The 72089-nt window shown below is 39.7% G+C and overlaps 1 long non-coding RNA gene across 2 annotated transcripts; it reads right to left on the reverse strand.

Moving 5' to 3' along the window:
• Positions 1 to 11630: 11630 nt before the first annotated feature.
• Positions 11631 to 45753, reverse strand: LOC129652808 (uncharacterized). Of its 2 annotated transcripts, XR_008714744.1 has the most exons (5): positions 45642 to 45734; positions 17815 to 17907; positions 13977 to 14099; positions 12150 to 12220; positions 11631 to 11669 (listed from the first exon to the last, which is right to left on the reverse strand). It is a non-coding gene; the product is annotated as an uncharacterized LOC129652808 (long non-coding RNA). The 2 variants fall into 2 exon arrangements; XR_008714745.1 differs by lacking the exon at positions 17815 to 17907 and having other exon boundaries at positions 45642 to 45753.
• Between the last annotated feature and the right edge of the window lie 26336 nt (positions 45754 to 72089).

Genomic DNA, 72089 nt, shown 5'->3' on the forward strand with positions numbered 1-72089 from the left:
GCCCACCAGACTCCCCCGTCCCTGGAATTCTCCAGGCAAGAACACTGGAGTGGGTTGCCATTTCCTTCTCCAATGCATGAAAGTGAAAAGTGAATGTATAGTCACACAGTCGTGTCCAAGTCTTTGTGACCCCATGGACTGCAGCACACCAGGCTCCTCCATCTATGGGATTTTCCAGGCAAGAGTACTAGAGTGGGGTGTCATTGCCTTCTCTGAGAAGGAGCATACCTCAGCATAATAAAAGCCATGTATGATAAACCCACAGCAAACATTATCCTCAATGGTGAAATATTGAAATCATTTCCCCTAAAGTCAGGAACAAGACAAGGGTGCCTACTCTCACCACTACTACAATTAAACATAGTTTTGGAAGTTTTAGCCACAACAATCAGAGAAGAAAAAGAAATAAAAAGAACCAGATTGGAAAAGAAGTAAAACTCTCAACTGTTTACAGATAACGTGATCCGCTACATAGAAAACCCTAAAGACTCCACCAGAAAATTACAAGAGCTAATCAATGAATATAGTAAAGTTGCAGGATGTAAAATCAACACACAGAAATCCCTTGCATTCCAATACACTAACAATGAGAGAACAGAAAGAGAAATTAAGGGAACAATTCCATTCACCATTGCAATGAAAAGAATAAAATACATCAGAATAAATCTACCTAAAGAAACAAAAGACTTTAAATAGAAAACTATAAAACACTAATGAAATAAATCAAAGATGACACAAATAGATGGAAAAATGTACCATGTCCATGGATTGGAAGAATCGATATAGTGAAAATGAGTATAATACCCAAAGCAATTTATAGATTCAATGCAATCCCTATCAAGCTAACAATGGTATTTTTCAGCGAACTAGAACAAATAATTTCACAATTTGTATGGAAATACAGAAAACCTGGAATCGCCAAAGAAATCTTGAGAAAGAAGAATGGAACTGGAGGAATCAACCTGCCTGACTGCAGACTATACCACAAAGCTACAGTCATCAAGACAATATGGTACTGGCACAAAGACAGAAATATAGATCAATGGAACAAAATAGAAATCACAGAGATAAATCCAAACACCTATGGACACCTTATCTTTGAAAAGGCAGCAGGAATATACAATAGAGAAAAGACAATCTCTTTAGCAAGTGAATCTGGGAAAACTGGTCAACCACTTGTGAAAGAATGAAACTAGAACACTTTCTAACACCATGCACAAAAATAAACTCAAAATGTATTAAAGACCTAAACGTAGGACCAGAAACTATAAAACTCCTAGAGCAAACATAGGCAGAACACTCTCTGACATAAATCACAGCAGGATCCTCTATGATCCACCTTCCTGAGTAATGGAAATAAAAACAAAAATAAACAAATGGAACCTAATTAAACTTAAAAGCTTCTGCACAATGAAGGAATCTCTAAGCAAGGTGAAAAGACTGGCTTCAGAATGGGAGAAAATAATAGCAAATGAAGCAACTTACAAAGAGTTAATCTCAAAAATATACAAGCGACACCTGCAGCTCAATTCCAGAAAAATAAATGACCCAATCAAAAAATGGGCCAAAGAACTAAACAGATATTTCTCCAAAGACATACAGATGGCTAACAAACACATGAAAAGATGCTCAACATCACTCATTATCAGAGAAATGCAAATCAAAACCACAATGAGGTACCATTTCATGTTAGTCAGAATGGTTGCTATCAAAAAGTCTACAAGCAATAAATGCTGGAGAGGGTGCGGAGAAAGGGGAACCCTCTTACACTGTTGGTGGGAATGCAAACTAGTATAGCCATTATGGAGAACAATGTGGATATTCCTTTAAAAACTGGAACTAGAACTGCCATATGACCCAGCAATCCCACTGCTGGGCATACACACCAAGGAAACCAGAATTGAAAGACACGTGTACCCCAGTGTTCATCTCAGAACTGTTTACAATAGTTGGGACATGGAAGCAACCTAGATGTCCAATGGCAGATGAATGGCTCAGAAAGTTGTGATACATATACACAATCAAGTATTACTCATTTATTAAATAGAATGCATTTGAATCAGTTCTAATGAGGTGGATGAAACTGGAGCCTATTATACAGAGTGAAGCAAATCAGAAGGAAAAACACCAATACATTAACACATATATGTGGAATTTAGAAAGGTGGTAATAATGACCTTATATACAAGATAGCCAAAGAGACACAGATGTAAAGAATAGACTTTTGGACTCTGTGGGAGAAGGTGAGGGTGGGATGATTTGAGAGAATAGCATTGAAACATGTATATTATCATATGTGAAATAGATCACCAGTCTAGGTTTGATGTATGAGACAGAGTGCTCAGGGCAGGTGCACTGGGATGATCCTGAGGAATGGGATGGGGAGGGATGTTGAAGGGGGGTTCAAGACGTGGTACACAAGTACACCCATGGCTGATTCATGTCAATGTATGGCAAAAACCACCACAGTACTGTAAAGTAATTAGCCTCCAATTAAAACAAATAAAAAAAAGAATAGTCTCCTCAACATCTATAGAAAGACAACCTATAGAATGAGAGGAAGTATCTGCAAGCGTTGTATCTGAATGAAGGATCAATATCCAGAACATATAAGTAACTACTATAATATAACTTGAAAAATAGAAAGCAAATAACTGACTAAAAAATGTGCAAAAAATGTCAATAGACATTTCCTCATAGAAGACATAGAAGTGACCAATATATATAGGAAATATTCTCAGCATCACTAAGTATCAGTGAAATGGAAACCAAGTTAAAAAAAAAAACAAAAAAACCACCTTTCAGGATGTGTATTATAAAAAGAAAATAACAAATGCTAGCAAGGGTGTGGAGAAGTGCAACTTTTGTACCCTCTTGGTAGGAATGGAAAATGGCATGCCCATTATGGAACAGTTTGGAAATCCCTCCAAAAATTATTAAGGTCCAAAAATTATCATAAGATCCAGCAATCACTTATTTGAGTTTATGTCCAAAGGAGATAAAACTAGAATGTTGAGGGGATATCTAGAATCTCATATCCATTGCCACATTGCACACAACAACCAAGATAGAAAAACTGCCCAGTGTTCACGGGCAGATAAATCAAGAAAGAAAATGTGGTGTATACATACACTGGAATGTGATTCAGCATTTTAAAATGAATGTTATCTTGTCATTTGCAGCAATGAATGAAGCTGGAGGATATTGGTAAGAGTAAAATAAGCTAGTCACAGGAGGACAAATACTGAACAATTTCATTTACCTGTGGCATCTAAAGGAAAAATCAGAGAAGTATAGAGTAGAAGGGTGGTTACAAGAGCTGGGAAGAGGTTGACACAGGGAATGTCTGTTTAGTGGTTATAAAATTTTAGTTGCAGAATGGAAAATTTCTAGGGTTGTGCTGAACAACAAGTTGCATTGAGTTAACAAGACTGACTGGACACTTCAAAGCTTAAGAGGCAAAGCTGAACTGAACTTCCTCCATCTATGCCTGGAGGCTCCTCCTTTCTCAGACTCCTCTAGAACTGGAAGTGGCATGTGTGTACCACCAGGGGCTCCCTGAAGAATGAAGGAGGCTGCCTGGTACTGGGGGCCTTTGGTGAGGGGGGAGGACTCATTCTGAGGCACTAATAGGAAAGAGTTTGAATGAGGGAAGTGGCAGAGTGATGAATCATGACCAAAAGAAATCTATAAGACCTATTAATACATGAGATTTACTATTAAACAAAGGTGTGATTGAGCCAGTAAGTGGGATTCTGAAACACAGTTTTGCACATTAAGAAGCGTGTAGGGCTTCCCTGGTGGCTTAGTGGTTATGAATTTACCTACCAATGCAGGAGATATGAGCTCAATCCTTGGCCTGGAAAGATTGCACATGCTGTGCAGGACCTAATCCTGTTTGCCACAACTACCAAGCCCATGCTCTAGAGCCCAGGAGCCATAACTACGGAGCCCACATGCCAAATCTATGGAAGCCTGAGAGCCCTAGAACCCATGCTCTGCAACAAAAGAAGCCACCAAAGTGAGAAGTCTGCGAACCAGAATTAGAGAGTTTCCCTGGCTTTTTACAAGTGGAGAAAAGCCTGCACAGCAATGAAGACCCAGCAGAGCCAATAAAAGTTTTAATAAAAATTAAAAAGAATCCTGCAAATATTTTCCTGGGTAGTGATGGGGTTTCTCTTCCTGGGAAAAGGATGTTCACTTGTTGTAAAACCAATGCATACAGTAAATATGTATACTTTCTTTAATTTTTAATATACACATTCATGGTGCACTGTGTTGGGAAATTTTAGGGGGAAGTTAACACCAGGAAGAGTGATGGTTAGGGTGACAAATATTGAGGAAAACACAACACAAAAAATTCACACACAAAAAAAAATACCGCACATGGACACACACCCAGTTCCATGCACACAAACCTACACTATTAACCATAATACAGCTTCTTCCTGGAACTACAGTAATCATCCACATTGATCTCTTGTAAATTACTTTCTATCAACAGGACCCCTATACTCATTCCCAGCAGGAATTTGGAATCAGTTTGGCCTCTACACTAAAACCAGTGAGAAAGCCCCAACTTTCTCATCTACAAAGTTTTTTCTCCCAAAGGTAATGATTCTAGAATACATACCACTGTCACATCCTGGAAGGGCCACCTGCAAGTACAGAAGAGAAGACTCTATGAGGGTAAGATCACATAGATGTACAGTCTTTGGTTCATTTGGGGACAGTAGGAAACCTGATGAGGAGCAGTGGTGGAGTCCAGGGAACCCAGCAAGATCAGCACACACATACTCAGGATGAAAGGCAAGACCTGTGCCTGGAGGATGGAACTCCAAGCCAATTTAGGCTGGAAATTGCAGAATTCTTTTCCTAGAAGAAATGTTGCTGCAGGAGAGAGAAATCTGTACTCTTACAGAGCGTAATGGATGCTAACAATTTTAATATCCTGGGGACGGAGGCATCGTGAGTTGGTAATAAGACTCACTCAACATTATCTCAATCAAGGGAATCGTCTCTATCTGAAACTAACACCCTCAAAGACTCATAGCTTAATTCTAATAGCTTGCCTTGGAGACACAGGGAGTCTCTTCGGTCCTGTCACAAGCTGGGTTGATTGGCAGGTCCTCAATGAAACCTAGAGGGACACAGAATAGCTGTTAGAACAGTGGTGAAGCTGCTCATGAATCATGCAGGGGGTTTTCACTTTGTGTGGACATGGAGTGGTGTGTGTGGATGCAGGAAGTTAATAAGCATGAGCTGAACTTGATCCTCTTTGGAGGAGGAAGGAAAGTAAAGAGGAGGAGGAAGGAAATGAAAGCAGAGCTTTGGTTTTCTAGCTAGGAAGAACCTAATCAAGAAGAAATATTCATTCTATAAAAAGGAAAACTCTAAAATGTGTTCAATGAAAGAGACCCATGACTCCTTCTGCTTACTTTGAGCTCCTGCTAAATTACCATGGTCTCTTGATTTTTACAGATCACTCTTCCTCCAGGATCCACAGTTGCTGCTACTCCACCCATCATGTTTCCTATGAGACTTTGTACTTGATTAAAAGTGAACTCTGTAGAGGACTGAATTCAAATCTGGGCAAAGTGTGCTATTCTATTAATTCACTAATCAAGTGTTTTAAATACAATCAAATGTACACGATTTGATAATACTGAATTCTTATCATTTAAAAACAGCCACTATGAATAATATCATATTTTTATATCAGTATTTGTTTTATACACAGTGTGTACATGTACACTGAATCAGTCACTGTCCATACTCACAGGGGCAATATGTATAGTGGGACAGTTGATTATAGAAAGCACAGTTCCTCCACCAGGTCTTCCTGGGGAGCTAGCTACATGGAGTAGCTGAGATGTCAAGACACTTGGTGAGGATGCTTACCAAATCACTCAATGATTCTCTCTCTCTTTTTTTTTAATGGGATGTGGGATGGTGGAGTGTATGCATGAGGGAGGTTAGCAACTATGGAACGAGCTGCTGTTGAATCATCCTCTTTGCTGGTTGAAGGCGAGTAAAGGAGAGGAGCAGGAGAGAAATGAAACAGAGCTTCTGCATTAAGCTAGTGATAACCTAAATGATGGGGAAAAAATAAACACTAAAATGCATGTCAGCTTTCAATGACAGAGACCCATGACCCTCGCTGCCTTTTTAGAGCATCTTTTAAATCGCCCCTGTCTTCTGGATTTTTTTCCCATATCACTGCCTCTCCAAGATCCACATTTGTAGCTCTTGAATTTACCAAATTTTCGATGAGATTTTTTTCTTGATTAAAAGAAAACAATGTTTGCATGTCCACTGAGTCAGTGGCTGTTCACACTCACAGAAGTCATACATTTAGTGGGACAGTTCATTATGGAGAGGACACATAGGGTGAACACTGACTGTCTCTGATCCAGCTGTTCAGGAGATTGTAACAAGAGTAATAGTCATTAGACTAACTAACAAATTCCACTGTGAGATCTATCTGATATCTTCCTTTGAGTGTATGCTACATGGTTTAATCAATGCAAGGCTTGTGGTAATGTCACCCAGTACAATGAAATATTTCCCCAATTATAATCTGCTTTTCTCCTTGTTTAAGCAATGACACAGGCACCAACAGATATGACCTACATTGTCTACACAAAGCCACACAACTCTCAGAATCTGAGAGTTGACCAGGAGGATGCAAGTCCTGAGGCTCCTTTCATACTACTGACTGAGCCAAATGTGGTTGTTAATTCACCTTTGGTTTTCCTCGATTTCATGACCACTGAGCCCACCTTATAATGAATGTAACGGTCTGGATCCCTCAACCTGCTAGTACCTCCAGGAATGGACACAGATGCATGGACACCCTTGCTCTGTGACTAGGATTTCAAGGCTGAGTGATCAGTGCAGGTCAGGGGTCCAGAGAAGTCACATTGGGATCACCCCTAGGTCCTCAGTTTGGCTTTTCCACTTAGAAGGTCAAAAACTTGCACCATTTTTCTCAGCACCATCTCCATCTGAAGAAAATTAATATTAACCAAACTTGAGAAATAGTTGAGCTGAGAAAAGAATCAGGTAATGTATAGCCAGTGTGCTGTGGTGATGAGAAGTGTTTAGAAACTTCACAGTTGACTTATTCTGTGTAAGAGGGAAATATCTTCTGAGGAAAGACACACACACACAGCTTCAAAATCCCACCACATGGCCCCCCAAGCCTGATTCACACAAACCCACAGCATCTAAATGATGGAGTTGTTTTAGAGACCACAGAACACAGACATTGTTCTTTCCTGGGACATCAGTCTCTTCTCTGCACTCCCAGCCCTCACCCCATGTAGGAATCCAGCATCAGGGGGCCTCTCCAACCAGAGCTGGCAAGATAGCCCCACCTTCATCAGCTAGATTGTTTCTCAGCAGAGGGATGGTCACTGAGTACTTACCATATTCAAAGACTGCTCCGGATTCCTGTGATTAGAGAGAAGCAAACAGAATGAGGCTGTCAGCATCATGTGTTCTCTGCAGTCAGTCTTCTGTTATCTGATTTTGGTCCTCAGATAACTAAAACTTTTCGAGTCAATGCCCACCCCCACAATTAAACAGAGAGGACCCCTGTTGAAAACTCTGGAGTATTTTATATAAAATCTGCAGTTTCAATTTTAGCAACAATTAGAAAATTATTTTTGAAGCAGGAAAAATTTCTACTGAGCAAAGTACCTACAGTAGTAACTGATGCTGTCTTTCTTAAGAGTACTTTTGAATCAAGTCTATGTTGATAATATATTTATCCTCAATATTTCACCAGCCAAGAAACTGCATACATCAGTGATAATGTATACCTCAGATTACTGTGACTGTATTTGACTGAATGGGAATGAAGAAGTGAAGCAACACCCTTATCCCAGATGCAGCTGGGTGAGCTTACCTTCGGGGCCCTCAGAGGCTGCTTCTCAACCCAGATCTCACGCTGCTGTTTCACCACCAGGCCCTCCTGGGGAGCTAGAGGGACAAAGAACAGCCGTCAGGACACAGGTGAGACTGCTCCCCAATCTCTCAGTATTTTTGTTTGTTTGATGGAGACATGGGGTATAGTGTGTGCATGAGGGAGTTTAGTAACAATGGACTGAAATACTGTTGAATCATCCTCTTTCTGGATGAAAAGCAAAGGAGAGGAGCAGGAAAGAAATGTAACAGAGCTTCTGCATTTTAACTAGTGATACCCTAAATGATGTGGAAGAAATAAACACCAAAATGCATGCCAGCTTTCAATGAAAGCAATCCATGACCCTCCTGCCTGTTTAGAGTTACTGGTAAATCACCCCTCTCTTGCAGATTTCTTCCTAGACCACTCCTTCCACAGAATTCAGTTACAGCTATTATATTTACCTAGTCTTCTATGAGACTTTGTTCTTGATTAAAAGAAAACTCTGTTAAGAGGACTGAATTCAATCATATCTTTCCAAATAGCTTCTATCAGTCATGTAATATTTTTTCCCAGTCTTCATTTTCCAAACAATGTTTGCATGTCCACTGAGTCAGTGGCTATCCACAATCACAGAAGTCATGCATTTAGTGGGAAAGTTCATTATGGAGAGGAAGCATGGGGTGAACGCTGACCCTGTCGGACCCAGCTGTGCAGGAGATTTACAACAAGAGGCATGGTCAGTGGGCTAACTATCAAGTTCTGCTGTGAGATCTATTTGAAACTTTCCTTTGAGTGTGTTCTACCATGTTTAATCATTGTAGGGCTTATGGTAATGTCACCCAGTGCAATGAAATCTCTCCTGGATGATAATCTTTTTTCCTTGTTTCAGCAATGAAACTAGCACCAACAGAATGACCTACATTGTCTACACAAAGCCATACAACTCTCAGAATATGTGTGTTCACCAGGAAGATGAAAGTCCCAAGGTGCTTTCAAACTAATGACTGTGCCAAAGTTTGCTATTAATTCACCTATGTTTGCCCTGGGTTCCATGACCACTGATCCCACCTTATAATGATGGGCATGGTCTGGATTTCTAGTTGCTAGTACCTCCAGGCATGGATATAGATGCAACAGGGACCCCCTTGTTCCATGACTAGGATTTCAAGGCTGAGTGGTCAGTGCAGGTCAGGGGTCCAGAGTAGTCACACTGGGACCACCCCTAGGTTCTCTGTTTGGCTTGTCCACTTAGGAGGTCAAGAGCTTGGGCCATTTTTCTCAGCACCATCTCCAACTGAGGAAAATGAATATTAACCAAACTTGAGAAATGGCTGAGCTGGGGAAAGAATCAGGTAATGTATAGCGAGGGTGCTGTGGTGATGAGAAGTGTTTAGAAAGTTCACAGTTGACTTGTGCTGTTTGAGGGCAGTATCTACTGAGGAAACACACACACTCAGAGCTTCAAAATCTCACCACATGTGCCAATTTATGGTCCCCCAAACCTGATTCACACAAACCCACAGCATCTAAATGATGGAGTTTTTTTTCCAGAAACTGTAGTTACAGTCATGTTTTTTCCATGAGATCAGTCTCTTCTCTGAACCCCCCAGCCTCACCCCTTGCAGTAATCCAGCATTAGAGCAACTCTTCAAATATAGTCTGCAAGACAGCCCCACCTTCAACAACTAGATTGTTCCTCAGCAAAGGGATAATCTCTGAATATTTACCGTGTTCATAGGCTGTTCCGTAAGTCTGTGATTAGAAAGAAGGAAACAATATAAAGGTGTCAGCATCATGTATTCTCTTAGGTAAGCCTTCTGTTATCTAATTTTTGTCCTTAGATGACTAAAACTCTTTAAGTCAATGGCTCCAAAAGAAAACAGACAGGACCTTTGTTGAAAAGGCTGGACTCTTTCACGTAAGAGCTCTCACTTTCAATATGACTAACAATTACAAAATTATTTTTGAGGCAGGAAAATTTTCTACTGAGCAAAGTACCTACAGAGTAATGGATACTGTTATTTTATTAATGTCCTTTAGAATCAAGTCTGTGTTGATAATAGACTCATCCTCAATTTTTCCCCAGACAAGGAATTGCATACATCAGTGATAATATACATTGTCAGATTACTATAACTGGTTTCCACTCAAAAAAAATTAAAGTGAAGCAACAGTATTATCCCAATAAAGACAGATAAGCTTACCTTCAGGTTCTTCAGAGGCTCTTCCTCATCATAAGCCTGGTGCACTTCCACCACCAGGATGTTCTGGGGACCTAGAGGGACACAGAATAGCCATAGGAACACTGGTAAGGCTGCTCATCAATCACTCGGCAGTTTTTTTTTTTTTTTTTTTTTGATGGAGACATGTGATGGAGTGTATGTGTAAGGGAGGTTAGTAACTATGGACTGAGCTGCTGTTGAATCATCTTTTTTGCCAGAGGAGGAGGAGAGCAAAAGACAGGAACAGGAAAGAAATGAAACAGAGTTTATGCCTTTTATCTAGTGAAACCCTAACAGCTGGGGAAAAAAGAAAGACTAAAGTGCATGCCAGCTTTCAATGACAGAGACTCATGACCCTCCTGCCTGTTTAGAGTTTCTTCTAAATCTTCTCCTGTCTTCTGGATTTCTTCCTAGATCATGGCCTCCCCAGGATCCACCATTATAGCTTACTGTACTTACCGAGTCTTCTGTGAGACTTTGTTCTGGATTAAAAGCAAATTCTTGTTAGATGACTGAATTCAGTCCTACCTTTCCAAATAGCTATTATCATTCCTGTGTTGTTGTTGTTGTTGTTTTCAGTCCTCATTTTCCAAGTAATGTGTGCATGTCCACTGAGTCAGAGGCTGTCCACATTCACAGAAGTCTTACATTTTTGGAACAGTTCATTATGGAGAGAAACCATTAAGTGAGTGCTGAGTGTCTCTGACCCAACTGTGCAGTAGATTTACAACAAAAGTCATGGTCAGTAGGCTGACTATCAAGTTCCAATGTCAGGTCTGTTTGACACCTTCCCTTGAGTTTGTGCTACACGGTTTAATCAATGTAAGGCTTATGTCACCCAATACAATGAAATCTCTCCCTAATGATAATCTGCTTTTTTCCTTCTTTAATCAAGAACACTAACACCAACAGATATGACCTAAATTGTCTACACAAACCCACACAACTCTCAGAAACTGTGAGTTGACCAGGAAGATGTGAGTCCAGAGGTGACTTTCATGCTAATGACCTTGCCAAAGTTAGCTGTTAATACACCTGTGTTTGCCCTGGTTTCATGATCACTGAGCCCACCTTAAAATGATGGGCACAGTCTGGACCTCTGGAGCTGCCAGTACCTCCAGGCATAAATAGAGATTCAGGGACCCCCTTGCTCCATGACTAGGCTGAGTGACAAAGGCAGGTAAGGTCTTGTTGTGTCTGAGAAGGAAACATCTCCTGAGGAATCATACACACACAGAGAGAGTTTCACAGTCACACCACATGGGCCCACACATGGGCCCCCAACCCTGATTCACACAAACCCTAATCTTCTAAATGATGGAGTTGTTTTCAGGGATCACTGAACACAGACATTGTTCTTTCTTTGAGATCAGTTTCTTCTCTGCACCCCAGCCCTCACCCCCTGTAGGAATCCAGCATCAGGGTGACTCTCCAACCAGAGCCAGTCAGAGAACCCCACCTTCATCAGTTAGATTGTTCCTCAGCAGAGGAATGGTCCATGAATATTTACCATGTTCGTAGGCTGCTCCGCATGCCTGTGAATAGAGAGAAGAAAACAGTGTCAGGGTCCCAGCATCTTGAATACTATGCATTCCGGTCTTTCATTCTCGTTTTGCTCTCATAAAACCAAATGGTTTGAGTTTGTTTCTTTGTTCAACTCAAAGTGTTGTTTAGTCCATAGCCCAAAAGAAAACATAGAGGACGCCTGTGGGAAAGGCTGGAGTCTTTCCTGGAAGATCTCTCCAGCCCACTTTAACCAGCGATTAAAAATTTTTATTTCAAGAAGGAACATTTTCTACGGAGGAAATTTCTCCCAACTACAGTTTTTAATTTACACTGTCATTTGTTCAAAATGTCCTTTTGAATAAGTTATCTGCCAGGAAAGACTCAACATTCATCCATCAAATTAAAAACTATATCAGCTGTCTTGAATATTTTGAAACCTTATCTGAATTCAGCAAAAAAGTCAAGTCATAAAGCAACACTATTATCTCAGATAAATAAGGGGCACTTACCACAGAGGTGGGCAGAGATTCTTCCTGCAAATTTGAATTGGATAGCTCCTCCAGCTCATCCTCAGGGAGCTCTAGGAGGACATAGAGGGATTGTCAGGATATCTGTGATGCTGATCGGGAAGACCTTGTTAAGGTGGACACATGGAAGAACTGTATGGATGTGGGTGGTTAATCAGTGTGGGCTGAAATCTGTTGGACAGCCTTCCTAGTGGGTGGGGGAAGGCTAAGGAGATGGATATTTCAGAAATGAGTCAGAGAGCTTTTAATTTTCTAACTAAGGGGAACCTGATTGACTTGAAATTGTCAGTCTGACAAAGGTAAACAGAAAATCACACTATGTTTCAGTAGTCATGTACAGTTGTAAGACCTGGACCATAAAGAAGGCTGAGTGCCAAAGAATTGATGCTTTAGAATGCTGTTGCTGAAGAGACTCTTGAGAGTTCTTGGACAGCAAGATCACACCAGTTAATCCTAAAGGAAATCAACCCTAAATATTCATTGGAAGGACTGACACTGAAACTTCAATACTTTGGCCTCCTGATGTGAAGAGAGGACTCTCTGGAAAAGCCCCTGATACTGGGAAAGGCTGAGGGAAAGAGGAAAAGGAGGGGCCACAGAGGATGAGATGTCTGGATAGCATAATCACTTAATGGACAAGAATTTGAGCAAACTCGGGGAGATGGTGAAGGGCAGGGAAGCCAGGTGTGCTGCTGCCCATGGGCTCACAAACAGTCAGACACAACTTAGCAATTGAGCATTGTGGTCAAAGATACATTATATTTATTATTTTCATAACTTTTAAGAATTAAAAAGTTATGTAGCATTTTCTATACTCACAATGCTGTGTACCTATCAACACCATCTACATCTAAATCTTTTTCTTTAGTTCTGATACAACCTCTGTACCCATTAAGTCATAATCCACCTTCCTTCTTGCCTCCTGGCTTTGGTATAATTTCTATTTCCAGTTTCTGTGAGTTAGCCTATCCTATGTACTTTAAACCAGTGGAATCATGCAATATTTTTATTTCTGTGCCTGCTTTATTTCACTAACCATAATACATTTTTTGTATTATCTGGTCCATCCATTTTGCAGCATATTTCAATCCTTAATTCATTGTTATGGCTGGATAATATTTCATTCTAAGTATATATCATATTTCTTTTATTCATTCATCACATGATGGTCTTTGGGTTGTTTGTATCATTTGAGTGCTAATAATACACTGTGAACATTAGTGTACAGATTTTTGTATGGTACCATAATGGTAATAAATAATATTGTGCATATTTAAAATATCATTGAAGGTAACAATACAAAGTGTGAATCTAAGGTGAACTATGGACTTTTAATTACTAAAAATATATTATCTCACTAATTGTAATAAATGGACCACATATATGTTATCTGTGAGTATCATATTATAGCATAAACTGAAGTGATAGGATACAGCAATTTTCTGTATTATCTGTATAACTTTTATGTCAATTTAATCCTGTTCTAAATAAAGTCTAATAATTTAAAGAAATCCTAAAACATGTCTTCAGGGAGGAACATATCACAGCCTATGTTAAAACAATTAGCTAGTGTCCAAACCATAGCTAGAGACCATCTCCACTCTTAAGCATGAAGCAAATGTTGAATTTAAAATGCTTTCCTCCCATAGTTAAAACAGTACCAACAGATATAGTAAGTTTCAGTTTAAACACATGAGATAAAAGAAGAACATTGCTTAATATTTCACAGTTTTTTTTCTTAAATATGAGGCACTAAACATAAACTATAACTATTCTTAAGTGAGCTGAATGAGAAAATTTCCACGGTACCTTCAACTGTGTCAGTTGTAGGGTGCACCCTATTTCGTGGCCAACTACGAAACCTCCTGACCCAGCTGGTGGTGGATGTTGACCTCTTGGGAGTGTTCCTTCTGGTCTTCCGGGGATAACATCCTGGGAAATGCATTATAATGGAGAGAGCTGTTGACATCTTGCTGGCAGAAGACCACCCGGAAACTAATAACAATTGACCCACAGTTCAGTCCTCCAGTCCCCTTCCTCAGCAGATGCCTAGCAAGAGGCAGGACCAGGAGGTCCTTCTAGGCATCTGGCACCCAACAGACTGGTTGTTCAGGCAAATATCTCTATTTAACTGAGACCCAGAAGCTCAGCAGAGCATGGTGACCGTGACTGATGAACTGTATTCAAATCCCATTTAGGAGAAGCAGGTATTTGGGAAAGACATATGGTTTCCTCTTTGCCTCAGTTCCCTGTCCTGAGTAGGAGAAATGTTAATATGGCCTATTTTTAGTATTATGAGGCCAAGAATGATTAAATACAGGTAAAATATTAGAAAAATAAAGGAGGGATTCCCTGGCAGTCCAGTGGTTAAGAATCAGCCTCGCAATGCAGGAGACGGGGGTTTGATTTCTGGTTGGAACACTATGGCCCCACATGCCTCAGAGCAACTAAACCCACAGGCTGCAACTACTAAGCCCAAGCACCACAAATAGAGAGTCAGTGCCCTGAAACGAAAGATCTGTATGATGCAACAAAGATCCCATGTGCCACAACTAAACCCGATGCAGCCAAATTAATAAATAGATATAGACAAATGAATAAATAGAAAAGTAAAGGAATGGTGCTTCATAATTGCTCTGTAAGTGTTCAACCTTGAATGATGGCAAGAATAAGGTGGACCTTTAGTAGTGGTTGAAGGCAAAGGGGGCATCTGGATGGCTCCAATAAGTGGAAATGGAAGCGTATTCTTCAGCTTTTTCACAGAAGCAAGGTTTCTCATGGAGAGTATCTATTATCACCTCCTCTGACACCCAGCATTGTTGGGGAGGAAGGGAGGACAAAGTAGGGGCTGTAACACATATGTTACTTTGGAGGTTGTTGAAATTTAGAGAGATCAAGTGACTTTCCAACAGTCACATGATGATAAATAGTGGATCTGGGACAGGACTGTAGTTGGTTCCCTGAGGACACAGATGCTTGCACCCTTGAGACCTGTGCTGAACCCCTGAACCAGGAGCTCATCCCCCCTCAAAATCCTCTCCCCCTAGTTTTCTGTGGATGAGAGCTGATGCCCTGGAGAAGATGCCTGAGCCCAGAAAGAACTCAAATCCTCCTTCTACCATTTGTCTCTATATTTCAGCTCCTGATCCAAAATACATGTTTCTTCTGAGCAAAGCCCTTCAGAAAGACCACAGGATTCCAACTTTTTCATCCTCCCCAGCCTCTTCGCACACTCAACCATCTCACAGGCAGCTGTTACCTTGCTAAGTGGCCAGTGGTCTCTTTGGCCACCAAGTTGCTCAGTGCTCAGAATCTTCTAAACCAAAGGCCACATGATGGCTTTACCAAGAATTAGTTTCCCTTCCACTGACTAAGTCTGGATGAGCAGTTAATGTGAGGTGAGGTGGCCATCTGTTCTAGGCTTTCATGGCTTAAATAAGTCTGTGATGCTCAAAGTCTCACAGTTGATCTGAGCACTGATTTGAGCAGCCTGGACCAAGGGCTAGCTAAGAATGGGCAGGAGTTCAAGTCTGTCCTCACTAAAATTCTGACCTCATCAATTCCTCATCATGCTCTAGACCTTGGAGTGGAAGACAACAGAGCCCCATATTCTTTTTGAAAATTATCTTGATACTCACAGCCTGGAGACCGCAACCCAAGATTCTCCTTGAGGATCAACAGAAAGATTCTTCTTCCCTCAGTGACCAAATGTTTATCCTACTAAACCGACTTGGGACCTCCCGGGTGACTCAGACAGTAAAGTGTCTGCTTACAATTCAGGGACCCAGGTTCGATCCCACTCCAGTACTCTTGCCTGGAAAATCCCATGGATGGAGGAGCCTGGTAGGCTACAGTCCATGACATCACAAAGAGTCAGACATGACTGAGCAACTTCACTTTCCCTAACCCGACAGCACTGCCCCATCTGACCAAACTCCCGGGCACCAGTCAAACAGTGATCCTGTCCATATCAACCCATGGAAATCCCACCATAAACCCCAGTTTCGTTCCTTTTTAAAAGTCTCTGGATTTACACTGCTAGTATTTGTATATTTGGGCAGCAACATTTAGAAGAGTTGAGCTGTAATTTCCTTTTCCTGTAATGTCCATTGTTGGGGAGACCTCCTGCTTCAGGTCTTTCCATCTGTTCTCTGCTAGGATGTGTACAAAACTGGCACTGCGAAATTGTATATTTTTATTTTTTTGGAAAGCAGTTTTGAAGTAAAAATTAATATGTGTAGCAAAGTTCTGTATCAGCAAAAACACACATCAGAAAGTATCCAATAATACAACAGAGGAATCCTGGAGTAAAGATTTAGAAGATGATGTTTCTCTTCTTATTCCTCAATGACAACCTCTGTAGGTTGGAAGAAACTAGAGAAAGTCATGTGGACTAGCTCCAGCTACAACAGTTTTACATATACCTTTTTAGATAACTATTCTGGGATAACAATTTAAGTAGTGGTTTTTTCTATATCATGAGTCAACATCTTCCGAACAATGTGTTTCAATGTCTGTCATATAAAGATATTCAAGAAATTGTTCTTAAATTATAGCACATCATAAGAATATTCAAGAAATTGTTCTTAAATTATTGTGTACATTTTCAGGTAATTAATATTCAAACATTCTAAATTTAGGAAGATATTTAAGGCAGCCAGCTGACCAAAGAATCAAAATATAATTTAAGGAATGAAGCAAAAGTATAAAACACATTTATAGCTCTGTAGGTAAATTAGAGTGAGGGAAAAGAAAAAAAAAAAAAAAAAGACAAGGAAAATTCATCAAAGTTAACCAGCCCATTTGAAGGAACAGCATTCAGGGGATCAGCAGAAACCTACCTCCACAACAGCAGTTGAGGTTTCCCATTTTCAAACTCTAGTTTGAAGGTGAGCCCTTCTACTTGTACCTTATGTGAACCTCTCAGCTCACTAACTGGCACTTGGTACAGAATGCAGAAAGTGCATTACCACATTACCATGGCGACGATACATCACAGAACTTTCAGAGTGAACTGGACTCTGCACAGGATGAGTCCAAAGTGCTACTGCCCAGAAAGTGTGTTTCTATGGGCAAACTGGGATTTTCAGAGTAAGGATTTAATTTCAAAAATTGAATCTCAGGGTCACATATTCTTTTCTGATGAAGAAAATGATTTATATGAGAGAAAATGTCCTGCCCCCAAAGATAGTTGATAGTGAACATGTCAGGGTGAAAAGGGACAAAGCTAACACATTGAGAATAAAAAGAGATTCTGTTCTTGATTAGAATATCCTCTTGGTACTGATCACAAGTTTGTGTTCCTAACACACAGTGAGGCCAAACAATACCAAGAATCAGGAGCCTGGAGCAGAGAATGCCTTACTGCAGGGCCACACAAGGAGAAAAGACAAACAAAAAACCTGAGCTCCGCAAAAGCTCTCAGCAAAACCATTTTCTAGGGAAGCTGAGGGAGTGGTCTGGCTAATTCTTGTGTCAGAGCCTTTGTTCATGAGGTCCCAACCACAGAGGCGAACCTGAAGTAATGATGTATAAGATCCTTGTACACCAACCCAACCTCCTGCCACCTCCTAGGGGTGGACAACGGGTCAACACTGGACCAAGTGTGGAAATGGGAATGGAGAGACAGAAGCTGGTGAACTCTTACCTTAGTAGCCAGGGTCAGATCCTCCAGCTGCCCAGGACTCCGGAGACCACGCCTGTATTGACCTCTGCAGCTAATAGGTCATGGAGGTGGGGACTGGGAAGAGGTTCGCTGCTTTGTGGCCTGGATCTGGCCTATGGGCATCTGTGGCAAGCGCTCTGGGGCTCTGTGGGACACAGTCCCCAAGCTGTCCTGGGCCCCCATCTCATCCGACTGTCCTGAGGCCTGAAGGCCTGGATAGCACATAGAGAAGGCCTCTGCCCCACACTCACCACACTCTGGTGAGGACATGCTCCGTTGGTGGAGCATGACCTCTAACCCCTAGTCTAAGGGTCCCGCTAAAGGTCTTACAATATTGACTGTGTGCCCACTCCACCCCAGCACAGTCTCCATCCATTTCTACTCTTCCTGAGTCCCCAGACTTCCCTAGAGGAAACAAAGTGTAAGATTTAACCTTATAAACAAAATTAAGTTTTTCACGTCTAATATATCGAGTTGCATTCTTTATTTGGAGCCCTGTAAATTCTTCTCACAAAAATGAATGTTTTGTCTTATGTAGCAAGTATGTTTATTATTTATCACTATCATTTTAAAAAATTTACATTTTATTTATTTTTGTCTGGGCAGGGTCTTCATTGCTGTGCTCGATTCTCTCTAGCAGTCCTGAGTGGGGAACTGCTCTCTTGTTGTGGAGCACAGGCTCTAGGTGCACAGGCTTCAGTAGCTGTAACTCGCAGGCTCTAGAGCCCTGGGTCAGTAGCTGTGGTGCACGGGCTAGTTGCTCAGCGGCATGTGGGATCTTCCCAGACCAGGGATCAGATCCATGTCCCCTGCACTGGCAGGCAGATTCTTAACCCCTGGGCCACAAAGGAATTCCATCAGTGTCTTTTTATTATGGTTACTTTTACTTATATCAAGAAGACATTTATTTTCAAAAACATCAGTAAGTTAAATATTTTTGTTATTTTCTTTGTGAGAAGGAAGAGGGGAAGGATGTTATGACTAGTATTCTTATTAAAGGTTAAGTATTCCTTTAAAAATATTTTAATAAATAAGAAAATAAAAGCAGGTGTTTCAAGACAAACTTTTCTATTAAACAATTCTGAATATTTCTAAAGATGTTTGTCAAAATGGACTAATTAATTTTTTAGGATAATGATAGAAATTTCCCCCCAGAAATGATATAGAGTAGAAATATCCTGATACTGTCATAAATGGAACTGAGTATTTTGTAAAGCACATGTGGTAATTTATGTCTCAAAAACCTTAGAACATTTTGGAAGTGATAATGATGGTACATCAATGATTCAGTCATTTTAACAGATTTCATTTACAATGTGTCTATTCATCAGATAATGAACTTGTAGTTGTTTTCTGAGAAAAGAGGGGCATGTTCAATTAATGTTAGTTAAAGAACTTTAAAAGAATTTGTGATTAAATTTGTTACATCCTATTAATGATTTCAATGGTGGAGAATTCACTGAGTTTTAATATAGCTCCAATTTGCCAAGTAGATTTGTGTTTCTTTGACCAAGCAACATACTGGACTTTTTGAAAATTTTCCTATAGTTGATTCAAGAATGATTTATAAAAATTGGTGAATATTTATAATAATTAAACAGGATAAATTATGTAACACAAGGAAATAGGACCAACTTAGAGAATATCACTCTGTTAAGTACATAGTACTTCAAACATCCTAACTAAATTCTGCTGGCTATAAGTAGTGTGAGCTTTTATTGTTATGGACTGAATCTTTGTGCCCCCACATAAAGTCATATGTTGAAAGGCTAACCTGCAGTGGGATGGTCCCAGGAGGTGGGACATTCGGGAGGTAATTAGGCCATGAGGGTGGAGTCCCCATGACATTACCATCTTTATAAAAGAGGAGTAGAGCTAGTCCTTTCTCTCTTTCTGCCACGTGAAGATAAATGAGAAGGTGGCAAAATCTAAGTAAGAACACATTCACCAGAAGCTGACCTTGCTGCATCCTGACCTTGACTCTCAACTATGAGAAAGAAATAGTTATTGTATAAGCACCCTCATCCAAGGCATTCTGTTACTGCACCCCTAACTGACTGAAGCACCTATCATTATGGATTTTAAGAGTAACATTTTTCTTTAGTTATTTAGTTAACAGAAAGGAGCCACAGATCCTCCCATGAACATTGCACTGGACAGAGTTAAATAGGCAAGGAAAACTTTATTCAAGGCACTGTGATAAAGGTCAAGACTACTGGAAGGAGAAAGACTGAACTCAACTCCCCTGAAACAAGTGACTGGGAGTGGAGGCGTTTGTAAACACTGAGTGAGGTAATGAGAACATAACACAGGTTCCTCAGGCTCAGGGTTCCCATCTGTGCTTAGTCATCGGTACTTGTGGAAATGAGGCTTCCACCTTTCCACACAGACTGGGATAAAGGGACCCATATAACTTAATTATTACTTTTAGGAGGGCAGGCTTGCAGGTTCTCGAGAAAGACATTCCTGGGTTGTAAAATGTTCATATGTCATCATGGTAGAGAAGGAATTGACACACCTTATAAAGTAGATGGTCAAAGAATAAGATCAAGAAAAAGTGTCTGGAATAAATTGGGAGATTGACATTGATATTTATACACTGTTATATACAAGGTAAAAAAACTAATAAGGATCTACTATATAACACAGAAAACTCTATTCAAAACTCTATATGCTCTGCTTAGTCACTCAGTCGTGTCCAACTTTTTGTGACCCTCTGTAGTCCATCAGGCTCCTCTGTCAGTACTCTATAATGACCTGTACCGGAAAAGAGTCTAAAAATGAGTGCATATATGCAACTGATTCACTTTGCTGTGCAGCAGAAACTAAAACAACATTGTAAAGCAACTATACTCCAAGACAAATGTCTGAAGTTTAGACAAGCTGTGCAGACTGTTAAGGCCTTTTTGGTAAAGTTCTAGTTCTTGTTTATTAATACTTGATAGCAAGGCAAAAATAAACAAAAGAAAATCTGATAGAAATGCACTGTTAATCATTTTAAATTGTGGTTTATTCGTAAAGAACTTCTGAATTAATGAAGCAATAAAAATAATCCCTCAGCATTCTCTTTAATATCTTTTAATTAATACATACTTTACAATTCTACATTTTAATGAGGAACAAATACGATAATGACAACAAATCAAAGCTTCTGTTTGTTTTGCTCTATGATAATTAGATTATATACTATAATGACTATTCTTGTAGTGATAACAGTGTGAGGGGCTAGATATAACATTGAGCCATGCCAGACTTGTATCAACTTGGGATCCCGCTGAGACACCCAGACCCCTGAACACCTATAGATACATGCTTATTCCTATTTGCAAGCATATTAGCCAGGGTAAAGAAGGAAACTTATTAAAATACAGCTTATTTTTGTTGTTCAGTCACTAAGTCATGTCTGACTCTTTGCAACTCCACGGACTGCAGCACGCCAGGTTTCCTAGTCCTTCACAGTTTATGGTATTTGTATCATAATTAAATCCATTTGTGAGTACCTGGCATCACTTATTTCTCATTGAAAATATTTCTTATATAATATAATTTTCTGGAAGTGAGAGTGTAATTTAAAAAGTCTTGATCTTACTTTTAAATCTAAAACAGAGTAGTCACTGTGTGACACTGTTATTATTCAGTTGCTAAGTCATGGCCAGCTCTTTGCAACCCCATGAACTGCAGTATGCCTGACTTCCCTGTCCTTCACAATTTCCTGGAGTTTGCTCAAATTCATGTCCACTGAGTCAGTGATGCTAACTAACTACCTCAAACTACCTCATCCTTTGCTGCCCTCTTCTCCTTTGGCCTTCAGTCTTTTCCAGAATCAGGGACTTTTCCAATGAGTCTGATCTTCACAACAGGGGGCTAAAATATTGGAACTTCAGCTTCAGCTTGAGCTTCAATCATTCCAATGAGTATTTGACGTTGATTTCCTTTAAAGTGACTGGTTTGATCCCCTTGCAGTCAAACAGACTCTCAAGAGTCTTCTCCGGCACCACAATTAAAAAACATCGATTCTTTGGCACTCAGCCTTCTTTACAGTCCAACTCTTACATTTGTACAACTACAACTACTGGAACAACCATAGCTTTGACTCTAGGGACCTTTGTTAGCAAAGTGATGTCTCTGCTTTTTAATATGCTGTCTGGGTTTGTCATAGCTTTCCTTTGAAGCAGAAAGTGTCTTTTAATTTCATCACTGCAGTCACTGTCATCAGTCATTTTGGAGCCCAAGAAAATAAATCTGCCACATTTTCCACTTTTTCCCCATCTACATGGGATGAAGTGATGGAGCTGGATGTCACGATGTTAGTTTTTTGAATGCTGAGTTTTAAGCCAGATTTTTCACTTTCTTCTTTCACCCTCATCAAGAGGCTCTTTAGTTCCCCTTCACTTTCTGCCATTCAGTTCAGTTCAGTTGCTCAATTGTGTCCGACTCTTTGCGACCCCATGAATCACAGCACACCAGGCCTCCCTGTCCATTACCAACTCCTGGAGTCTGCCCAAACCCATGTCCATCGAGTAGATGATGCCATCCAACCATCTCATATTCTGTCATCCCCTTCTCCTCTTGCCTTCAATCTTTCCCAGCATCAGGGTCTTGGTCTTTTCCAATGAGTCAGCGCTTTGCATCAGGTGGCCAAAGTATTGGAGTTTCAGCCTCAACATCAGTCCTTCCATTGAACACCCAGGACTGATCTCCTTTAGGATGGACTGGTTGGATGTCCATGCAGCCCAAGGGACTCTCAAGAGTCTTCTCCAACACCACAAATTCTTCGGCACTCAGCTTTCCTTATAGTCCAACTCTCACATCCATACATGACCACTGGAAAAACCATAGCCTTGACTAGATGGACCTTTGTTGGCAAAGTAATGTCTCTGCTTTTTAATATGCTGTCTAGTTTGGTCATAACTTTCCTTCCAAGGAGTAAGTGTCTTTTAATTTCATTTCTGCAATCACCATCTGCAGTGATTTTGAAGCCATGAAAAATAAAATCAGCCACTGTTTCTTCATCTATCTGCCATGAAGTGATGAAACCGGATGCCATGATCTTAGTTTTCTGAATGTTGAGCTTTCAGCCAACTTTTTCACTCTCCTCTTTCACTTTCATCAAGAGGCTCTTTAGTTTTTCTTCACTTTCTGCCATAAGGCTGGTATCATCTGCATATCTGAGGTTGTTGATATTTCCCCTGGCAATCTTGATTCCAGCTTGTGATTCATCCAGTCCAGCATTTCACAGGATGCATTTTGCATAGGAGTGAATTAAACAGAGTGACAATATACAGCCTTGACCTACTCCTTTCCCAAATTTGAAACAGTCCATTGTTTCATGCAAGGTTCCAACTGTTGCTTCTATAGTTTGATATTGTGTTTAGAGAGATATTTCCTTGATTGTTTTGTTTCAAATATGTGGTCTTCACATGTGATATGGTTGGTTGAAGTTGTCAAACTCTTTATGTTATCTGTAGTATTCTATAGCTAATCTTGAATTTTGAAATGAGAACTTGTTTTTTCCTTCTTTGGGCCTACGTTGGTGGCTCAGATGGTAAATAATCTGCCTGCTGTTGGAGACACCTGGGTTTGATCCCTGGATTGGGAAGGTCCTGTGTAAAAGGGAATGGCAATCCACTCCAGTATTCTTGTCTGGAGTACTCCATGGACAGACAAGTCTGGTGAGGTACAGTCCATGGGGTCTCAAAGAGTTGGACAAACAGAGCTACTAATATTTTCCTTCTTAAGTAGCAAACAGTATACTGTTTCTCAGGCAGTCTGTGTTTATCCTCTACCCTTTTTATAAGATGTAAAATCAAAGAATCTTTATGAGAAACTGACAATATACATAAAATAATTCACTCAAGGGTAATACTTTTTCTCTTTTGTAGTCATGGTCAACTACAGTATTGGGTTGGCCAAAACGTTCACTTTGACTTTTCCATGAGACGTTATGGAAAAACCAGGGCAAACTTTTTGGCCAGCCCAATAGTTTTAGAAGAATTCAGTGTGGTATGATGTAATGAGAATACATGATGGTCATCTTAGGGCATTAAAAGAACCAAAGACACAGAAAAACCAAACAACAAAAAATCTTTTATTTATGACTTTCCTAAGTAGAATTAAAACTTTCCTAAGTAGAAATACAGCAAATAACTTGATTGAATTAATATAAAATTTGCATTTGTCTTACCAAAGTGAAGAAAATCAATGACTAGTGTTTGATTTTTTTTAATTACCTACCTAACTTGCTAATATACTTTATATATATATATATCTCACATAGAAATTTGAGGCTATAACTTAATAAAGGAGGCACTTATTTAAGTGTAAATATTGAAGAAAACTTCATATAACCACATGATCAATATCTTATCAAACTTTCTTAATAAATGGTAGTCTCTCTAACAGCTATTCAATAAAAAAGAGATAAGGTCTGCAGAAAATGTACCTAAACTTTAGATATTAAATTATAATTTCATCAAAAAAAGAATAAAATACCTATGAATAAATTTAGTAAAGAAAAGTGAGAATTTTTTAAACTGCAAACAATAAGACATTGAGAAAAGAACTTGGGAAAGGCAAAAGAAGCAAACTGATATTCTGTGCTCATGAATTGAAAGAATTATTATCGCTAAAGTCACCATACTACCCAAAGGAATCCACAGAGTAAATGAAACCTCTATCAGAATATCAGTGGCATTATTCAGAGGAGTGAAACAATCCTGTTTTGTGTACAGCAACATAAAAGGCCCAAATAGCAAGAATAACCTTGAGAAAAACAAACAAAGCTGGATGCTTCATGCTCTTTTAAAATTACATTACAAAGTTACGGTAGTCAAAACAATATGATGTTGATAGAAAAATAGGCATAAATCAATGGAACAAAATAGAGAACCCAGTAATCAATCCACTCATCAGTGATCGATTAATTTAGAATACAATTAATTGTGAATAGTCACTTCAATAAATATATTGGGGAAAATGGAAAGTCACATCTAAAAATGAAACCAGGTCTCTGTCTTACATCATACACAAAAATCAACCCAAAATGGACAAAAAGATATCCAAGTTACCATTTTTCATGGTTATTTAATTGGAAACACTTTGATGATCTAGTCTATTTCACTTATAGTTTTGTGAAGAAACCACTGCCTACTTTGGGTACTTCAAGCAAATATATATATATAATATAGATAACTGGTACTTACAAAAGTGTCACATCACTTTTCTTTTTTATTTATTTATTTATTTTTTCACATCACTTTTCTGAGAAAGGTCCATCTAGTCAAAGCTATGGTTTTTCCTGTAGTCAAGTATGGATGTGAGAGTTGGACCATAAAGAAGGCTACATGCCAAAGAATTGATACTTTCAAATTGAGGTGCAGAAAAAGACTCTTGAGTGTCCCTTGGACTGCAAGGAGCTCAAACAAGTCTATCCAAAAAGAAATCAACCCTGAATATTCACTGGAAGGATATGCTGAAGCTCCAATACTTTGCCCAGTTGATGTGAAGAACTGACTCAATGCAAAAGACCCTGATGCTGGGAAAGATTGAGGGCAGGAACCAAAGGGATCAACAGAGGATGATGAGATGGTTAAATGGCATCATCAACTCAATGATGATGAACAAACTCTGGGAAATAGTGGAGGACAGAGGAGCCTGGTGTGGTGCAGTGCATGTGGTAGCAAAGAGTTGGACACAACTGAGTGACTGGCCCACAACAGTAATCATGAATGACTGAAAGCCCCTAGATACTTGAGTGCTATTTTATTAGTGGTGGTCTAAATAATCAGAAATGTTCTGTTATGAAATAGGTCATAAATTGATTGGAAATCCCCAACAATTACTGAGACTTTCCTTTTTTTTAATATAAATTTATTTCTTTTAATTGGAGGTTAATTACTTTACAATATTGTATTGGTTTTGCCATACATCAACGTGAATCTGCCACAGGTATAAAACGTGTTCCCTATCCCAAACCCCATCCCTCCTCCCTCCCCGTACCATCCCTCTGAGTTGTCTCAGTGCACCAGCCCCAAGCAACCAGTATCATGCATCGAACTTAGACTGGCAATTCGTTTCATATATGATATTATACATGTTTCAATGTCATTCTCCCAAATCGTCCCACCCTCTCCCTCTCCCACAGAGTCCAAAAGACTGTTCTATACATCTGTGTCTCTTTTGCTGTCTCACATACAGGGTTATCGTTACCATTTTTCTAAATTCCATATATATGCGTTAGTATACGGTATTGGTGTCTTTCTTTCTGGCTTACTTCACTCTGTATAATAGGTTCCAGTTTCATCCACCTCATTAGAACTGATTCAAATGTATTCTTTTTAATGGCTGAGTCATAGTCCATTGTGTATATGTACCACAGCTTTCTTATGCATTCGTCTGCTGATGGACATCTAGGTTGGTTCCTGCTGCTACTGCTAAGTCGCTTCAGTCGTGTCCGACTCTGTGTGACCCCATAGATGGCAGCCCATCAGGCTCCACCATCCCTGGGATTCTCCAGGCAAGAACACTGGAGTGGGTTGCCATTTCCTTCTTCAATGCATGAAAGTGAAAAATGAAAGTGAAGTCACTCAGTCGTGTCAGACTCTTAGCGACCTCATGGACTGCAGCCTGCCAGGCTCTTCCGTCCATGGGCTTTTCCAGGCAAGAGTACTGGAGTAGGGTGCCACTGCCTTCTCCAGGTTGCTTCCATATCCTGGCTATTATAAACAGTGCTGCAATGAACATTGGGGTACACATGCCTCTTTCAGTTCTGGTTTCCTCGGTGTGTATGCCCAGCAGTGGGATTTCTGGGTCATAAAGCAGTTCTATTTCCAGTTTTTTAAGGAACCTCCACACTGTTCTCCATAGTGGCTCTACTAGTTTGCATTCCCACCAACAGTGTAAGAGGGTTCCCTTTTCTCCACACCCTCTCCAGTATTTATTGCTTGTAGACTTTTGGATTGCAGCCATTCTTACTGGCCTGAAATGGTACCTCATTGTGGTTTTGATTTGCATTTCTCTGATAATGAGTGATGTTGAGCATCTTTTCATGTGTTTGTTAGCCATCTGTATGTCTTCTTTGGAGAAATGTCTATCCTAACTATTACTATAGTTAGGAGAGAATAACCTGCAGCCCCTGCAATGTGTTATTATAGGGATCAACAGAAGGGGGAGAGACAATTCCGCTGAAATAAAAAGAAGAAACAAAAGTAAAAAACCTCAACATAGACTTGGAGGTGTCCAGCTCAGGGTTATGATATAAAGTGACATGGACAACATGATAAAGATCATTTATTTTGATTCAGATTCTTATATTTTCCAAATGATAAAATATAATAGGCACAACACTGATCTCTGGGACTATTACAGGAAACGAGCAACATTCTCCTTCTCCCACCATATTTTAGAGTCTGTGTGTATGTGCTCACTCAGTTGTGTCCAGCTCTTTGCAGCCCCACAGACTGTACCCCACTTGTCTAGGGAGGAATAAGTAGGAAGAGTTACAAACTTATGTCTTATGTGCTTTGTTGGTGAAGATATGGGAGAGCAGTATTAGTTAGCAAATTTAATTTTAAATTAAGTTTTAAAACCCATTACATTTCTGTGTCTTTTTCTCATATAAAACCAGGGATTCTGAAGGCTGACTGGCTTCAGGAAAGGCTGGGCCACAGACTGATCACTGTTGTCAGCACTGTCTCACTTTCTCTCCATTTTTCATTCTCTTCCCTATCATTGGCTCCTTTTTAGAAGGTTTTCCTTTATCATTTTGTAAGTATGTCACAGACTATTTGACTGCTCATTGGTAGACCTTGCACCATTTCTTGGAACAATCACTGACTTCAGGGGTGTAAGGGGCTCTTTAAATTTAGCCTGGCAAATATGCTTACCCTGGCAGAGATTGTTGTTTAGTAGCTAAGTTGTGTCCAACCCTTTGTGAACCCATGGATTGCAGCACTCCAGGCTTCCCTGTCCTCCACTAACTCCTGGAGTTTGCTCAAATTCATGTCCATTGAGTCAAGGATGCCATCCAACCATCTCATCCTCTGCTGTCTCCTTTTCCTTTTGGTGGAGGGGAATCACTTTATTAAAAATTCTACCAGAATCAATAAGGTAAGGGAGGTTCAGTTCAGACAAAATCTAAATCTGTTGGTTGGAATCATTTCAGTGTTAAGGATGATTTTGTAAAGAATGAAACTGCTCAGATATTTGAGGTTTGAGGAGATGCTAGTAGTTAACCTTTGAAATGTAAGGGGCAAGACGGATAAAGTAGTTCAGGCAGCAGAGCAGGAAATGGCAACCTACTCCAGTGTTCTTTCCTGGAGAGTCCTGTGGACAGGGGAGCCTGGTGGGCTGCTGTCCATGGGGTCGCATAGAGTTGGACATGACTGAAGTGACTTAGCATGCATGCATGCATTGGAAAAGGAAATAGCAACCTACTCCAGTATTCTTTCCTGGAGAATCCCAGGGATGGAGGAGCCTGGTGGGCTGCTGTCTATGGGATTACACCGAGTTGGACACGATTGAAGTGACTTAGCCATGCAGCAGTTCAGGCAGAGGGAACTCTGCAAGTTGAGGCACAAAGCTAAAAGACAAAATTTTGTGAAAATCATGGGTGTGCTTTATGAAGGGAGGAGGGACCACAATTAAAGTGTGCTTCAAGTGGGAGATGATTGGGCATTGGATTACCGGTCTAGAGGAATATCGATGGATTTGAGATTTATTGGAAGATGATTTCTTCTCTAAGCAACCTAGACACTAAACACAATTACTCCATCCTTCCCGCACCATGATTCATGCATTTTGACTCTTTTACATTTATACATACTACATCATCCATAAAAGTGTTATTTATGGGGCTACCATAACCCCTTTACCTAATGTAGTAATTGCCATCACATTTTGACCCCTTATCGTGGTTTATTTTTCTTCATAGTCCCTATGAAGAATTCAGTCATTTTATAATGCATGTTTGTTTGCTTATCTGTTTGTCAGTATTTCCTGCAATTCTTTTGAAAACAAGATTTAACCCCTTTGTTCACTGTTCAGTTCAGTTCAGTTCAGTCGCTCAGTCGTGTCCGACTCTTTGCGACCCCATGAACTGCAGCACGCCAGGCCTCCCTGTCCATCACCAACTCCTGGAGTTTACCCAAACTCAGTCCATCGAGTCGGTGATGCCATCCAGCCATCTCATCCTCTGTCGTCCCCTTCTCCTCCTGCCCCCAATCCCTCCTAGCATCAGAGTCTTTTCCAATGAGTCAACTCTTCGCATGACGTGGCCAAAGTATTGGAATTTCAGCTTCAGCATCAGTCCTTCCAATGAACACCCAGGACTGGTCTCCTTTAAGATGGACTGGTTGGATCTCCTTGCAGTCCAAGGGACTCTCAAGAGTCTTCTCCAACATTGTGATGTCAAGTTGGCATCATTTTGGTTCACTGTTCAAAAGCATCAATTCTTCGGCACTCAGCTTTCTTCACAGTACAACTCTCACACCCATACATGACCACTGGAAAAACCATAGCCTTGACTAGACAGACCTTTGTTGGCAAAGTAATGTCTCTGCTTTTTAATATGCTATCTAGGTTGGTCATAACTTTCCTTCCAAGTAGTAAGTGTCTTTTAATTTCATTGCTGCAATCACCATCTGCAGTGATTTTGGAGCCCCCAAAATAAAGTCTGACACTGTTCCCACTGTTCCCCCATCTATTTCCCATGAAGTGATGGGTTCACTGTTAGATCCCTTCTAAAACAGCACTGCTATGCATTGCTTAAATAACACCGTCTCAAAGGGTGCAATAACAGGCTGCCTCTCAAAAGATGGGTATTAAGATTCATTGAGGGATGATAACTCGTCACCACCAGTGGCTGGTAAGATGCAGCTGCACCACCTACAAGGCTTCACTTCCTCTCCTGCCTGGAAGAGCTCTTCATGGTCATCAGCACTGGTGGAAGCTGACACTGACTTTCTGATCACTTGCATTGTGCCCTTACCACCTGTCAAGTTGGCATCATTTTGGTTCACTGTTTCATTTGGTACATGAAAGCCATTCACTGAAATTGCTTTTCATCCCTAGTATTCTGTAGGTAGAGTAAGTATGGAAGGAACCCAGGGATGGTTTGTGAGTGGGTCCTCTCTGCTCAGAGCACCAGTTCTTCCCTGGACAAGAAGCAAACATGGGTACACCCAGCAGCCCTTCATTGCAGCCCAGAGACTGGCAACAAAGTGTTCAGCATCTTGAAACTAGATAATGACATCTTTTCCCATTATTTCATATAGAAAATTGCTTTTGAAAAGCTTTTCTAAGATCAGCACATTTTCAGGAATGCCTCCCTCAGTTGTCAAGTGTACCTGCCTTTCATACTAAGCTCCCTCTTCCTTTCTAGCCTTCAGGATCGTTATTATGGACCTTTATTTCAATCCCTAACATTGCTGTTTCAGAGGTGATGTGCATTTATGGCTAGAGTCATAGTATTAGAAGCCAAGTAAAGTCATATCAAAATATAAGTTTTAAGAGTATTTTTGAGACTCCTCACTAAAAGAATAATCGATATTTTTATTTTATGTTCTTCAAGGAAGCTGCCTCTTTCCTCTCTTGCATCAATAATTGCTTATAATCAGAACTTGTTTTATGAATTCTATGGCTTAACACTCATATAATTCTTACTGCTGCATGTAAAATATACTTTCTTAGAGCAAAAAAAATTCATCATTCATCATGAATACTGTGACTTTTAATTCTTTGAATATAAGTTACCCCCAATAAGGTGAGTTTCACTCTTTTGGAATAGGGTGTTTAACTAACATTCAGTTATTTTGTAGAACATGTTAAAACCCTCACCATGGATGGTCATCTCTACATTTCATACCCTTCAGCATTTTAAGAGATTCTCAGAATTGTGTGCTCCAATGTTCCAAGATTTTTTATTTTTTTTTTTAATTCTAATAGCATTGCCAAATTTAATGATTCAAATAATAGTTCATTTTTAAAATGTCATACTGTCTTATCCAAAAGTTAAAATATTATCAAGTCTTCCAACAAAATAAATGTAATTTCCTTTCATAATTATTGCAAATTAAGTTATCAGGGAAATAGTCTACTAGGGAAAAAAATCATGTTTTAAGATTAATCTATTAAAATATAAAACCCAATACAGTGAAATATGCTAGGTCTAAATTGAATTACTTTTAGTTTTATAGAGTTTGACATTAATAACATGTACTTTTTATAAGTTTTGCTGCAATAATATTCCACTGTACATTTTTAACAGATTGTATTCCTTAACTGTTTTAGTCAGATTCAGTTGCAATGTCCTTAATGAATTGATAAAGTTTTTCAGGAGTATAAAACAGGAATCTACTGACTCTTTTCTTATGTACTTTTGCATTAATACATTGAAAAGCTTTAAATATGATGAAAAAGAATGTCCTTCTTCATAATGATACCAGGTATTTTTGAAACATTCTAGCACCTTTTATTGAACTTCACCATAAATAACACTTTTAGGTTAACTATTGTCATTAAAGAATATTGAAGTGGTTGAAATAAATCATGTTACATAGAAAAAGTGTAGCAGTCCACAGCCTCAGGAGAAGCATTTGAACTTCATTTGGATGAAGTGCTGCCTTAGAGGTGCATCCCATGGGGTGAGGTGTAATCATACCCATTTTAGGGGGTTACGCAAGCAGATGTGGATAGTGTGCTTCATAATACACACATGAATAATGGCTGGAATTTCCGAGTTCTGATGAAGTGTGTGATATTCTTTTTACAAGTATTAACTCCCTGGCTTCAATTCCCAACTGCATTCACAAGATTTCTGACATTCACAAAGTGCATAATGGAATATTACTCAGCTATAAAAAAGAATTTTTTATAGCTTTTTTATATTCTTTATATTAGGATTGACTCAAAGCATTTGAGTCAGTCCTAATGAGGTTGATGAATCTAGAGCCTATTATACAGAGTGAAGTAAGTCAGAAAGAGAAAGACAAATATTGTATATTAACACATATGTATGGAATCTAGAAGCAACAGTTAGAACCCTGTATGGAACAACGGATTGGTTCAAGACTGAGCAAGGAGCATGACAGAGCTGTGTGCTGTCACCCTGTTTGTTTAACCCATATGCTGAGCACATCATGAGAAATGCCAACCTGGATGGGTTACAAGCTGGAATCAAGATATGCAGGAGAAACACCCAACCACCTCAGATATGTGAATGATACCTCTCTAATGACAGAAAGTGAAGAAAACTAAAGAGCTTCTTTTTTTAAATTCATTTATTTCAGTTGGAGGCTAATTACTTTACAATATTGTAGTGGGTTTTGCCATACCCTGATCCCCCCTCCTACCTTCTTCCCCATCCCATCTGTCAGGGTCATCCCAGTGGACCAGCCCTAATCACCCTGTCTCATGCATTGAAACTGTACTGGCCTTCTGCTTCACACATGATAACATACTTGCCTCAGTGCCAATCTCTCAAACCATCCCATCCTCGCCTTCTCCCACAGAGTCCAAAAGACCATTCTATACATCTGTGTCTCTTGATGAGGGTGAAGGAGGAGAGTGGAAGAGCTGGCTGAAAACTAAATATTAAAAAAACTAAGATCATGGTATCCAACCCCATTACTTCATGGCAAATAGAAAGGGAAAAGGTGGAAGTGACAGATTACCTCCTCTTGGGCTCTAAAATCACTGTGGATGGTAACTGTAGACATGAAATCAGAAAATGATTGCTTCTTGGCAGGAAAGCTAAGAAAAACCTAGACAGTGTGTTGAAAATCAGAGACATTACTCTGCCAACAAAGGTCTGTTATAATCAAGACTATGGTCTTCCCAGTAGTCCCATATGACTGTGAGAACTGGACAGTAAAGAAGGCAGAAAGCCAACAAAATAATGCCTTTGAACTCCTGAAAGTCCTTTGGACAGCAAGGAGATCAAATCAATCAATCTTAAGGGAAATCAATCCTGAACACTTATTGGAAGGACTGATGCTGAAGCTGAAGCTCCAGGATTTTGGTCATCTGATACAAAGAGATGACTCATTGGAAAAGTCCCTAATGCTGGGAAAGATTGAAGGTAGAAGGAGAAGAGGGCATCAGAGGATGAGATAGCTGGGTGGTATCACCAATGTAATGGACATGAACTTGGACAAACTTCAGGAGTTTCAGGTGAGGTACAGAGAGACCTGGAATGCTGCAGTCCATGGGGTCACAAAGAGTCAGATACGACTGGATGACTGAGCAACAACATGGAATCTAGAAAGATAGTACTGATGAACCTACTTTCAGAGCAGCAATGGAGATACACACATGGAGAACAGACTTGTGGACACAGACTGTGGTCACAGACTTGTGGATACAGTGGGGAAGGAGAGGGTGGGGCTAATTGGCAGAATATCATGGGAACACATATATTACCATATGCAAAATAGATAACAAGTAGAGATTTGTTGTGTGACAAAAAGAGCTCAACCTGGTGCTCTGTGACAACCTAGAGGGGTGGGATGGGGAGGCAGATGGGAGGGGGCTTCAGGAGGGAGAGGACATACGTATACCTGTGGCTGATTCATGTTGATGAATGACAAAAACGAACACAATATTGTAAAGCAGTTATCCTTCAATTAAAAAAAATATTTAAAAAATATATTTGGTTCATGATAGCTTTAGATGTGTGTGTGCTTTAAAATCAATTTAGTCATTTAGCTGTGCTGGATCTCAGTTGCAGCATGTGGGATCTAGTTCCCTGACCAAGGATCAAACCCCAGGCCCTCTGCATTGGAGCATGGAGTTTAGTTCCTAGACCACCAAGAAAGTCCAGAGAAGTGACAGCTTTAATCTTTCTGTGCTATCTCTTGAGGATGCCTGATTCTGTTGCACCTTAAGATTTCATAAGAACAGAAAGTCAGTACTATGCTGACTCTATGTTTTGTCAATGACTCAGGTCACTGTTCTTCTAGTTTCATTGATGGTGGCTTGGTCTACATCAGTGTATATTCTAAGTCAGTCTAGCCTTATTTTAACTGCTATGACACTTGCTTAGATCCATCCTCTTAATGGGATGCTCCTCTTTTCCACCTTTCAAGTCTTCCCTTACCCTTTGAGGACAAAAAGGCATCTCATCTCGTACTGTTGTGAATTATGGTTTGTATTCCCTATCTTCACCTTAGACAAGATCTCTTCTTTCCTTTATTCTTCTGTGATTGTTAACAGTGTATTCATTTACAAATTTATCAAAAAGTATTGAACCCCAATTTTCTATCGGAACTCTAATTTCATCTATGTGTTTCCCCCTCATAGTGTCTTTACATTCCTATTAGCAAATGATTTGGCTTTTTTAGCTTTAAGACTTATCTCCTCCCCTCCCATTCTCATCAACCTTCAAACATCCAACACTGTCTCTGACTTCTATAAATCATTAAGTAACCATTTACATTTGTCATGTATAAACAGGTGAAAGAATGTTGAGCTTCATCAAGGAAATAAGGCTAATGGGAAGCAGTAGAATGCAGAAATTTGTTTCAAAAATGTTTCTACTTGCAAAGCATTTAAGTTGTAACTTGATAGGTTAATGTTTTTTTAAAAAATCGGCAAGAAGTTGAATTCTGCCACAACCACATATGCTTGGAAGAGGGTTTTAAGTTCCAAAGCAAAATAGTGCTGGGCTGACACTTTGATTTTGGACTTCAGAGACACCAAACAGAAAATCCAGCAATGGACTGTCTCAACTTCTGATCTGCACAGCCCTGAAACAGCATCTGGGAGTTGCTGTAAATCACCAAGTGTGTGGAGAGTTGTTATTCGGCAATAAAAAATCTACTACACCACACATGTACAGAGGGGCAGTTAAAAGAAGCAAAGGGAGATGAAGAAAGGGAGAAGGAAAAAGAGAAGGAGGGAAAAGGAGAAAGACAGAGATTTAAATAGCAAGAAGGGACTACAGTTTCTCCTGCTTCTGCTCAGGACGACTCTCCTGCAGAGTGAGCATGTGGTGGAAGACACAACTGCACTTCCTTCCCGTGTCCTGGTTTCTCCACAACTTTCAAAGAATGAACTTCACGCATTACTAAGACCTATCTTTTCTTTCAGAAAAGCCATCTTCTATTAAATATAGCTGTAAACTCAAGCCAATAGCCTCATCTCATGTTCAAACAAAGACATATTTATCTGTTTCAACATTAGAGGAAAATAGGACTGTTTTGGGTTGATTAAGAAATGCATATAATTAAAATAAATAAATTTATATTAAAAAAGAAAATCTTATTGAAAAACCTTTTTAAAAATGAAAAAAAAGAAATGCATATAATTAATGTGAAGCAGGAGTATAAACATATATTCAGTTTAGGTGATTTAATAAACTCTAAAGATAATTTTGGAGAAGGAAATGGCAACCCACTCCAGTGTTCTTGTCTGGAGAATCCCAGGGACGGGGGAGCCTGGTGGGCTGCCATCTATGGGGTCGCACAGAGTCAGACACGACTGAAGCGGCTTAGCAGCAGCAGAAGCAAAATAATTTTACTTAAACGTATTTAGTGCTTTATAAACTGAACACATATCTATATCTTGAATGAGAGCTAACTTCACTATGGTCCCAGGTCTTATTACTGTTATGAATTCAAGAGAGAAAGGAGGTTCTAGTTAATTAAAATGATTTAATTTTACAGGATTTATGAAGTAGGAAAAATGTGTTGTCATTTTTTTGCATGCAGAAACACTCATAAAATAAGCTTCTGTGGGACTTTCCTGGTAGTCCACTGGTTAAGACTTCCTGCTTCCAATGAAGGGTGTATGGTTTCCATCTCTGGTCTGGGGACCAAGATCGCACATGACACTTGGCAAAAAAAAAAAAAGAAAGAAAGAAAGAAAGAAATAGCATTGTAATTTAAGTTAGTTTAAAAGGACATAACTGGAGAAGGGAACGGCAACCCACTCCAATGTTCTTGCCTAGAAAAATCCCATGAACAGGGCAGCCTGGTAGGCTATAGTCCATGGGGTTGTAAAGAGTCAGACAAGACTTAGCAACCAAACCACCATCACCAAAAGAGATAAATAAAAACTGGCAACAAATTGATAAAAATAATCCATAAGTACTGGCTATGCATGCAACAATTCTATCTACAAATGACTTACATTGTAAACACTGGAATTGGAAGAATGCATGTTGCATTATAGACAGAAGGAAGACCAAGAGAAATTACTAAGTCCTTTTATACTCTTACCTGGCTTGTAATACCAGGAGCAGACAGTTTATGCAAGACAATATTTCTGTAAACAAAATAAAATAGGTTTCTGGAAAGGAATCCTTTTGCAGATTAATATATTAGTCTGTCTAATCAAAATGTTGTTTATAACTTGGTTAATTTCTACTTACTGATCACATAAAATGTGACAAAATTTTATTTCTCTAGGTTTCCCCCTCTTGGGTAGCTTCTGTTTTATGTTTCTATGTAACATATGAATTTGCTGTGTCTTAAAACTCTTTACAATGTATTGAAATTGCTTATTTTCTTGACTCACTCACCAAGCTATAAGTTCCTTGAAAAAAAGCAATCTGGCTTTGTTCATTACTGAATGTTTGACACAAATATACACAATACATGTTGAATGAGTATATTTTAGTTTAGAATATTTTATATAGTATTTTGTAAAATTTTATATAATATTTCATAAAATATTTTATTTTAGAATAAAATATAATATACCATGACCTCTTTTTAATTTTAATTGGATTTGTTAATTCAGATAGTTTCAGTTCTATTCAAGTGGTAATGAAAAATATGTTACATTAGTTCTGCATTCAAGATGTCCACACTCTAGTACCATGAAGCTACAAAGCAAACTTGGAGTCCAGTTAAAATAAATAGCTCAATCCAGGTGACTTGAAACATTCACTCCAATATTTTCACTTCAAATTGTTCAATGTGATTCATTAATTATATTATACTGTAACTGAGTAAATGAGGGCTTCCCTGGTGGCTCAGTGATATAGAATAAGTGATAAAAAATCTGCCTGCCAATGCAGGAATTGCACGAGACAGAAACACGGATTCGATCTCTGGGTTGGGAAGATCCCCTGGAGAAGAAAATGACAATCTACTCGGGTATTCTTGCCTGGGAAATCCCATGGACAGAGGAGCCTGGCAGGCTACAGTCAATGGGGTTGCAAAGAACACCCCCTGCCCCACCAAAAAAAAAACAGCAACTGAGCATAATCTAGTAAATGATTTCAAATCTCTGAGATAAGAAGTGTGATAAAAAATTAAATAGATTGAGTAAAATGAAGGGTACTGTGGCAAAATGATGCACTTCTTTTGACTTATAAACCAGTTAATCTTGAATGAACATTTGGGTAACTTTTTATCTGGTTTGTCAGCCCATTTTACAAATACAAGGAGTTCACTTGGAAGAATTTTTGTTGATTCCTGCTGGATTTAAAACTTCAATTAAATGACTACCATTCTACTTCCCATGGGATCTAGCTTAACTTCTCCATTTTTTCTTCATAATCCACATCACTGAGAGCAGGAACATAGTGGTTAGAGTAATTTTTTACTCCAGTAGGAGCAATTATACATTTTCTCATGTGATTGATACTGCATGCAAGTCTATTAGTGAGCAATAACCTGTGCCTTTTAATTCCTTTAATTTCAGTTATATTCAGCTGGGAAAGAAGCCAACTTTCTTCTGGCTTCTGCATATTCGCCTAGGGTTAGACAGTAAAGAAGCTTTTTATTTTACCCTCTGTACTTGCCAGTTTGTCAGCTATAACACTTGCTTCTTTTTGAGACATTTTCTGTCACTAACCTATTATTCACCAGGAATAAATTTTTTGCATTTATCATGTTTACCCATAAGTTTCCAATACTTTGTAATGTAAGTTCATTTGAATCCCTTTTAAATAGCCTAGATTTGGAACCACAAGTTAAAACTTCTTAAGATAAAAAGTTGCCAAGAGGCTGTATTTCAGAAATATTTTGTTTACTATGTATGTCAGAAATTTACATATTATTGATATACTCTGTATATCTCAGCATCTGTTATACAATTTCTCAACTATAAATGAATACAGTTTACCTTTCCTGGTTGTTCTCCCCAGCAAACAGAAAGATAGCTGAACTTGTGATCTTGATTTTATAGACTGACATGTGATTTTCATTTTTAATTTGGATGTGACAGGGCGACAATTAGTAAATGTAAATTTTCAACATTTGTGTCCTTTAAAAGAGAGTGATAAGTTTGAGGTGCATCCTTATTCTCAAAAATTTAAGAGAAATCAAGATGAAAAAGAGGGGAGAGTTACCAAAGCCTGGGTATTTCAAAAATCAAAATTCCTATTTTGTAAAAACTGTCTGTTCCTGGTATTGCAGCCAGGTAAGGCGGACACGACTGAAGCAACTTAGCAGCAGCAGCAGCAACAACAGTATAGAAGATAAAGTAATTTCTCTTGTTTTTCCCTCTGTCTATACAAAATTGTGTGTGTGTGTGTATGTTAGTTGCTCAGTCGTGTCCAACCCTGTGAACCCATGGACTATAGTCTGCCAGGCTCCTCTGTCAGTAGAGTTCTCCAGGCAAGAATACTGGAGTGGGAAGCCATTCCCTTCTCCAGTCTATACAGAGTACATTCTTCCAATTTGTTTTCACAGTGTAAATCATTTACTAACAGAATGGTTGCACTCATAGCCAATACATTTATTGATTCTTTTATCAATCTGTTGCTAATTCCTTATTTATCTCCTTTTAAACAACAATGCTATTTTAGCAAGTTTTTAATTATATTCATTGTATGATTAAGTCTTATATTAAAATTTGTGATTTCATAATTGTAAAAATTTCTAAGTGTTCTGTGGGACATTTTCTGTATTTGAATGAAGTCTTTGAGGAATTGGGGACTGTGATACATCCCATTGACACAAACGTGCTCTCTGCCCACTAGTCCAGCAATGCTGGCCCCTGAAAATTCATAAAACTAATAAACTAAGATCCATTAAATTATATTTCCTCAGAATATAAAGAACAAATCTTGTCAACCTGCTGAAAATTGCTTTCTTAATCAATGTACTAATTATACAATTTAATATTTAAATATACAAGCATACACACATACAAGTAATATGGACATTAAAAATATATACATATATATGAGGGAGAAGCAAGATAGGGATAGGGAAAGAAGACATATAAATTACCATGTATCCAGTAAGATACAAGGAATGCAATATGCAACACATTATAATATATAATATAAACTATACTTCAAAAAGTATACAGATTTATATATATATATAATACAAATAATACAAGTGAACACTCTTTTAGCCATCCCTCCCATTTGCAGATGGAAGAATACCAGTATCTTTGAAATTTATTTGCACTCTTAAGTGATTGCATTTTCCTGACAAAAATTACCTACTTTCTTGAATATTTTATCAGCCATTCAACTTTTCTCTGCATTTTTACCATGTGGGTATCTTTACCAAGGGCTTCCCAGATGACTCAGTGGTAAAGAATCCAAGTGTCAATGCAGGAGACACAAGAGATGGGTTCGATCTCTGGGTTGGGAAGATCCCCTGGAGAAGGAAATGGCAACCCACTCCAGTATTCTTGCCTGAAAAACCCCATGGACAAAGGAGCCTGGTGGGCTACCATCCATGGGGTAGAAAAGAGTCAGATATGACTGGGCGACTACACATGCACCCGTGTTTACCTGACTAATGTATTTAAAGTATAGTGTGTGGACTAATTTGTGACTGCTATTTCTCAATGTTTTATCTTTGAGAGGTGATCATGCTATTTTTTGTTATTTTGTTTTTATATTTTATTGGAGTATAACCGATTTACAATGCTGCATCAGTTTCTGCTGTACAAAGAAGTGAATCAGCTATATGTATACATACATCCCCTCCCTGTCACCCCTACCATCCTATCTCTCTAGGTTATTACAGAGCACCTAACTGAGTTCCCTGTGCTTTATAGCATATTGCCACTAGCTGTCTGTTTTACATGTGGTTATATCTATATCTATATATTATATTATATATATACATATAAAGGTGTGTGTCTGTCCTAATCTCTCAATTCCTCCCACCCTCCCTTACCCCCATCACTGTGTCCACATGTCCATTTTCTATGTCTGTGTCTCTATTCTTGCCCTGTAAATAGGATCATCTGTACCATATTTTTAGATTCCACATATGTTCATTAATATGCAATATTTGTTTTTTCTCTTTCTGACTTACTTCACTCTATGATAGATGCTAGGTTCCTTACAGATATTTCACTTCTTTTTGTGGCTGCATATTATAATATTCCATTGTATATATGAACCACTCTTCCTTATCCATTCAGCTGTCAATGGACATTTAGATTGCTTATGTATTTTGGCAATTTCAAATAGCATTATTACAAACATTGGGGTACATATATCTTTTCAAATTGGTGTTTTTTCTAGATACATGGCCAGGAGTAGAAATGCTGAATCATATGATAGTTCTCTTGGGCTTCCCTGCTAGCTCAGATGGTAAAGAATTTGCCTGCAATGTAGGAGAAACCTGGCTTCGATCCCTTGGTTGGGAAAATCACCTGCAGAAGGGAATCACAACCTACTCCAGATTTCCTGCCTAGAGAATCCCATGGACAGAGGAGCCTAGCAGGCTACAGTCTATAGTGTCACAAAAAGTCACAAGGGAAAGAATCCCTTAGAAGGGATGGACTAGCCCTCATAGTCAACAAGAGAGTCTGAAATGCAGTACTTGGGTGTAGTCTCAAAAGTGACAGAATGATCTTGGTTTGTTTCCAAGGCAAGCCATTTAATATAACAGTAATCCAAGTTTATGCCCAACCACTAATGCTGAAGCAGCTGAAGTTAAACAGTTTTGTGAAGACCTACAAGAACTTCTAGAACTAAAACCAAAAAAAAAAAAAAAAAAAAATTATGTCCTTTTCATCATAGGCGACTGGAATGGAAAAACAGGAAGTCGAGAGATACCTGGAGTAACAAGCAAGTTTGACCTTGGAGTACAAAATGAAGCAGGGCAAAGGCTAACAGTTTTGCCAAAGAACACACTGGTCCTCTTCCAATGTCTTCTTCCAACAACACAAGAGATGACTCTCAACATATGGACATCACCATATGGTCAATACCGAAATCAGATTGGTTATATTCTTTGCAGACAAACACGGAGTTCTTTACAGTCAGCAAAACAAGACCAGGAGCTGACTGTGGCTCAGATCATGAACTCCTTATTGCAAAAATCAGAATTAAATTGAAAGAGGTAGGGAAAACCACTAGACCATTCAGGTATGACCTAAATCAAATCCCTTATGATTATACAGTGGAAGTGACAAATAGATTAAAGAGATTAGATCTGATACAGTGCCTGAAGAGCTATGTATGGAGATGTGTAACACTGAACACGAGGTGGTGATCAAAACCATCCCCAAGAAAAAGAAATTCAACAGGACAAAATAGCTTTCTGAAGAGGCCTTACAAATACCTGAGGAAAGAAGAAAAGCAAAACACAAAGGAGAAAAGGAAAGATACACCAATCTGAATGCAGAGTTCCAAAGAATAGCAACGAGAGATAAGAAAGCATTTCTGAGTGAACAATAGAAAGAAGTAGAGGGAACAACAGAATGGGAAAGACTAGAGATCTCTTCTAGAAAATGAGATACCAAGGGAACATTTTGTACAAAGATGGGCACAATAAAAGACAGAAATAGTATAGACCTAATAGAAGCAGAAGATATTAAGAAGAGGTGGCAAGAATACAAAGAACAACACAAAAAAGATCTTAATGACCCAGATAACCACGATGGTGTGAACACTCACCTAGAGCCAGACATCCTGGAGTGTGAAGTCAAATGGGCCTTAGGAAGCATTACTACAAACAAAGCTAGTCGAGGTGATGGGATTCCAGCTGAGCTATTTCAAATCCTAAAAGATGATACAGTTAAAGTGTTGCTCTTAATACACCAGCAAATTTGGGAAACTCAACAGTGGCCAGAGGACTGGAAAAGGTCAACTTTCATTCCAGTCCCGAAAAAAGGCAATGCCAAAGAATGTTCAAACTACTGCACAATTGCAGTCATCTCACCCTCTAGCAAAGTAATACTGAAAATTCTCCAAGCTAGGCTTCTGCACTATGTGAACGGAGAACATCCAGATATTCAAGCTGGATTTAGAAAAGGCAGAGGAACCAGAGATAAAATTGCCAGCATGCATTGTATCATAGAAAAAGCAAGAGAATTCTAGAAAACATCTACTTCTATGCAGAGTATATCATGTGAAATGCTGGGCTGGAGGAAGCACAAGCTGGAATCAAGATTGCCAAGAGAAATATCAGTAACCTCAGACAAGCAGATGACACCACCCTATGGGAGAAAATGAAGAGTAACTAAAGAGCCTCTTGATGAAAGTGAAGGAAGAGAGTGAAAAAGCTGGCTTAAAACCCAGCTTTCAAAAAATGAAGATCATGGCATCCAGTCCCATCACTTCCTTGAAAATAAATGGGGAAACAATGAAAACAGTGACAGAGTCTATTCTTTGGGTTCCAAAACCACTGCAGGTATGAAATTAAAAGATGCTTGCTTCTTGGAAGAAAAACTATGACCAACCTAGACAGCATATTAAAAAAAGACATTACTTTACCAACAAATGTTTATATAGTCTAAGCTACAGTTTTCCAGTAGTCATGTATGGATGTGGGAGTTGGACCATAAAAAAAGCTGAGCACCAAAGAACTGATGCTTTTAAACTGTGGTTTGGAGCAGACCCTTCAGAGTTCCTTGGACAGCAAGGAGATCAAACCAGGTAATTCTAAAGGAAATCAGTCCTGAATATTCATTGGAAGTACTGATGCCTGATGTGAAGGACTAACACATTGGAAAAACCCTCATGCTGGGAAAGATTGAGAAAGGTAGAGGGAGAAGGGGACAACAAAAGATGAGATGGTTGAATGGCATCACTGACTTGATGGACATGAGTTAAAGCAAGCTTCAGTTGTTGGTTATGAACAGGGAAGCCTGGAGTTCTGCAGTCCAAGGGGTCACAGTTCAATTCAGTTCAGTTCAGTCACTCAGTCGTGTCTGACTCTTTGCGACCCCATGAATCGCAGCACGCCGGTCCTCCCTGTCCATCACCAACTCCCGGAGTTCACTCATGTCCATTGAGTCAGTGATGCCATCCAGCCATCTCATCCTTTGTTATCCCCTTCTCCTCCTGCCCCCAATCCCTCCCAGCATCAGAGTCTTTTCCAGTGAGTCAACTCTTCGCATGAGGTGGCCAAAGTACTGGAGTTTCAGTCAGTCAGATAGGACTGAGCGACTGAACTGAACTGAACATGGACACAAGAGGGTGCTCTAGGACCATTATTTCTCCCACCAGCGAGGCTGCAATTGTTTCAGACACACATTAGGGAAGCGTCCAGTAAAAACCAGGAAACTTCCTCAAATAGGTGAATACAGATACAAGCCAACTGAACCTAACAGACATGTACAGAACACCACCCAACAGTCCCAGAATATGCATTCTTCTCAAGAGTACACGAAGCATTCTCTGAGATAGACCAGGTGTTAAACCACAAAACGTATCTGAATAAATTTAATAAGATTAAAATTATGCAAAGTATATTCTCCAACCAAAGTGGAATAAAACAAGTAATAAATAGCATAAGCAAAATAGAAAATCTACAAATATGTGAAATTTAACACAGTCATAAACAATGATTCTAAGGGGAAAAAAATCACAAACAGGGCTTCTCAGATGGCTCAGTGGTAAAGAATCTGCTTGCCAATTCAGGAGACATGGGTTCAATCCCTGATTCACGAGGTTCCACACGCTGTGAAGCAACTAAGCCCGTGTACCACAGCTACTGAGCCTGTGCTCCAGAGCCCAGGGGCAGCAGCTACTGAAGACTGTGCATCCTACAGCCTGGGCTCCTCAACTACTGAGCCTGTGCTCCAAGGGCCCAGGGGCCACAGCTGCTGAAGCCTGTGTATCACAACCACTGAGCCTGTGATCCTCAACTACTGAGCCTGCGCTCCAGGGCCCAGGGGCTGCAGCTGCTGAAGCCTGTGCACCACAACCACTGAGCCTGTGCTCCTCAACTACTGAGCCTGAGCTCCAGAGCCCAGGGGCAGCAGCTACTGAAGCCTATGCACCCTACAGCCTGTGCTCCTCAACAACTAAGCCTGTGCTCCAGGGCCCAGGGGCCACAGCTCCTGAAGCCTATGCACCACAACCACTGAGCCTGTGCTCCTCAACCACTGAGCCTGTGCTCCGGGGCCCAGAGGCTGCAGCTGCTGAGGCCCGTTCACCCTATAGCCTGTGTTCCTCAACTACAGAGCCTGTGCTCCTCAACTACTGAGCCTGCGCTCCAAGGCCCAGGGGCCACAGCTGCTGAAGCCTATGCACCACAACCACTGAGCCTGTGCTCCTCAACCACTGAACCTGTGCTCCGGGGCCCAGGGGCCGCAGCTGCTGAGGCCTGTTCACCCTACAGCCTGTGCTCCTCAACTACAGAGCCTGTGCTCCTCAACTACTGAGCCTGCGCTCCAAGGCCCAGGGGCCACAGCTGCTGAAGTCTGTGCACCACAACCACTGAGCCTGTGCTCCAGAGCCCAGGGGCAGCAGCTACTGAAGCCTATGCACCCTACAGCCTATGCTCCTCAACTGAGCCTGTGCTCCAGGGCCCAGGGGCCACAGCTCCTGAAGCCTATGCACCACAACCACTGAGCCTGTGCTCCTCAACTACTGAGCCTGTGCTCCTCAACTACTGAGCCTGCGCTCCAAGGCCCAGGGGCCACAGCTCCTGAAGCCTATGCACCACAACCACTGAGCCTGTGCTCCTCAACTACTGAGCCTGTGCTCCAGGGCCCAGAGGCTGCAGCTGCTGAAGCCTGTGCACCCTTCAGCCTGTGCTCCTCAACTACTGAGCCTGTGCTCCAGGGCCCAGGGGCTGCAGCTGTTGAAGCCTGTGCACCCTTCAGCCTGTGCTCCTCAACTACTGAGCCTGTGCTCCAGGGCCCAGGGGCTGCAGCTGTTGAAGCCTGTGCACCCTTCAGCCTGTGCTCCTCAACTACTGAGCCTGTGCTCCAGGGCCCAGGGGCTGCAGCTGTTGAAGCCTGCGCACCCTTCGGCCTGTGCTCCACAACAAGAGAAGCCACTGCAATGAGAAACCCACACACCACAGCTAGAGTAGCCCCCGCATGCCACAGCCAGAAAAAAGACCGCACAGCAAGGAAGACCCAGCACAGCCAAAACAAATAAAAAATTTTAAGAAGTCACTAATTTAGATTTTTCTAAATCTAAAGGAATTTAGAAAAATATATGGAGACACATGAAAATAAGTATACAATATACCAAATTTATGGTATGCAACAAAAGCAGTACTATATGAGAAGTTTATGGCAGTAAACATGGCTATTAAATAAAAGAAAAACCTCAAATCAAAAATCTAAACTTACATCTCAAGGAACAAGAAAAAAAAGAACAAATTAAGCCCAAACTACACAGGAAAAATGGGGACAATAAAGATGAAAATAGATATAAATAGAGAATTTTTTAAAATGGAAAAAAGTCAACAAAACCAAGAGCTGATTTTTGAAAAGCTCAACAAAATTGACAAATTATTAGCTGGACTAAGAAAAAAGGGCAAAACCTGAATATCTAAAATTAGGAATGAAAGAGGACACATTGCAAATAATGTCACAGAAATAAAAATGATATCACAGAAATAAACTTCTATGAAAATTATATGTTCAAAAACTAGATTATGTTAGAGAAATAGATAAATTCAAAGAAACATGCAACTTACCAAGGATGATGAAGAAATTAAAAATCTAGACTAATGTATAACTAGAGAGATTGAAGCATTAATCAAAAGCCTTTCAACAATGAAAATACTAGGTTGTTTCATTAGGGAATTTTATCAAACATTTAAAAAAAAGAGGAGACACCCCCAAACTCATTCTATGAGGTCAGCATTACCCTTACATAAGAACCAGACAAAGAAAACAAATGACTAATATCCGTGATGAATTTTGACCAAAAAATAATAAGAATAAGAATAATAAACAAATACTAGCAAACAATTAACAGCATACTAAAAGGATTATACATCATAACTAGGTTGGATTTATACCTAATGTAAGGATGGTTCTATATATGAAAATCAATCAATGTATTAACCCACAGTAACAAAAGGAAGATCAAAAACTACATTATCATATCAGTTGATGCAGCAAAACTTTTTGACAAAATTAAATACCTTTTAGAAAAAGAAACACTCAACAAACTAGTAATAGGAGGAGATAAACTGAACGTAATAAAAACCACATGTGAAAAACTTGCACCTACCATCATACTCTATGAGGAAAGACTGAAAACTTTTCCTCTAAGGTGAGGAACAAAGCCAGGACACTCACTATTACTGCTTCTATTCCACATAGAACTAAATGTTCTAGCCAGAAATACCCAATAAGAAAAAAGAAAGAAATGGCATGTACATTTGTAAAGAAGAATTAAAATGAGTCTGTTCATAGGTGATATAATCTTATTTGTTAAAACAACAACAACAAAAAAAACAGAAAGACCTTAATGACTCCAGAAAAAAAAAAAAAAAAAACACAGAACTAGTAATCAAATTTTTGCAGGATACAAAACAGCACTCAAAGATCAGTGTATTCTGATACAACAGCCAGGATCAATCCACAGGGAAATTAGGAAAACAATTTCATTTACTGAAGCCTCTGAAAAGATGAAATGTTTAGGAATAAACTTGACCAAGGAGTTGAAAAACTTGTACACTAAAAACTACAAAACACTGTTAAAAGAAATCAAAGAAGATATAAATAAATGGAAAGACAGCCAGTAGATTGGAAGATTTAATATTGTTAAAATATCCATACTACATGGATATAAAATACTATGAACAGTTGGTACCTTTACCATAGTCAAGTTATTTAGTGTCTAAGCTATACAAAGAATGGCATATTTTATACTTCTTCTGCACCTCCCTTTTAATGCATCAACTATCATGTGGCTAATTTTCTATGAATTCATAAGAAGTTTCTTAATCATATTTTACAACTGCTTTGTATTCTATGGTGTACCATGATATATTTTATTCTATACCTTTTGCTTAAGAAACAATATTGTCATACATTAGTAAACTAACTAGTAGTAAACTGTCATCATATATATCCGAAAATTAGTTATTTTATACCTGAAAAACTTTATCTATAGAATAGATCTCTAGAAGTTGAATAACTTAGCAAAAAGAATATGTGCATTTGTAATTTTTATAGATATTGCAAAAATTTTACCATAAATGTTGTACCAATTTATTCTCCCAACAGAAATGTGTGAACATATTGATTAGCCATATTTTTGATCCACAAAATTTAATCTAAATTTTTCAACATTTTCAGTGCAATAAATAAAACGTAATGTTTCAATGTGCTTTAAATAAATAAATGTGTTTAAACATCTCTTTATGCATTTAACAACTATGTACTTTCATTCACAGCCTTTGAGTATTACTTGGTTACTTGGTAAATGCCATTGATTGAATATGAATTTTTATAAATATAAATTATATAGTCTTCATAGGTATTTGGAAATTCCTATGAAGGTTTTTCACCCTGATTATTGGATATGTGCTTGAAATAGCCCAGTTTATATACTCATTTGGATCATTCTTCATTTTTTGTGTTGTTATGAGTACATATCAATCTTTCTATTGGCCCCTGGATACTGGAAGTATGCATTTCAATAAGATTCTTACTTATAAAGATATTATAGTTTTGTGGAAAGATAAGTAAAACAGAATGATAAATCCTACAAAGTTATCCCAACAATATATAGGAATAAAGAAAAATTGCCTAATCCAGAATTGAGGAAACAGGAAAGTCCTACTAAAGGCCAATCCTTACTGTTAAGTAAAACACAACCAGTAAAATAATGAAAGGAGGGCATTCATTAAAGTGATATCCAGCAGCATTTGCTATCACTCAAAGTCAGGAAAATATGCTTTGAATTTAAGAAATGTAAAACAAAAATATTTTTTTAATTTCAGAAGTTGAAGTAGTCTTAGAACTAGTGTTCCACATTAATCAAGTGGGTAGGTTTGTGAAAGATGAGGCTGGAGAGATAAATGGAAGTTTAGAGGCTGGAGTTTACACTGAAAGTCCCCTCAAGGATTGTAAGCACCCGAGTGACACAGAATCAGGCAGTTTAGGAAAAGATATTAACTTGGCAAAGACTGAAGAATGAATTGGAGCAGTGATAACCATGGTAGAAACAATGCAAGAAAAGCATTGTGGATGATGGGATGTGAGGAATCAACTAGAGGTCCATGGAAGACATTGCCAACCAGGCAAGGTTTACCTGCAATGCATGCATTTGAAAGTCTGGAGTTTCCTGGAAGTAGCTTTCTGAAACAAGGAAAACATAAAACTTCCCAACACTTGAAGGTACATGAGATACATAATTACCATATAAAAGCACTTCCGTCAGTCAGTCAGCTCAGTCGCTCAGTAGTGTCCGACTCTTTGTGACCCCATGAATCACAGCACGTCAGGCCTCCCTGTCCATCATCAACTCCTGGAATTCACTCAAACTCATGTCCATCAAATCAGTGATGTCATCCAGCCATCTCATCCTCTGTCGTCCCCTTCTCCTCCTGCCCACAATCCCTCCCAGCATCAGAGTCTTTTCCAATGAGTCAACTTTTCGCATGAGATGGCCAAAGTATTGGAGTTTCAGCTTTAGCATCATTCCTTCCAAAGAAATCCCAGGGCTGATCTCCTTCAGAATGGACTGGTTGGATCTCCTCACAGTCCAAGGGACTCTCAAGAGTCTTCTCCAACACCACAGTTCAAAAGCATCAATTCTTTGGTGCTCAGCTTTCTTCACAGTCCAACTCTCACATCCATACATGACTACTTAGGAGCATGAAAAAGTTGGCTAATTTAGAACTGGGGTCACAGGTAAGAACCTAGATTGGGGTGTTGGACATTGAGGACACCCAGATTTAGAGATCTATAAAGTGGTATCATTAAGGATGGAACAGATATTTTTTTAAAGCAAGAAGGTATAATGAACATTCTGTAAACAGAGTAAAGGTATATTTTGCTTATCGTATAGTGAACTTTTCAGAGGTCACAATCAAAAGATTATGGAGAGTAGTGTACAGTGAGAGACTGGGTTCTGGGAAGAGAATCAAAGAACAATTTGAGAAAGAGGGGAAATACAGGTAACCTGAATGGGGACAATACAATGGGCTAACAGCGGAGAAGACAAGGAGGTAAACAATGCAAAAGTAATTAGCCTCAAACGTTCAGATAAAATTTGACATAAGAGCAGCAAAGAATTGATGCTTTTGAACTGCAGTGTTGGAGAAGACTCTTGAGAGTCTCTTGGACAGCAAGGAGATTAAACCAGTCAATCCTATAGGAAATCACTTCTGAATATTCATTGAAAGGACTGGTGCTGAAGCTGAAGCTTTGGCCACCTGATGGAAAGAACTGACTCATTGGAAAAGACCCTGATACTGGGAAAGACTGAAGATAGGAGGAGAAGGGGACGACAGAGGATTAGATGGTTTGATGGCATCACTGACTCTATGGATATGAGTTTGAGCAATCTCTGAGAGTTGGTGATGGACTGGGAAGCCTGGTATGCTGCAGTCCATGGGGTCTCAAAGAGTCGGACATGACTGAGTGGCTGAACTAACTCCTACACTGCAGGTGGACTATTTACATCTGAACCACAAGTGAAGCCCACTTTAAAAATGCTAATGGAGATGTCAGAAGATAGAGGTTTGGCAAAATCATCAGGAAGTCTGGACTTTGTGTTGCACATGTTTGTTTTTAAAGAGTTCTTGGGGATAAATGAAGACCACCCTCACCTGAAAACCTGTTTCACTGATAATTCTGTAACTATCTTTATTAATAAAATAGCTGGAGCATCTCATTTAACTATTGACATTTTACAAAGCTTTATTTCCTATTTGGGCACTAAAAGAACTGCATTTTCCAACTTTTGATTGAACTAATAAGGCTATGAAACTGCTGGGTTTTCTGTATAACATCTGGATCAGAGTCCATTGTGGAGAAGGAAATTACTTTGATTTATTTTAATAGAGAAATATTTTTAAACATATTAACTCAGTGTAAGATTACTGGCAACTGAAAAGGGAAAAAGTGAACTTACTTTGGAAGGAGCAATTGCAGGAGGCAGTGGTGATATCTACATCTGGACAAGCAGATGTCGAGGCTGGAGTTACTGAGCCTAGAAGCCTGCGGAAGGGGGCCTGGGCTGCTGAGACACTACCCTCAGGGAAGGGCACCATGCTTGGCTCTGGGTGGCATCTCTGAGTTTGGGGAAGGCACCCCATGGACAGGGACTCAGACCTCTGAGCTGACATGTGGAGGGAGGTGCATTGAGATGAGTCCTGCTGTGTTATTAGTAGAAAAACTGCAAGATGGACTCAGATGCTGACAGGAAAAATGCTGTTGTGGCAGCTTCTGCTGCTCAGAGTTGTGTTAGTCCCTCAGTCCTGTCTGACTCTTTGCAACACCATGGACTGTAGCCTGCCAAGCTCCTCTGTCCATGGAATTCTCCAGGTAAGAATACTGGAGTGGGTTGACATTTCATTCTCCAGGGGATCGTTCTAACCCATGGTTTCAACCCCCATGTCCTGCATTGGCAGACAGATTCTTTACTGCTGAGGCTCCAGGGAAGCCATAGATGATTTTATATATGTGTAAAATGTATCTACTACAAAGATTCCCCCCTGGGCATAATTCAAAAGCCTCAATCCTCAATTGATAAACAAGGTCATTCTGTACTGCACAGAACTGTATTTAATGTCCTGTGATAAACTATAATGAAGAGAACTTAAAAGATGTATATATAACTGTACTTCAATACCAAAATCAGATTGGTTATATTCTTTGCAGCCAAAGATGGAGAAGCTCTATACAGTCAGCAAAAATAAGACCAGGAGCTGACTGGCTCAGATAATGAACACCTTAGTATCAAATTCAGACTTAAATTGAAAAAAGTAGGGAAAACCATTAAACCATTCAAGTATGAGCTAAATCAAATCCCTTATGATTATACAGTGGAAGTGACAAATAGATTCAAGTGATTAGATCTAATAGACAGGGTGCCTGAAGAACTATGGATGTAGGTTTGTGATATTGTACAGGAGACAGTGATCAAGAATATTCCCAATAAAAATAAATACAAAGAGGCAAAATGGTTGTCTGAGGAGGCCTTAACATAGCTGAGAAAAAAAGAGAAGCTAAAGGAAAAGGAGAAAAGGAAAGATAAACCCATCTGAATGCAGAGTTCCAAAGAATAGCAAGGGGAGATAAGAAAGCCATCCTCAGTGATCAATGCAAAGAATTAGAGGGAAAAAATAGAAAGGGAAAGTCTAGAGATCTCTTCAAGAAACTTATAGATGCCCAGGGAATATTTCATGCAAAGATGGGCACAATAAAGGACAGAAATTGTATGGACCTAACAGAAGCAGAAGATATTAAGAAGATGTGGCAAGAATACACAGAAGGAGTATACAAAAAAGATCTTAATGATCCAGATACCATGAGGGTGTGATCATCACTCACCTAGAGCCAGACATCCTGGAGTGCCAAGTCAAGTGGGTCTTAGGAAGCATCACTATAAACAAAGCTAGTCGAGGTGATGGGATTCCAGTTGAGCTATTCCAAATCCTAAAAGATGATGCTGAGAAAGTGATGCACTCAATATGCCAGCAAATTTGGAAAACCCAACAGTGACCGCAAGACTGGAAAAGGTCAGCTTTTATTCCAATCCCAAAGATAGACAATGCCAAAGAATGTTCAAACTACTGCAAAATTGCACTCATCTCACATGTTAACAAAGTAATGCTCAAATTTCTCCAAGTGAGGCTTCAACAGTACGTGAACTGAGAACTTCCAGATGTTCAGCTGGATTTTCAAAAGGCAGAAGAACCAGAGATCAAATTGCCAACATCTGTTAGATCATCGAGAAAGCAAGAGGGTTCCAGAAAAACATTTACTTCTGCTTTACTGACTACACAAAGTCTTTGATTGTGTGGCTCACAACAAACTGTAGAAAATTCTGAAAGAGATGGGAATACCAGACCACCTGACCCACCTCCTGAGAAATCTGTTTGCAGGTCTAGCAGAAACAGTTAGAACCAGACTAGGAACAATGGACTGGTTTCAAATTGGGAAAGGAGTACGTCAAGGCTGTATATTGTCACTGTGCCTTTTTAACTTATATGCAGAGTACATCAGGCAAAATGCTGGGCTGGATGAAGCACAAGCTAGAATCAAGATTGTCAGGAGAATTATCAATAATCTCAGGTATGCAGATGACACCATCTTTATGACAGAAAGTGAAGAGGAACTGCTGCACCTCTTGATGAAAGTGAAAGAAGACAGTGAATAAGTTGGCTTAAGACTCAACATTCAAAAAACGAAGATCATGGCATCTGGCCCTATCACTTCATGGCAAATAGATGGGGAAACAGTGACAGACTTTATATTCTTGGGCTCCAAAATCACTGCAGATGGTGACTTCAGCCATTAAATTAAAAGATCCTTGCTCCTTGGAAGAAAAGCTATGAAATACCTAGACAGTGTATTGAAAATCAGAGACATCATTTCGCTGAAAAGGTCTGTCTAGTCAAAGCTATGGTTTTTCCAGTAGTCATCTTTTGATATGAGAATTAGACCATAAATAAGGCTGAGCATTGAAGAATTTATGCTTTTGAGCTGTGGTGTTGGAGAGGACTCTTGAGAGTCCCTTGGAGATTCCAAGGAGTCCCAAGGAGATCAAACCAGTTAATCCTGATAGAAGTCAATCCAGAATATTCATTGATACTGAAGCTGAAGCTCCAATGCTTTGGCCCCCTGATGCGAAGCGTTGACTCATTTGAAAAGACCCTAATGCTGGGAAAGATTGAAGGCAAGAGGTGAAAGGGAAGACAGAGGATGAGATAGTTGTATGACTCAAGGGACATGAGTTTGAGCAAGCTCTGGGAGATGGTGAAGGCGAGGGAAGCCTGAAATGCCGCAGTCCATGGGGTCACAAAGGGTCAGGCATGACTGAGTGACTGAACAACAACAAAAAGGAAACTGTGAACTGGATGAGGACAGACATCCTGTTTAGTTCACCCTCATGACCAGGGTCCAGTGCTCTGCTTTGTACATAGGTGGTTCTGGGGGAAATAAAAAAGACTATTAATAAGTGAATTCAGTAAGTATTTATTGAATACACATCACACTACTTCCCCAGAATCCTATAGTGAACAACTAGATATGATTTCAGGCTTCAAAGAGCTTCATGTTTTCTATCTTTTCTCTTAAAGCCTCTCTCTCACGGTGACTCGAAAGGTAGCACCCCTCACAAATGAAATGTTCATGGAATAAAAATGAGAATGTGCTTATGATGCTATCAGAGCCATCTAGAGGTTGAGATTAGCAAAAGCTCTGAAAATTTAACTTGCAACGTTTTTATTTTTTCCCTTCTATCACAGCATAAATATCCTCACATAATTCCAAGTTATTCCTGCTTGTTTTATATTTTTATTCCACTGGGAGATGAGTTGGTAGTACCACACTTTGGACTTCAAAGCAGAAATTTTTCATCAGACAGACTTTTGGCTTAAGATGTTTTCCTTTCTCATTGAGATAGTAATGGATGTTGTGTGGGTGGAGTGCTGAGCAAGGGGGTGGAGTGACTGATGGAAGGTGTGTAGTTTGATGTGTAAAGTATGATTCTGATTGGGCAATATGCGAGCAGGACACTGAAATAAAGGGACTGAGAAAGTTGTGCCAAACTCTGGATGGAAAATGTTACAAACACAAAAAACAAAGAGCATAACAGGGTACTGAAGTGAGAATGTGGACCTCTTTGAGAAACAACCAAGAGGGCCAGTGTGGGATGAGCCAGAAGGCTGTTGAAATAAAATGCAGCCCATTTCTCTGTGGCCTCAGTTCTTGCTAAGCTGTGCTGAGATCCTCCCAAACCTTCTTTTTCTTTTTTTTTTTGATGGTTGTAGTGCATTTTTAAACATTAAATATAAATGACATATACACTTCCTTTTCTTAAAAAAGCTTTAGATGCTGTCATTAGGCCATAGTAGGATTTAATCCATGTTTCAAGCTGTGACTTTTTGTGATTTTGTAAGAAACTACAGGACAGGCTTATCTTGAACACAAAGGCAACCCTGAAACTCTAAAGGCATGTTGATTGCTTCAAACCATTCAGATATGTCTCTCTCCCAGTTGCCCGACTTGTCTGCAGACTTTTTCAAGAAGTTACAAATTTAAATTCAAAACAGAATAAAACACATCTCGAGTCTTTATATTAAAACAAAGTAGAAATCTTGAGCTCTCTCCCTTTACAGTCCAGCCAATCAGCACATCCTTCATATTTAACTTCCTAAATGTCTCTCTTATGTAGTCTCTTGGCAAATGAGCCAGACATTCTGGTAGGTCCTGGGAGAATTAAGGGGCTTCCCTGGTGGCTCATATGTTAAAAGAATCTACTTGCAATGTGGGAAACCTGGCTTCGATCTTCTGGATCCAGAAGATCTCCTGGAGAAAGGACAATTAAGACAAGAGGCTCAGCCACCATAATGAGATGCCTATGTTATTACAAGTATATATATGTATATTTTTCCCCCAATCTCATACAATTCTACACTTTTTTTTTCTGAAAACACTGATTTGATCACATTGTAATCCTGTGTAGAACCTTCTTTTGACTTACTTGGTTTGGAAGATAATGTCTAAATTCTTCACCACAGACTGAAAAGTCTTTAATTCTGGTCTTGACCTTGCCTCCAAATGAAGTTTCTAGCTCATCTGCCCCAGCTATGTTTATGTTCTAGCACAATGGTTCTCAAATCTGGCTACTGTTGGAATCAGCATGGGAGCAAGAATGCTCATGCCCAGGTACCATCTCAGAAAAATTGTATCAGATTCATTCTGAGTGCAGGCTGGATAGCAATATTTATTAGAAATTCTCTGTATGGATCTAATGTGCATTTGGCTGAAGGTGGTTGAACTGTATCGTTATTGTATGTTGCTATTTCTTTTGGCAATTAGCCTAATTTCCAGATGTACCAATTCTTAATCAAATAAAAGGGGGATGTAAAAATAACCATACTGAGCATATTATTTCTCAAACTCCCACAGGTTTGTAGGATCACAAGTGTTTTAAGTCATCTTAGAACAATCTTATGCACCTTCTCAATCTGGCAGCTTCCTATTTCTATTTCAAAATGTAACTTAAGTACAGACATAGAGCACAGACTTGTAGTTGGTGAAGGAAGGGAAGAAAGGGAAGGACTGGGAGTTTGGGATTAGCAAATGTAAACTATTACCCACAGGATGGATAAACAACAAGGTCCTGTATTGCACAGGGAACTATATGTGACATCTTGTGATAAACTGTTATGGAATAGAATATGAAAAAGAAAATACGTATATATAACTAAATCACTTTTCTGCACACAAGAAATTAGCACAACAGTGTAAATCAACAGTGTTTCAATTTTTAAAAAAAGATAGTTTGATATGCCCACAGGGAAGTAGTCGTTTCTGATTCTAAACACCATGGCACTTTGAATTTATCTCTCTTAAGACACTCTAGAAAGATTCTGGTGCATCAGCTTACCCCCTGCACAGATAAATATCATCTCCTTAAGGACAAGGAATCAGCCATGTTTTATCTGCTTATCTGCCCTGCTCCTCTTGAGAAGGGTAACCAATGAGGTAGAAAGTAAATCAGAGGACCGTGGAATCCCAAAGCCAGTGGAAGAAGATTTTTGAAAAAGAAGAAATAATAATTACTTTGTTAAATGCTGCTGCTAAAAGTTTGGAGGAGATGAGAATCAATATTTGATAATTAGATTTAGAATGTGGAAATTATTAGTGCCTGAGAGAGATGATAGGGTATATACAGACTTCAGAGGTGACCGCCTGGATGTTAATCACACCTCCACTTCTTACAACTACCTTTCAGACTGTTCTGAGGATTAGAAAAGCAGCTACACAGTCTTATAAAATGCTGAGATGTAGCAAGTTGTATAACAGCGTGGGCTGTTATTAGCAGTATTTTCATGTAAGCAGTTTCACTAGAGCAGACAGGATAGAACAGTACCTGGAGTACATTTGAGAGAGATTTGGAGGAGAGAAAGGAAGATATGCATTCTTTTGAAGAACACTACCAAGAAGGAAAGAGAAGAAATGAGTTAATAGCTGGAGGCAATATTAAATCAAGAAAGAGTTTTTAGTTTTAAGAGAAGAGAAACAACACCATGGTGGTTTACTAAAGGGATTGGTTCAGTGCAGGAGAAAGTGAAATTACTGAAATGATGTCCTTGAGGAGATGAAAAAAAGCATAGGAATCAGTACACACATGGAAAGATTAGACTTGGAAGGGCCAACAGTTTATCTTTGGTCATAGAAGGCAAAGAAGAGTTCATGAATTCCTGAAACCTCAGAGCAGAAGAATGGTAGATCGATAGATGTGATGGGAGAAAATTGTTGAAGTACTTTTCCAATTATTTTGATTTTCATACTGAGTTGGAAAGTGGAATCATCACCTGATGAGAGAGAGGTTAGTAGAGATTTGCAGAGAGAGCTGGAGATGTGAAACACTTGCTTGGAAGAGTGGGAGAGTAACTGGATGGGGGGACTGTATTGGAACTGCCAGATGGCATTACAATTATCCATCACACTTGTCATAACAGGCTTGATTTTAAGCTATTGGAGGGCAAAATTTATGCTTACTAAGTATCTGGTAGAAAATAAGCATTCAGAAATGTTTTAGTAGGCTCTGAAAATACAATCAATATTCAAGCCCCTGGTGTGATAGAGTAATGCACTCCAGAGACATATGCATTCTAATCCCCAGAATTAGCAATTATGTTACCTTACACAGCAAAAAGGATGTTGCACATTTGATTAAGTTTGAAATAATGAGATTATTCTGAATTATCTAGATGAGTTTTGTACACAAATCTTCCTGGAGTCAAAATGGTGTTATGTCCTGATACACCCATTGTAAGTTGCAAATACTGTAAGTCAAAAATGCAGGTATTATAATACACCCAATTACCAACATCCACTGGATCATGGAAATAGCAAGAGAGTTCCAGAAAAACATCTATTTCTGCTTTATTGACTATGCCAAAGCCTTTGACTGTGTGGATCACAATAAACTGTGGAAAATTCTGAAAGAGATGGAAATACCAGACCACCTGATCTGCCTCTTGAGAAATTTGTATGCAGGTCAGGAAGCAATAGTTAGAACTGGACATGGAACAACAGACTGGTTCCAAATAGGAAAAGGAGTTCGTCAAGGCTGTATATTGTCACCCTGTCTATTTAACTTATATGCAGAGTACATCATGAGAAACTCTGGACTGGAAGAAACACAAGCTGGAATCAAGATTGCCGGGAGAAATATGAATCACTTCAGATATGCAGATGACACCACCCTTATGGCAGAAAGTGAAGAGGAACTAAAAAGCCTCTTGATGAAAGTGAAAGTGGAGAGTGAAAAAGTTGGCTTAAAGCTCAACATTCAGAAAAATGAAGATCATGGCATCCGGTCCCACCACTTCATGGGAAATGGATGGGGAAACAGTGGAAACAGTGTCAGACTTTGTTTTTCTGGGCTCCAAAATCACTACAGATGGTGACTGCAGCCATGAGATTAAAAGACGCTTACTCCTTGGAAGGAAAGTTATGACCAACCTAGATAGCATATTCAAAAGCAGAGACATTACTTTGCCAACAAAGGTTTGTCTAGTCAAGGCTATGGTTTTTCCTGTGGTCATGTATGGATGTGAGAGTTGGACTGTGAAGAAGGCTGAGCTTTGAAGAATTGATGCTTTTGAACTGTGGTGTTGGAGAAGACTCTTGAGAGTCCCTTGGACTGTAAGGAGATCCAACCAGTCCATTCTGAAGGAGCTCAGCCCTGGGATTTCTTTGGAAGGAATGATGTTAAAGCTGAAACTCCAGTACTTTGGCCACCTCATGCAAAGAATTGACTCATTGGAAAAGACTCTGATGCTGGGAGGGATTGGGGGCAGGAGGAGAAGGGGATGACAGGGGATGAGATGGCTGGATGGCATCACTGACTCGATGGACATGAGTCTGAGTGAACTGCGGGAGTTGGTGATGGACAGGGAGGCCTGGCGTGATGCGATTCATGGGGTCACAAAGAATCAGACACAACTGAGCAACTGATCTGATCTGATCTGATTGAGCATCTCAGCTTAGCTTCACCTACCTAAACAGCCAAGAACACTTACATGAATCTACTATTGGGCAAAATCATCTAACACAAAGCTTATTTATAATAGAGTGTTGTCTATCTCATGGACTTCACTGAATACCACACCAAAAATGAAGAACAGAATAGTGTATGGGTACATCATGGGCTGTTCACCCTTGTGATCACATGACTCATTGCTGCTGCCCAGCGTTGCAAGAAAGTATTTTAATTCTTATCACTAGCATGAAAAAAGATCAAAATTCAACAAAGTCTGGGAATTGATACTTTCAAATTGTAGTGCTGGAGAAGACTCTTGAGCATCCTTTGGACTGCAAGGAGATCAAACTGGTCAATCCTAAAGGAAATCAACCCTGAATATTTATTGGAAGGACTGATGCTGAAGCTGAAGCTCCAATACTTTGGCCATTTGATGCAAAGAGCTGACTCACTGGAAAAGAGCTTGATACTGGGAAAGACTGAAGGCAGGAGGAGAAGAGAGTTACAGAAGATGAGAATGTTGAATGGCATCACTGATTCAATGGGCATGAGTATGAGCAACTCCAGGAGATAGTGAAGACAGAAGAGGCTTGTGTCCATGGAGTTGCAAAGAGTTGGACACACCTTAGCTACTGAACAACAACAACAACGTGGTTTCTACAGAATGCATATTGCTTTAACATCGTAAAGCTGAAAAATTCTAAATGGAGCCATAAGTCAGGGAACATCTATAATCATAGAGGTTCATCATCAGAAGGAGGCAAGAAGTGCTGGGGGATGGAAGCAGAGGTTGGATGATACATTTGATGGTGGAGGGAAAGGCCAGGAGCCAACAAGTGCAGGCAGCTCCAGCAACTAGGAGAGGCCAGGAAGTGGATTCTCCCCTGAAGTCTACCCAAGAGGCACACACCTTGATGTTATCCCTTTAAGACTCAATTTGGACCTCTGGCCTCCAGAACTATCAGATAATAAGTTAATGCTGTTTTAAGCCAATAAGCTTGTGGTAATTTGTTGCAGCACCAGTAGGAACTAAAAGACATAGTGATTAAGTTGTTTATTCCTTTGACTCTAAACAGAACACTCTTTACCTCTATAAAGGGGCTGGAACCACCCCTAGGAGCTATCACTGTCTTGGGGGCTAAATTTCTATCTCATAAACACTGAGCTAGCATTCCTCTGCCTTCTACTAGCCCATCATTTGCTCTTCAAGTTGGAGAATAAATGAATTTCATGATGATGATGTAGAAATGTGACACAGTTATATCTTCATGTCCTGAGTGATTATAATATGAAAACAAAAGCCCCAGCATTATGGGCATGTTTCACTCCAGTTGCAAATAGCATTAGACATATTTTCATTCTTATATACAATAACACTCCAATTGCAAATAGCATTAGACATATTTTCATTCTTATATATATGATAACAATTCCCTTTGTGCTTCAAGCTCAGAAACCATCTGGGAAATGCATGCAGGTAGATTCAAATTTGAGAAATTATTGACAGCCAGCTAATAACTTCTTGCAGTCAGTTGTGAAAGTGACTTACAGTGTAAAATATATTACACACATTAAAATATTTAACCTTTCTGGGCATATCATGAATCATAAAGTAATGGATATTTTATTTTTGATGCCATGAAATGCATCTGCAGCTTTATGGCCCTCATAAGTAATAATCTGGATTGCCTATCAGAAGAGAATGCCAGAGTTATTTACAAAGAAAAGCCTAACCCGGTAACTCATGGTGTCACCATCTTATGTAACAATAAAGTGAATCTGGCAACAGGAATAATGAAATAACATAGGCCACACACCTGAAATCTTCTATTTCACATAAAGAAATCTTTGTGAAAACTATTTATAGGCATCCATAAGTTTACTGAAATAGAATTCATATAAATTACATAGATGATCAGCTAAAGAACTGATTCTGAAAGTCTTTGTAATGATTCCAATCATACATGGCTCCCCAGCTTTTTGTACAAGTCAGGTGTTCGAGCAGCCATGCCTCAGGCTGACGACCTCTGGGTTTCTCCTTTCCCTCAATTCCTCTAAAACACAGCCTGTTCATTCCACAGATTGCATCTCTGTCTGCCATTCCACTGTGACTTAATGGAATCGCCCAGCCCATAAAATACTCTTCACATAATCCCTCATTTTATTCAGAAGATACCAGCATTTTGATGATAATGATTATCATTCAGATTAAACAAAAATATGTTTTCCTTGCACTTGGCCTATGACTTCTGTTTGTAACTTCCTCACAGACTTTTTTTCAAGTCCTTTAACTTTTTCATTTGTACTATGTTCACAACTGACCTTCATTTCCCCATGATTCGTAATTATTGCTGTATTTTATAATCATTGCTTAAGAGGAGAACAGGGATGTTACAAGAAGAACATGTAGCTTCTGTAGACAACCTCAGCTATTACTTAAGTTATTTACAGTTCTGAACTTCAGGTTCTTCCTTCATGAAAATGGAGTAAGAAGTATAATTCAGGATGTTGAAATAATTAAGCTGAAGTATATGCAAGTCTCTAACCCCAAAGTTGGCACATTTGATGTATAACATGTTTTCTCCTCTTTCAGTATTTAAAGATATTAGTAGTCAAATAGGAAAAACAGATCATGAAATCCTTATTGCAAAATTTAGGTTTAATTGAGGAAAATAGGGAACACCACTAGACCATTCAGGTATAATCGAAATCAAATCCTTTAGGATTATACAGTGGATGTGACAAATAGATACAAGGAATTAGATCTGATAGACAAAGTGCCTGAAAAACTATGGATGGAGGTCTGTAACACTGTTCAAAACCATCCCCAAGAAGAAATGCAAAAAGGCAAAAAGTTTGTCTGAGGAGCCTTACAAATAGCTGAGAACAAAAGAGAAGCGAAACACAAAGGAGAAAATGAAAGATATATCCGCCTGAATGCAGATTTCCAATGATTAGAAAGGAGAGATAAGAAAATGCCGGGAGCCGGCGAGAGACATTCCACTCGTGACAAAGGTCATGAGGAAGGAGGCTCGGCATACGCAAAGGCGGGATCGAGCCTCGGGAGTGCCCCCGGATATTCTCGAGCATCTACCCCCCAAAAAACCAGAGTCTGCCTACTTTATTGCTTTGTGCTCTCACCTCTGACTTTACTGGGGGCTGTCCCCCACCACCATCTCACTCTCTCTGTCAAAGAGTTAACTTACAGCTCCAATTAATAAAGTTCCTGGGCAATTAGGAGTGTTTAAATCCAAACCCCTCAGATGGCTCTCTAACTCGCCTGACAAGTTTACCCGGACACCTACAGCTATGCATACGATTGTTTACAGTCTCCCAGCCTCCAGAGGCACGGGAAGCTTAAGATATTCAAATAGCTTAGAGCCTCTCAGAGAATTAGAAACTGTCAGAATAAAACTAGTAAAAGATTTCATTGATGAGCCAATGTTTGTTGCCAAGTTTTCACATCCCCTGAATTGTATCCTTGAATGTGCATTAATTAATATAGTTGGTATGTAGAAAAAATAAGTAGTGGCCTGGTGTTAGTAACTTTAGACACTTAAGGTAGTAAATTCTTTCCTTTGTAAACCCATTACACATCCACCCTATAGGAACGTAATCTTATCTTCGGAACATGGCGCCAAACCTTAAAATAATTACTCTTAGAGAAAATAAGTCTTTGTTGATAAGTCCTTGTCAAGAGTCATAAAATGTTAATAGGCCTCTGGCCAGAAGATGATGTAAATCACCTAAACCATTTGTATACGATAAATCTGCAGGAAAGAAACCCTGGTTTTGATAAGCATCAAAGACTGCTGATTTTGCATCCCCTATTATCCTCTATGTGTAACTTAGGGTATAAAAGCCCCTGTTGAAAATAAAGCTATGGGCCTTGCTCACCAACGCTTGGTCTCCCCATGTCATTCTTCCCTTTAACTTCCAGCTGAGTGTCCATCTGGAGCGCGGATGTCCTCTGCGACCATTTATTTGCCTGGGCTTCTAAGACCTACTCGAGAAGGTGTCTAAGGTGGGGCACCTTCCGCTATTCGAGAGGGCGCCTGTGGCCTCCGTGGTCAGAGCTAACCTGGTGTCACGGGTTATATTGATTTTCCGCGTAAACCAAGCCACTCAGCTTCTTTTCTCCACTGAATTTTCCTACTGAGCTATCCTCATTTTATTACTCTTTATTATCTCTAATTAACATTTGAATAGGTCGCCTAGCCGTCTCTCCTTCGAATACCCTGGATCAGCCGGGGCTGGACCCCGGCAAGAAAACCTTCCTAAATGATCAATGCGAAGAAATAAAAGAAAACAATAGAATGGGAAAGACAAGAGATCTCTTCAAGAAAGTTAAAGATACCAAGGGAACATTGCATGCAAAGATGGGAACAATAAAGGACAGAAATGGTATGAATCCAACAAAAGCAGATGATATTAAGAAGAAGTGGCAAGAATACACAAAATAACTACAAAAAAGAGACCTTAATGGCCAAGATAACTATGATGATGTGATCACTCCCCTAGAGCCAGACATCCTGGAGTGTGAAGTCAAGTGGGCCTTAGGAAGCATCACTATGAACAAAGCTAGTGTAAGTGATAGGATTCCAGCTGAGCTATTTCAAATCTTAAAACATGATACTGTTAAAGTGCTGCACTCAATATGCCAGCAAATTTGGAAATCTTAGCAGTGTCCACAGGACTGGAAAAAGTCAGCTTCATTCCAATCCAAGGAAAGGCAATGCCAAAGAATGCTCAGACTTCCACACTATTGCACTCATCTCACATACTAACAAAATAATGCTCAAAACTCGCCAAGCAAGGCTTTAACTGTATATGAACTGAAAACTTCCAGATGTCCACCTGAATTTAGAAAAGGCAGAGGAACAGAGATCAAACGGCCAACATCTGGCGGATCATAGAAAAAACAAGAGAGTTCTAGAAAAACATCTACTTCTGTTTTATTGACTATGCAAAGCCTTTGACTGAGTGGATAACAACAAACTGTGGATAATTCTTCAAGAGATGGGAATACCAGACCACTTTACCTGCCTGCTGAGAAACCTGTAGACAGGTCAAGAAGTAACAGTTAGAACTGGACATGCAACAAAGGACTGGTCCCAAATTGGGAAAGGAGTATGTTAAGGCTGTATATTTTTGCCCTGCTTGTTTAACTTATATACAGAGTATCTCATGCAAAATGCTGGGCTGGATGAAGCACAAGCTGGAATCAAGATTGCCCGGAGAAATATCAATAACCTCAGATACGCAGATGACACCACCCTTATGGCAGAAGCTGAAGAGGAACTAAAGAGCTTCTTGATGAAATTGAAAGAGGAGCATGAAAGAGCTGGCTTAAAATTCAACATTCAGAAAACTAAGATCATGGCTTCTGGTCCCATCACTTCATGGTAAATAGATGGGGAAACAATGGAAACAGTAAGAGATTTTATTTTTGGGAGCTCCAAAATGACTGCAGATGGTGACTGCAGCCATGAAATTAAAAGACACTTCCTCTTTGGAAGACAAGCTATGACAAATACACTAGACAGTGTATTAAAAAGCAGTGACATTATTTTGCCAACAAAAGTCTGTCTAGTCAAAGTTATGGGTTTACCAGTAGTCATGTATGGATGTGAAAGTTGGACCATAAAGAAGCTGAACACTGAAGAACTGATGCTTTCAAATTGTGGTGCTGGAGAAGATTCTTAAGAGTTCCTTGGACTGCAAGGAGATCAAACCAGTCAATCCTATGGGAAATCATTCTGAATATTCATTGGAAGGACTGATGGTGAAGTTGAAGCTCCAATACTCTGACCACCTGATGCGAAGAACTGACTCATTGGAAAAGACCCAGATGCTGGGAAAAATTGAAGGCAGGAAGAGAAGGGGACAACAGAGGATGAAGTAGTTGAATGGCATCACCGAGTCAATGGACATGAGTTTGAGCCATCTCTGGGAGTTGGTGATGGACAGGGAACCCTGGTGTGGTGCAGTCCTTAGAGTCTCAAACAGTTGGACATGACTGAGTGACTGAAGATAAGCGAAACAGAAAAAAAGTGAAAGTGTTAGTCACTCTCTCGTGTCTGATTCCTTGCCACCCCATGGACTGTAACTCACCAGGCTCCTTTGTCCATGGGATTTCCCAGGCAAACACTGAAGTGGGTTGTCATTCCCTTCTCCAGGTAATCTTCCCAACCCAAGGATCTAACCCATGATCTTCTGAAATTGCAGGCAAATTCTTTACCTTCTGAGCCACCAGGGAAGCCCCAAACACAGAAAGCCCTCGCCTAAAGAGTGAAGGATGCTGTATTTGCCTCTGGCAGCAACCATCCAGTAGAAAGTGCAGCAGCTACAACCATGGACTCAACCATCTGATTCCTTAGCCATGTGATTTTCAAAGTGACGCGGGAAGTCTTTTACAGCAGACCCATAAGGTCAAAAATATTTTCAAAATAACCCTGAGACACTATTTATCTTCTCTTCTCTTATTTTCTTGCAAGTATTCAGTGGAGTTTTCCAGAGGCTGTGTGATCTCCTTATCTCAATGGAGTAAGGGAAGAAGCAAATGGGAGAGTTAAAAGTTCCTTTAAGACTTTATTCAAGAAATTTGCAAAGATGTAAAGCAAGGCCCCTCTTCTCACTATGATTTTGAAAAACATAGTTATTGGCCATAAAATACATGTTAAAAGTTAACGGTTGTGTTATTGTTAATTTTAACTAAATTATTTAACATTCTTAAATGTCTCAGCTTTAATTTCTAATACAGTCATTGAGATAATGTGCAAACACAGAAGCTTTTGGACTTTGAAAGAGGTAATCCTCAATAATTACTAATGTAAGAAGGTCCTGAGAAAGTTTTGGATTGGCCACTTTAGATTTTCTTCTCTTGATGGATCACTCGCTGTCACCTTCATTCCTCTTGAATTCCCCTTTACTAACCCCATTGCTTTCTACTGTAATGAGTCTTGCTAGAGTTCGATGTGAATATTAAATCATAACACTGCCCTTTAAGCTTCCCTGGTAGCTCAGACAGTAAAATGTCTCCTTGCAATGCGGGAGACCTGGGTTCGATCCCTGGGTCGAGAAGATCCCCTGGAGAAGGAAATGGAAACCCACTCTAGTACTCTTACCTGGAAAATTCCATGGATGGAGGAGCCTGGTAGGCTACAGTCTGTGGGATTGCAAAGAGTCGGACACGACTGAGCAACTTCACTGACTGACTGCCCTTTAGGCTTGAATATACTCAACCATGACAAATGTGTACAAAGTCCTGTCTTACTGGAAGAGTCCCAGTAAGGGACTCTTAGTCCCAGATCTACATCTGTTAATTCCATGAAGGACAATAATTCAGAACAGGGGCCATGGGGCCCTCTCTGTTTCCCTGGATATGAAGGCGCCTTCCCTAATGCCCAGGCTGAATCCCGGACAATTCATCTCCCTAAACATCGTTGGATCCTGTCTCCAAGTCTGTCCCTTAAACCAAGCAGGAGCTGCAGACACCAAAGACTGATTTTCTGCCCACATGTTGCATCTCCCTTCTTCCCTACCATGTTGACATCGGCTCTGACTGTAACATCTTGCTTGAAAACCCTGGCATATGCTAACTACTTCCTGTCTGTTAATTTATCCTAGGGGAAGGCTTATTGTCTTATGCTGATGGACTAGTAGAAGTAGAGTCTCCCAAAGAACATTGATTGTAAAAATCACTGTGCCCACCCTTCTTAACTAAGCCAGAAGTGACCTATATTTTTAGAATATCATACTCTTGACAGAGGGTTTGGTTTTTGTTATTGCTCACTGTTTATTTGGAAAAGTGGTATTTCTAGGGCATATCAAGTCCCATATTCTAGAGCCATGCTGTCCTGTGTGGCTGTTGAGCACTTTGGCTGAGATGTGTTGCAAGTGTAAAACACACACCAGGTTCTGAAGACAAGGGAAAACTGTCTATCACTCTACTTTGAATCGTATTGTTCTGCTCTTCCCGCTTTCATTCTTCTGCTACTGTAATCCATTCTCTAGGTACCAACCAGAATGAAAACAATAACTCACTCCTTAAGACTGTCAAGGTCACGAAAAACAAAGTAAGTAATGGACAAAGGAGTCGAAGGACACCTGACCATTAGACAGAGGAGACAAAGGAGCATGACAGCTGAATGCAATGGAAAATTCGTTAAAATCCAAAGAAAATCTGGAGTCTCGTTAATAACAATGTACCAGTGCTGCTTGGTTTTCATAAGCTACTCTGGTCACATTAGATATTAACAATGAGAAAAATTGGGTAGAGGCACACAAGGACTTCCTGTAGTATCTTTGCAACTTTTATGTAGCTCTAAAATTATTCCAAAATAAAGAGGGAATTAAAATTAAATTAAGGGCATTAATTAAATTACAATTAAATCAGCCCATGTTATCTATTCCCTTGATCTTTCACTTTTCCTAACTAGTAAAGGGATTTCACTTTTCATGCAGTGAAATCTAAGGTTCCTTCATAATTCATGAACAGGGCCACCGTTCCTATTTCAAATACTTTCAAACTATTGGCTAGTTTCCTGGGCTCCAATCTTCTCCTTAAATATGTTGGGGTAATTCCTATCTAAGATCCTTTGTATTTACTAATCCTTTTGTCTAGAACTCATGAGGCTTCATGACTGACTACTTTCATTATTCATATCTCAATTATTTCTTCAGAAAATTTTGTCATGATCTTCCTACCTTAAATTACCACCCCATGTGAAGCAGGCAATATCACACGACCTTGTGATACACACTGTACCTAGTTGCTCAGTTGTGCCCAACTCTCTGTGACCCCATGGACTGTAGCCCTCTAGGCTCTTCCATCCATGGGATTCTCCAGGCAAGAATACTGGAGTGGGTACCCATTCCCTTCTCCAGGGATCTTTCTGACCCATGGATCAAATTCAGATCTCCTGAATTGGCAGGTGGATTCTTTATCACTGAGGTAACTGGGAAGCCCAGTGATGCACATTACCTTTGTTTTTATTTTATAGAACTCATCACAATATGAAACTAAACTTTTCTGCTCACTATCACACTTTATTTTTTTCTGTTTCTTCCAACTCAAATGTGAGCAGAATTGTGTTTATTTTATTCACTGTTGTCTCTGCAGCACCAAGGAAAGGGCTGGTAGATAATAGGACTGTTCTGGTTATTCACCACTGCATGACATTCCAGAAGTTAGTGACACAAATCAAGCCCCTGGCTTTGTGAGTCAGCAAATCAGATGGAGCCCAGCAGGGATGTGTGGAGCTTCAGATGGAACTGAGCAAATGGCTGGACTGAAATACTCAGTATGTGTCCATCGGTCGCACTGTGGTCCAGCAATGTTATTTCTTCTTCATGGGATCCTCTCCCAGGCCTCCTCACAGCATAGAGTGGGTTCCAAGAGAAAGCAAGCAGAGACCACTAGCCCAGTAGACTTCCTCTTCCTTATTCTAGTGGCCCAACTTCTCATGGCCAGAATCAAGGAGGGTGAAAGGAAAAGACTTCATCTCTTGATGGAACAGTGACAGGAGCACAATGTGGAGTGGCATGTAGAATGGAAGCATCTTTGTCCACAGCGGTTCATGTGGCAAATGCACTCACTTCATATCTCATAGTCTCAGAGTAGCATCCAATTATGGTGCCATGACATCTGCCATGTGAGATATGCAGCTTCAGCTGAGACGACTGTAACAAATGAGGGTGAAAAACAGGGGGCAAGTTGGTACTGATGGGAACCCAGCTAGGCTGCTGGATTTTATCTGGGAGCTGTGGATTTTATCTGTTTGGACCTCTTAATGGATCGCTCAAAGCTACCTTCTTAGCGGAAAAGACAGAAGCTTCCTGCCAAAGATGGTCTATGCTTGCTTTTAATCAAAGCAGCATAGAGCCAACCCAAAGGGCTAGAGAAACAGCGCACAGTCAAGGGATGCTGGGAAAGCAAGTATCCAGGATTTTCAGAGTCATTGGGCAATTTCTTCCACTCAGTTACATAAATCATGAGATTCTCTAAATACATAGACAAGATTCAAAGTCCAAAAAGAAAAGTGAAAGAAAAATGTTCATGACAGAAACATTTATGATTATTCCAAATTTATTGGAAGTAAGAGTATGTGTGTGTTAGTCACTCAGTCGTGTCTGACTTTTTGCGACCCCATGGACCGCAGCCCGCCAGGCTCCTCTGTCCATGGGATTCTCCAGGTAAGAATACTAGAGTGGGTTGAAATTTCCTTCTCCAAGTAAGAGTATAAGTTAACTATAAGTTTATTTTGCAGTTTTAAGTCATGCACTGATCGCACTGGCACATTGTAGTGTTTGTATCTAAGGTCAGAAGAAATGTTTTTCACTTTTCTAATTATAAATAAAATATGCCTTTAGAGCTGGTGAGGTACTAACTAAAAATCCCCTTTTTGTTCTATGTGTTGGGGTTGAAAATGAAAATTTCTGTCATATTACTATAAATATTTTATAATTTAAATTAGCTACTAAGGTGGCAAAAATAAACAGATAAAAAGTTCTTGGTATTTTAGGTGCAAAATCTGTGTATGTGTGTATGTGTCTGTTCCCAATTTTGTTGTTTGAATCAGGAGCTTATCCTGGCTTTAGGCATAGACTGACATCAAAGTATAATTTCTAACAATATGTTCAAGCTTCTAATTGATATCCGGTCTAAAATGAATCTTGTTTAATCTCTCATCCAATTTATAAAACACACAAACAATTGAAAAAAATAAAATGTTAAAACAGAAACTAATGCAGTATGGATTCAAGCATAATACAATCACAACTAAACACATTGGAAAAGCATAAAATATTCTGTTCATGATGTGCAGATTTCGATTTTAAATTTCTTTGAAACGGTAACTATTTCTTTCTAGTCATCTCTATTTTATTTCCTTAGGACACATCAATTGTTTGGCATGAGTGCAATAGATCTTAAATCGGGAGCAGAAGAGTTACAAAGAAAAAGAAGAAAAGATAAGTAAGCGTTTTAAGAAATGATGATGAACTATGCACAATTACTACTAAGTTATGAAACTATCTGGCTGGGGAAGAAATAAGTGTTCTGCCTTGAAAGTTCCTCCAGGATCCACTAAGAAAAACTTATGCACAGAGAATGAAGCAAGGAAAATAACACTTTGTCATTAATGAGGACTTCAGTATACATCCTAGAACAAAGGTCTGGTGAGTTGATCCGCCCCTAAATATTTATTTTCTAAGCACTGTGTTCAATGCTAAGACAAATAAATAAGCAATCAACATAGTACCTGGCCTCTTGGAGCTTATAGTTAAGTGGGAAATATACAGAGTAGACAAATAATCTCAAACAATTGAGCAACTCAACCAGTGCCAAGTGCTGCAGACAGGCTGTATTGGAGGGTCTGTAAATGGTACCTCATTCATCATGGAGTGCTGAGAAGGGGCTTGCAGTGAGGCTGGGATTTGGAGAGTAAATGAGAAGCAGGAAGATGGAGAGATGAGTGAAGTCATGGAGGTGGGGGAAAAAGGCATGACAAATTTGAATTTACAGAAATCCAGCAGACAAAGTGAGGGATTAGGGGAACAGAAGGCAAGTCTTCAGAGGAAGGCAAGAATGAAATCACTCTGACTTTGAAAAGGTCTGATACTTTTTAATTTTGTCTAAAGGTGATAGGCATCTATTGCTCTGCAGAAATGTGTGCTTAGTGGCTTAGTCGTGTCCAACTCCTTGCAAACCCATGCTACTGTAGCCCAGCTCTTCTGTCCATGGGATTCTCCAGGCAATAATACTGGAGTGAGTTGCCATGCCCTCCTCCAGGGGATCTTCCCAACCCAGGGACCCATGTCTCCTGCATTTCCTGCTCTGCAGGCTGTTTCTTTACTACTGTGCCACCTGGGAAGCCCCCATATACACTTGATTTTAGCCAAAAGGCCGCGAAGCAATTCTAGGGAATTACAGGATATAATTTACATTTTACAGGTGGTTTTCTATCTCTAAAAAGGAGAATGAGTTAGTTGAAAAAATGCATGGAAGAGGGGTGAGAGTTTAGGCGGCTAGTGCAGAGGTCTGAGCCAATGGCTGGACCCGGTGAAATTCCTCCCCTAAACCAGATCATCCCAGAAGGAAAGAAGCTCAAATTGTCAATGCTCCTTATTTCCCTTATTCCCAAACCCAGAGCCAGTTCATGAAGAAGCGTTTAGTGGAAAGTTGTAAGAGTGTGCTAATCATGATGGTGTGATCACTGACCTAGAGCCAGACATCCTGGAATGTGAAGTCAAGTAGGCCTTAGAAAGCGTCACTATGAACAAAGCTAGTGGAGGTGATGGAATTCCAGTTGAGCTACTCCAAATCCTGAAAGACGATGCTGTGAAAGTGCTGCACTCAACATGCCAGCAAATTTGGAAAACTCAGCAGTGGCCACAGGACTGGAAAAGGTCAGTTTTCATTCCAATCCCTAAGAAAGGTAATGCCAAAGAATGCTCAAACTACCACACAATTGCACTCATCTCACACGCTAGTTAAGTAATGCTCAAAATTCTCCAAGCCAGGCTTCAGCAATATGTGAACCATGAACTTCTTGATGTTCAAGCTGGTTTTAGAAAAGGCAGAGGAACCAGAGATCAAATTGCCAACATCCGCTGGATTATGGAAAAAGCAAGAGAGTTCCAGAAAAACATCTATTTCTGCTTTATTGACTATGCCAAAGCCTTTGACTGTGTGGATAACAATAAACTGTGGAAAATTCTTCAAGAGATGGGAATACCAGACCACCTCTTGAGATACCAGAATACCAGATTTGCCTCTTGAGAAATCTGCATGCAGGTCAGGAAGCAACAGTTAGAACTGGACATGGAACAACAGACTGGTTCCAAATAGGAAAAGGAGTACGTCAAGGCTGTATATTGTCACCCTGCTTATTTAACTTATATGCAGAGTACATCATGAGAAATGCTGGGCTGGAAGAAGCACAAGCTGGAATCAAGATATCTGGGAGAAATATCAATAACCTCAGATATGCAGATGACACCACCCTTATGGCAGAAAGTGAAGAGGAACTAAAAAGCCTCTTGATGAAAGTGAAAGTGGAGAGTGAAAAAGTTAGCTTAAAGCTCAACATTCAGAAAAATGAAGATCATGGCATCCGGTCCCATCACTTCATGGGAATAGATGGGGAAACAGTGGAAACAGTGTCAGACTTTATTTTTCTGGGCTCCAAAATCACTGCAGATGGTGACTGCAGCCATGAAATTAAAAGAGGCTTACTCCTTGGAAGGAAAGTTATGACCAACCTAGATAGCATATTCAAAAGCAGAGACATTACTTTGCCAACAAAGGTTTGTCTAGTCAAGGCTATGGTTTTTCCTGTGGTCATGTATGGATGTGAGAGTTGGACTGTGAAGAAGGCTGAGCGTCGAAGAATTGATGCTTTTGAACTGTGGTGTTGGAGAAGACTCTTGAGAGTCCCTTGAACTGCAAGGAGATCCAACCAGTCCATTCTGAAGGAGATCAGCCCTGGGATTTCTTTGGAAGGAATGATGTTAAAGCTGAAACTCCAATACTTTGGCCACCTCATGAGAAGAGTTGACTCATTGAAAAAGACTCTGATGCTGGGAGGGATTGAGGGCAGGAGAAAAAGGGGACGACAGAGGATGAGATGTCTGGATGGCATCACTGACTCGATGGACGTGAATCTCAGTGAACTGTGGGAGTTGGTGATGGACAGGGAAGCCTGGAGTGCTGCGATTCATGGGGTTGCAAAGAGTCGGACACAACTGAGCGACTGATCTGATCTGATCTGATCTGTAAGTGTGTGCTTGCCTGTGTTGTTGAAATTGTCTGCTGCCTGATGTTCTGTGAAATATGTGTAGCCAGATGCAAGGAGGAATCTGAGTTGACATCACGTGAAATGCAAGCAGTGTGTCTGTCACCAACTGAAAACTCAGCTCTAACATCTGACTCTGATATCAGGGTATCCCA

Source organism: Bubalus kerabau, chromosome 5 (assembly GCF_029407905.1).
Source record: "Bubalus kerabau isolate K-KA32 ecotype Philippines breed swamp buffalo chromosome 5, PCC_UOA_SB_1v2, whole genome shotgun sequence".
NCBI lineage: Eukaryota > Metazoa > Chordata > Mammalia > Artiodactyla > Bovidae > Bubalus > Bubalus kerabau.